Consider the following 72,089-nt stretch of genomic DNA (forward strand, 5'->3'; position numbering starts at 1 on the left):
CTTTGTAGAGACATATTTGAGGAGCCATGGAGAAAAACAGGGAGACAAGGGATGAGAGGAGAGTGTGGTCTTAACAAATAATGGTTAAAAAAAAATACACACACACTCTCACACACATACATCTCCTGAAAAAGTGCAGAGAACTGCAATTTTCTGTTTAATAATAGCACTCACTTAAAATTTTAACATAACTCTTGAATGTATTTATCAATCATTTCTTACAACTTTTATTATTTTCCATGTTTTTTTTTTATTTGCGTGAGGACATATTAGGTACATACATGTATTTACCAGGTACATGAGATATATTGATACAGTCACACGATGAGTAATAATCACACCAGAGTCAAAGGGGTATCCATCCCCTCAAGCATTTATCCTTTCTTTGTGTTACAAATATTCCAGTTATACTTTTTGAGCTATTTTAAAATATACAGTAAATTATTGTTGACTGTACTCACCCTATTGTGCTAACAAATACTAGATCTTATTTATTGTATCTAAATATATTTTTATACCCATTAACCAACCCCATTTCCCTCAACCCCCCTTCTACACACACACACACACACACACACACACACACACACACACTAACCTTTCCAGTCTCTGGTAACCATAATTCTACTCTCTATGTCCACAAGTTCGATTGTTTTAATTGTTAGCTCTGACAAGTAAGTGAGAACATGTGAAGTTTCTCTTTCTGTACCTGTCTTATTTCACTTAACATAATGACCTCCTATTCCATCCATGTTGTTGCAGATAACAAGATCTCATTATTTTTATGGCTGAAGAGTACTCCATTGTGTAAACATACCACATTTTCTTTATCCATTCATCTTTTGATGGATATTTAGGTTGTTTCCAGATCTTAGCTATTTTGAGTAGCATTATGGTAAACACAAGAGTGCAGATATCTCTTCATTCTACTGATTTGCTTTCTTTTGGGTGTATATCTAACAGTGAGATTCTAGATCACATGGTAATTCTGTTTTTAGTTGTTTTGAGGAACCTCCATACTGTTCTCCATAGTGGTTATAGTAGTTTACATTTCCTTCAACAGTGTATGAAGGTTCTCTTCTCTCCATATCCTTGCCAACATTCATTATTGCCTGTCTTTTGGATAAAAGCCATGTTAACAGGAGTGAGCAGATATCTCATTGTAGTTTTGATTTGCATTTCTCTGATGATCTGTGATGTGGAGCTCTTTTTCATATGCCTGTTTGCCATTTGTATGTCTTCTTTGGAGAAATGTTTATCCAAACTTTTTGCACATTTTAAAAGCAGATGACTAAATTTTTCCATGTTGAGTTTTTTGAGCTCTTTACATATTCTGGTTATTAATCTCTTAGTAGATGGATGGTTTGTGTATTCCATGTATTTATTTGACAAATAGGTTTCCGGAACAATCTGCTGGATATTGAGCTAGGTGACAAGTTTATAGCAGAGAACTATTATGCTTATAATCTGCTGGGGGAATCCTACATAAAACAAATAACTAACAAATAGTAAATGCATAGTCAAAAAAAAAAAAAAAAAAAAAACACAAGATGTCCCTAGACAGAATAGTAGGCTGTGCCTAGTTTAGACTCAGGACATAGGGAAGATGTCTTAAGAAACGAAATTTGAGATGACATTTGAAGGATAAAGTGGAGTTTTAGTGCTAGGAGAGACTGAAGAATACAAATTTCAAACCAGAGAACATCACATATGCACAGGCCCATGTCTACACAAAGCTTGATGCATTTGGGAAACAAATTATTTATTGATAATCACAGAATATAAAGAATGTTAAACAAGTCACATTCTCAATTTACTTATATGCATGCTGAAGCCTTTAGTGTAATACTATTTGCAACTAAAAATCTATCAAAGATAAAAGATTGGTCAATGGATGTATAGGATAATGGATAAAAGAATGAATGTCATTCAACCTTGTAATATGAATATTTATGCATTAATTTTAAGAGAACTGACACCTTCTCAGTTTAAACAGTATGTATTCCCTAATTTTAAAAGAGTATAATAGAAATTCTACTCAAGAGCTATTTATAACAGTACTCAGTTATTATGATTATTGTTTTAAAAATGTAGGGTGGAAAACTAGTAAATGAATGATACATTTTGCAATAACAAATATTTGGCAGTGATTTAGATTGCTATTTCTACACTCTTAAGTTTTCAATATCACTAGGAGTACTTTTAAAATAAAGTTGTATGGTGTACTTTCTTTTGCATGAGATTGAATGCAGAAATTGATTAAAGGAAACAAACCTTATTTCTCTTTTTGGTCCCCTACCACATAACATTACACGTAGCATTGTATAGCACCCTGCTGAGTTTTCAAATATTCATATGAAGGATAAAGAAAGAAGTAGAAACAGAAGAAGCAGAGGCAGAGGTAGAAGCAGGAGAAGAGGAAGGATAGGAGGAAGAAGAAGAAGAGGAGGAGGAAGAAGAAGAAGAAGAAGAAGAAGAAGAAGAAGAAGAAGAAGAAGAAGAAGAAGAAGAAGAAGAAGAAGAAGAAGAAGAAGAAGAAGGAGGAGGAGGAGGAGGAGGAGGAGGAGGACGAGGAGGAGGAGGAGGAGGAGGAGGAGGAGGAGGGACGAGGAAGAGGAGGAGGAGGGAGGAAAGAGGAGGGAGGGAGGAGGGAGGAAAGAGGAGGGAGGGAGAAGGGGCAGGGGAAGGGGAAGGAGGAGGAGGAGGAGGAAATATTTTAGGCTACTGAGTTACTGAATGTTAGTTTCTACTGAAATTAATTATCCCTTACTGGTTTACAAAAATGTTAAATCTATACTGAATGAGTATAAAGATTTAGTGGTAATTGTGAAAAAATATATATTTATATTATTTGTTCTTTAAATTTGACTTTTGAGATCATTTGTCTCATTAGGTTGTGATCATTTTATGACTTATCTAATAACAAAAATTCCATTTTTTGTTTTTAAAAAAAGAATGGATGTATCAGAAAGAAGGTATAGCAAAAAAGTTAACTGAAAAATGCAGGCAGTGGTGTATGAGTTTTCACTGTATAATCCTTTCTATAAGTCTGAAAATTGTATGAGATGTAAAAAAAAGAATTTGTATAACACATGTGGTTGAGGGAATTTAAGGCAAGAATGCACCGGGTTAGAACTCTGACTGGTGAACTCCAAGGTGCTTTAGTACCTCATTATTCCTTGAATAAAAGCATCAAAAATTTAGTTTAAAAAACGTAGTTATCTACATCAGGGCTGCAGAACTACTGGACAGAGAGCTTTTAAGTTTGAAAATATTGTACAAATTGGCAATGCATATTCCATTTTCTGAAGAACTTATGAATTAGTCATTTCAGCTACCCATTAGTCCCAGATCAGTCCAAAAATTGTTCAGCGATTATGTTCAATAGCTGAGGGAGAAAATCAGTGAAATTGAAGGATGTTGTTCAATCCAGCTTATTTTTAACAGAAATAATTTAGACCACAAAATATTTCTACATTCTACTACTAAGTATAGTTTACAAGGAAATCAGTGTGATTTTAAAGAAATAAAAGGGGTATACCATTTTTATTATTATCACTTTTAGGCCCTGGGTTGGCTGGAAACTTTGCTTTCATTATTTATAAATATTTTGATGAGTTTAATATTATTATCTGTGATGTCACAGGTTAGCATTAATCATGCTTAAGGATGGAAGCAGAGAGTGGTCTGGAAATTGCATAATATTCACCTGTGGGCATCTTTAACAGCATACCTCACCTCATATACAAGCACCTCACAGATGGCATATACTTTCCCACATCCTTTTTTTTTTTTTTCCAATTAATGGTAAATATTTGTGCCTTTAAGAAGGATTATTGGTCAGGCACAGTGGCTCAAGCCTGTAATCCCAGCACTTTGGGAGGCTGAGGTGGGTGGATAACCTGAGTTCAGGAGTTCGAGACCAGCCGGGTCAACCTGGTGAAACCCCATCGCTATTAAAAATATAAGAGTTTGCCTTTAGTCCCAGCTACGTGGAGGCTGAGGCAGGAGAGTCACTTGAACCAGAGAGGCAGACAGAGATTGCAGTGAGTTGAGACAATGCCACTGTGCTCCAGTCTGGGGGACATGGCAAGACACACTCTCTCTCTCTCTCTGTCTTTCTCTCTCTCTCTCTCTCTCTCTATATATATATATATATATACACACACACATATATATAAATGTAATATTCCTACAACAGATTTATCAGATCATAATCCAATTGCATTCAATTTTGAGTTGAAGAATAAACCTTCACAAAGTGATGGGTCAATAAATAATTTTTTTTTTTTTTTTTTTTTTTTTTTTTTTTTGAGACGGAGTCTCGCTCTGTCGCCCAGGCTGGAGTGCAGTGGCGCAATCTCGGCTCACTGCAAGCTCCGCCCCCCGGGTTCCCGCCATTCTCCTGCCTCAGCCTCCCGAGTAGCTGGGACTACAGGCGCCCGCCACTGCGCCCGGCTAATTTTTTCTATTTTTTTTTTTTAGTAGAGACGGGGTTTCACCATGGTCTCGATCTAATAATATTTTAATTGTCCAGAAGAATTTGAAGCAATTAAAACTAATATTGAATGATGTTTCTTTAAAAATGCTATAAAAGCTATCTATCTTTTATATATCTAGCAATACTTTATATGAAAGCAAAGAATATGAGGTTGTACAATAAAGATACATAATGATATGTTTTTTATAGAAAAGTTCAGAAACGGAAAATGAAGCTCAATATATCTCATATATATATAGAGAGAGAAACATTTATATAGAAGAATCATATATATATATGATTCTTCAGGTGATGTTTACTTTAAGTATTGACTCAGTTTATACCTTTTCACATCTAAAATAATAACAAATGATTTGCAAGTTTGTGAAGATAGAATACAATGTATGCAAATCTTATGACATATTAATTCAGTTATTAATTCAACAAATATCTGATTGTCTAAAATGCGTCTGGCACTGTGTTAATTTTTGTAGGAACAGAGAGAATAAAATATTGCCCCTATCTGCCAGGAATTGATACTTTTTTGTGAATACAGATAAGCAGTAGATAAGATGTGATAAATATAAATGTGTCTAAGGTGTGATACATAGAAGCATGCCCAGGCTGACATATACACACACAGGGAAGACAGAGAAATAGATTGTAGAGGCTAATGCTTTCCACAGCCCAGATTACTTTCAAACTTTCATTCTCTGGAATGACTACTTCTCGATTTTTTTTTTTTTTTTTTTTTTTTTTTTTTGGAAAACAACTATTCCTCTATTCCATGTGGTTTGGATTCATCTGTTAGGCATGGTATATCATCATCACTGTTTCCTTTGTTGGAGCAACATGACACAGATGCTGGCAATCAGAGACTTTTATTACTGTGTACAGAGATTGTTAAAGATTACACAAGCAATTCAAACCACACTATCTTTCTGAAAATTGTATGGGGTAAATATTAGACTTGAATGGTCATCAGTGTTGAACTCTGAAGATTAATAGGAGGGAGGGGACTTTGATGAGAGTAATCTGGGAAAGAGAAACAATTCTATAGTAGTCAGATTTTGCTTTATAACAAACTACTCCAAAATTTGGTAGCTTAAAAGAATAAACATTTTGCTTAGAATTTTGCAGGTGAACAATTTGTGCGGGTTTCAGCTGAATGCTTTTTCTGATTTCAGCTTACCTCCACTGATCTTGGCATTGTTGGTCACCTGTGGACTGGCTTGGGCTAATTCCTTTATGACAGTTGCCTCTGAGAAAGCTGAAGCATCTGTGGCCTCTCTCCATCTGATCACTCATACTTCAACAAGCTAGCCCAGACTTGCTCACATAATGCTTGCAGAGTTCCAAGATCAAGAATATTAGAATACAAAGCTTCTTATAGCCCAGGTTCAGTACTCACAAATGTTTCGTGGCATTCTACTTGCGAAAGCAAATCACAAGACCAATGCAGATTCAAGGGAAGGGGAAACAGACTGTTCTTCTTGATGAGAAGGGCTGCAAATAACTACACTCACTTTTACAGTTTTCCACACTCAGAACTTAAATAGTGTGATTATGACATAATTTATAAAAAGGGAAAAATGTCAGAGATGACTGTGTAGTTATCCAAAGTCATTATGGGTTTTGTTTGCCTGTAAGAATTTTTCACTTTAACGCCAGGATGGTACCAAGAGATTAGTAATATTGTATGCTTTCATTAAATAATAATTGTGTTATTTTTGTTTTATTTATCCTATATCAGAAGACCATCACTTAAATATTAACATTTGGTATGGTTAGTTCAAGAGCTGATGATAGCATTGTTAATGTCTTGATTAAGGGGTCTATAGTGTCAGAGTTGGTAATAAGTTATAGAGATGTATAGCAGTAATAAAATCTGAATTAGAAGTCTGCCATTCTGGTAGTAGGCCTAAGATGCAAGTCTAATAAAAGGTGCTAAACACCACTGGAAGGGTACTAAGATTGAGAAAACCAAATACAGGGAAAATACAGTATATTGTTGGAAGACATACAGTAAGGAATCCCTTGGGGTTATATGACATTCTCAAGTAATGCTCTAGATCTACCTTTCCAAAGAAGGTAAATGTAGTCCATTGTATTAATACATTTGCAGAAACCTAATTGTTCAAGGCCTTTGTTAATCAGCTTGGGCTTTCATAACAAAGTATCATAGACTGGGTTGCTTAAACCACAGAAATTTGTTTTCTCAGTTCTGTAGAAACTGAATGTCCAAGATCAGGATGCTAGTACCATTGGGTTCTGTTGAGATCTCTCTTCCTGACTTGCATTTGGGAACTTCTTGCTGTGTCGTCACATGGAAAAGGAAGAAAGAGACAGACAGAGACCCAAGAGAGGCAAGAGAGAGTTCTCTAATATCTCTTCTGATAAGGACGCTAATCCTACAGGACCAGGGCTCTGCCCTACCCTTATGACTTCATTTCACCTTAGTTACTTCCTTAAGGACCCTATTGCTGAATACAGTTACACTGGGGATTAGGGAATCCACATATGAAATTGAGGAAGACACAGATCAGTTTATAGCGAGCTCAATAAAGAAAAGAAAATGTTCTACTACCACTAGCCCTTCTTCTTTTTTCTTTCATCATGCAATGCTCATGAGGAAATATAGGATGGTCAAATACATAAGAAATAACATCAAATTATTAGCTGGCCCAAAGTCCATCTTTCCTTGTTGGGTCTTATACAAACAGCTCATTCTTTAAGATTTATAATTAGGGTTGTTAATATGTGTTTTTCTCCAATCCTGTAAACAAACACTTTTACTACTTTTAGTCACTCTGAGAAGCCCAGGAGTTCATCAGAAGTAAAAATATATTCAACTATGAATAATGACTCCAGTATTTATTATATATTTGAAATCATTAAAGCATTTATTTTGACTTAGGCCATTTATCAAGTGAAAAAGGAAAATAATCTCATGTTCAGATTCTCTCAAAGAAAATAAAAACATGATAGTAACTTTGCAAATTTAAATTTGTTTTCATGCGTTAGTCATTTATGAAGATTGATATATCATAATGAAACACAAATCAACTTATAATCAACTAAAATATAATTTTATATTGCAGCTTGAACCATGAAGATTGAACATATCTTAATGAAAAAGGCTTTACATATTCCCTGTAATAAATAAATGACACACTGGAATTGATTATTGTTTACTGCCCGGGGAAAATCTTCAAGACAGAAAAATGTAATATTCTTACAACAGATTTATCAGATCATAATCCAATTGTACTTTTGAGTTGAAGAATAAACCTTCACAAAGTGATGGGTCAATAAATAATATTTTAATTGTCCAGAAGAATTTGAAGTAATTAAAACTAATATTGAATGATGTTTCTTTAAAAATGCTATAAAAGCTATCTATCTTTTATATATCTAGCAATACTTTATATGAAAGCAAAGAATATGAGGTTATACAATAAAGATACATAATGATGTGTTTTTTATAGAAAAGTTCAGAAAAGGGAAAATGAAGCTCAAATACTACAAGTAGAGAAAGAGCATAGTAAATGTAATTCATATATATGGAATAATTACTGAATTACTGAAGACAAATATAAAACAAACATTTTCTTTCAAAAACAAATAATATTTTACTAAAGAGTCACTGTGCCTTAACAGTAAATAAAACAATGAATTCAAGACTACTAAAAAGATGAAACTCCTCAAATCCCAAATCCCAGGAAATATATGAAGAAATATCAGATGCATTAATTCAATATCTCTAATTGTACATAAGTCTATGTAAAGAAAGGCTAAAACTCCAGCAGGTGAGGAAATTTAACCATAATTTTCAAGCTTTACTATGGTAAAGTTAAATCATTTAAAAATTAAGAATTTTATTTTTGACATCAATAAAAATAAAAGAGCATAGGTCCTGACTCACTCCGTATTCATTTTCACTGAGATTTATGAATAGCAACTCTACTGAAGTCAGTTTTGTCAAAAAAACTTATGCCCTCTTCAGTTACACATATGTATATTAGAAAAACAGCCTATTGTCTCTCTCTCTCTTTCTCCATGTGCACACACACGTACACAATGAAACAAAATGGAATAAAGATAAAATACGTATTTCTCAAGTCTATGAGTTTTACACATTCTAATTACATGGATATTTTCATGCTCTTTCTTCACTTGACTCTCCGAAAACAAAACAAACACAATAAAGTCCTTTAACTGCCACCTCTCCTCAAATGAAAAACTGTAGCACCCTGCGAAGGCTTTTAATTAAATAAGCAGAAATGAAGCTAAGTTAAATTGATAGAACACTCTTTCTTCGATCAGGAGTACCATGTATTCTAACTTCAATATTTTGCTATTTTAGCTGTGTGATTCATATGGAAACAAATTGAGGGATGTAAATTAAACAAATAACAAAACACAATGTAAACATGCACACTATCAAGAGTGTACACTTTTATAATTATTACTATCTTATGGAAGATCAGAATAGAATTAATGTTTGTTACACATTCTTCATGAATTTTTTGGCAATCAGATGGTTTGCATAACATCAGGCTAAAATACTATGTTCCAAAACAGGGCTTGTTAACATATCTCCTTCTTTGTATACCTGAAATATACCATTCAATCTTTATATTATGTCAAAGGTATTCTCTGTGTTTGTGCAATACAGTGGCCCTATTTGTAATCTGATTCCACAAACTCCATTAGGTTTGGTGATACACTTTTTTAGCATAGTGAAGGTTCTTGAGGTTCTATCTTTATCTTATTCTGTGACAGAGGCTAGATGATGCTATAATTTAAATAAATTTACCTGAAAGTGTGTCAGAAGTTATTAACAGATACTTGGCAAGCATGTAGTAGCCGAGATGGTTGGCGTGTATGTAGTAGCCCTGCAAGTTTTATAAACGCATCAAGCCAGCCTGACCACTATATTAAATTGCCAAGGTATACTGTGAGATATTTGGTGATTTCTTTAGTTATTTTGTATGAATGTGACAACAAATCATCCTCATAAATGATATAATATTTCTACAGGACTGAAACATAGGATGACATTTTTTCAGGACATTTAAATAACATTTAGGAATCCAGATTTTAGTGAATACTCATATTTCAGGGTTTTGCCGAGGTAAATAATTCAGCAGACATGAAAATCATGAACAACTACCTTGAATATGTTGCACACTTGCTAGAAATAATAAATGCATCAAAATGTATTCCTTCAGCTTGGAACTGCTGACTTACTTGATATTATCAGTAACAATCATCTACATTTAAAGAAAGGTAGATATGATTAAATGCAATTTTAGAATCAAGATAATACATTAACTGTGTGATACAACCTCTCTATAGTGAAATTTTATTACTGGAATAACTCACCACTTTGAAGTCAGCTGACATATATTTGGGTAGCCAAGGCATGTAATGTATTTATTCATCTAGGAGGCACAAGATCTACAGCATGCAAGACATCCCTTTGGGTTCTGTAGTGTTTTAAAATAAATGAATATTCCACACCTCCAAAAGCCTATATTCTATTTGGAGATATGCACAAATAAGTGTAATTATGTAACTCCAATTGTAACATATAATATCACTGTAGCACATGTCGAACTTGACAGTTCAAAGGAGAGACAGCAAATTCTCTTGGAAGTATTGAGGAAAGTTTTAACAAAGAACATGACTTTTGAACTGAGAATATAGAGAAGGAATTTGATTAGTAAAATTGGTTGTTATCAGGAAACCCAATAAGAAATAAACATTGGGATTGAGAATTTCTTTCAGAGATTGTGATAATAACAAGATACTTTTTGATAAAATATAGGGTGTATAGGAATTGTTAGTTGGAAGGAATGCTGGGGAAGTAAGTTAAGGTCAGTGAGGTTGGGCACTATTCAGCCGATAGTTGTGAGATGCTACAGACTTACCATCTTCAAAATATATTCAGTAGCAATTGGATTGCAGTTCTTCTATTAAGCTACCTACATTAGGGTAAATTTAGTAATTTCTCAAACATGCTTTCTTGCTTATCAATGACCTAAATCATTATATTATTATATTTAGTTGATATTATTCTTTTGTGCCCTATTTTCTACTTGTCCATTGAGCAACTACCGACAGACATCTGTCAACTGACAACTTTTCTGCCTTTGACCATTCTTCATCCACCTTTTCTAAAATATACTTCTTCATGGTTCCAACATTCTTAGTTGCAAAAAAAATTGAAAATTGGGCATTATTACACTTTTTTTTTTTTTTTTTTTTTTGAGCCCAGGCTGGAGTGTAGCAGCGCAGTCTCAGCTCACTGCAACCTCTGCCTCTAGGGTTCAAACAATTTTCCTGCCTCGGCCTCCCAAGTAGCTGGGACTACAGACGTGTGCCACCACGCCTGGTTAATTTTTTTGTATTTTTAGTAGAGATGGGGTCCACCATATTGGTCAGGTTGGTCTCGAACTCTTGACCTCATGATCCACCCACATCGGCCTCCCAAAGTGCTGCAATTACAGGCGTGAGCCACAGTGCCTGGCATGGATGTCATTTTTTATTCCCCTTTATATTAATTATTCTACTGAATTAAAAAATACTTCAAAGCTTGGAAGATTAAAATATAGTAAATAATATTCTAGAGCTGTGTGGTGCTGCCTCAGGGTCTGCCATGAAGTTGCAGTGGGACTATTAGCTGGGACCTCAGCCATCTGACTGCTTGAATGAGGTTGGAGAAGCTGTGTCCAACATGGCTTTTGCATAATATTGTTGCCATGGGCCTCTCCATAGGACTTCTCAGCACATATAGCTAGTCAGAGAAAATGATCCAAAAGAGAGAGATTGTATGCCCCAAAAGGAAGATGCAATATATTTTATCCTTCATCTCAAAAGTGACGTACCATCAATTCCTCTGTATTCTACTTGTCACAGAGAACAAGTCCTGTCCAACATTAGAGGAAATTGCACAAGGCTATAAAATCCAGGAGACCAGGAATCACTAGAGGCCATCTTGGAAGCTGACCATCACACTCCTTCTCCTTTATTTCATCTGTCCAAGTCCTAGCAATGGTGAAGTTACTCTCTAATTTCCACTACTGCTTTTTTTCAGTTTAGACCTTCTCTTCTGAATTTTCAAATTAAAATATGTTTGGCCTAAATCTGATTTGGAATATAGTAAACTATAACCTAACTTAACATGTAAACAAATTGTAACCACACTTGAGAATATATTCTTGTAATAAGTAACCAAATCTCAGCCAATCATGGTAACTGAGCTTTCAGTCAATTACAGACTGCAAACTGCTCAAACATGCCCAAATAAGGCAAGCACTGAACTGTAATCAATTAAGTTATTTCTGTACGTCACTTTGTTTTTCTGTCTATAAATACTGTCTGCCCACATTGCTGGATAGAACTCTGAAACTTTATCCATTTAGGATGCTGCCCAATTTATGAATTTTTTCTTGGTCAAGTAAACTCTGCTAAACTTAATTTGTCTAAAGTGTTCCTTTTTCCTTTTCTTTTTTTTTTTTTTTTTTTTCTTTGAGACAGAGTCTCACTCTGTCGCCCAAACTAGAGTGCAGTGGTGTGATCTCAGCTCACTGCAACCTCTGCCTACAGGGTTCAAGCGATTCTCCTGTCTCAGCCTCTGGAATAGCTGGGATTATACCACGTCCGGCTAATTTTTGTATTTTTAGTAGAGACGGGGTTTTCATCATGTTGGCCAGGCTGGTCCAGAACTCCCGACCTCAGGTGATCCACCCACCTCGGCCTCCCAAAGTGCTGGGATTACAGACGTGAGCCACAGCACCAGGCCTTAAGTGTTTCTTTTAATTAGCTTATTTTTTTGGCACTTAAGTCTTGTACCTCTCACCTCTTCCTTTTCCAATCAGTTCCCCTTTTTATCTGCTATAATGAACTTTACAATTACCTTTCTGGTCATTCAAATCTCCTGCTTAAACCATTTAAAAGCTTGCCATTAAATAGAGAAGAACATTCACATTGCTTAGTAAGACACAAAGGTCTTCAAAGATTTAGATTCTGTTTGAATTCTTGCCTCATTTCCTGCCACAGGTAACTTCAATTCCAACTTCCTTTCAATATATCTGCAATATGAAATTACTTGCATTTCTCTGATCATAAAAAATGCTTTAATCATGGTTCTGAGTGTTTACGAGTGTTGTCCTTCTTTTTACAATGTCCTTTCCAATTTTTTTTTTTTTTTTTTCCTGCCTGGAACCCTCTTAGTCATTCTTCACTTACTTGAAGCCTCTGCTGAGTTCCAGCAATAATTTAATCAACTTCTCCTGTATCCCATGACTTTTACTGAAATCATCATATTGTATTGACGATTTCCCCAAGCTGTGTGTCACATCTTTAGAGTGCCAAGCATGTGTTTATAGCTCAGGTATTGATCTGCTCAGGTCCCAGGCCACTTGCCCCTGTGTGGCCAGCAGCCTTGTCTCTTCTAAGTGCTATTACAAAAATGGATCATTGGTTCCAACTGAAGGGATATTAAATGATCTAGGAATTTGCTTAACTTAATATTTAAAAATGAATCTACTCTCTGATCTGTGTTGTAATAATTTGTAAAATTAATTCTAATTGAGGCTTAAACAAAATTGTGATATTCTTTATAAACTATTTCACATTATTTTCTTCATTTTCTCATAAACTCACTTTTGTTAAAATGATATAATTTTTGAACAAAGTCTTAAAATATAACTAATCTATTTGTTGCACTTAAAATAAATTAATTATTTAAAATAAACTTAAAATGAGAAAGAAAACAAGGTAACATCAGGATTATAATCTGTTTCTGAGTAAATTTTACCCTTTGTTTAGTTTATTTTAAAAATATAAGCATATTTTTATACTATCTTAATGACAACTCACCTTTCTTTGCTTAGCAATCAAATAAGTCTAGATTTTACTATGTGGAAATTACATTTATATGTGAGTAAATTGTTCTTGATGTTTTCATTATAGTAAAAAATACTGTTCCATCATTTTCATATTATGGTAATCAAGGATGTGTATTACCATGATACTTTATGTTTTGAGTAACGAATTTGTGAAAGAAAACATACTGTACACTGCTTATGGTCCCTCTTTTTTCAGTAATTATTCAAAGGGTATTTTCTTTGTTGAACATCAAGCTTAATTACTTAATTATATGATAGACCAGAATGGCTTTGAAGAAGCCATCCCATTCTAAGAAGTGCATAATATGTTATAAAAAATGTCCTAATTACATAATTAACTGATAATGGATTGGTTCCAAAGAACATACATAATACAGATGTTTTAAAAAAATGTAATCACAGAACCGCACTACTATCCATATTGGCCAAGTGTATAATCAGTATCTTGTTTTACTTGTAAATTTACTTGGAAAGGACTGGAAACTAGGACGTATAAAACTAACAAAAATTTTAAAAGAACACATATATAGAGTCTTGGCATAATTCACACAATGAGACAAAGGTCAACATGAATGTTGTTGTTAAGTGAAATGACACTCAGAATGGAACATGTACCACTCACACATTGTTCTATTTAAAATTAGTAAATATTTACTACAAGCCCCACAGCAAATATGGCACTATAATACCTTTCACAAAGGTTATAAGGTTTTGGTTGCCTGGATTTCTTACTCTCACAAATGGCTGGTTGATTTAACATAGGCCAGGTCCTCTCACGCTGATCCTTATGAAGTCATGTCATCTCTCAAGATTTTAGTTTTTTTCATCTGGAAAATGAGATGATCAGTCTGGATAGTCTCTGGAATTTTTTCTGTTCTACCTTTTTTTCCTCTCTCTTTTTTTTTTTTTTTTCTGGAAAAGGGAAAGCAGGTTGTGACAAAACAACAAGCAGCTTGACAAGTACTTGAAAGACAACTAGGAGACCATTATTCTTTGGGAGGTATATGTGTATAACCTTTCTATTTATTAATCAATCATTCAAACCTATAATGAAACATTTCTGCAGATGGGACAAAAAAAAGCAACAAGTGAAATGGCATTCAAATAGAATGTAAACAGTGGCAGCAAGTTTGCTGGAAAAAAGAAATAAAAGTGCTAACATTTATATTTTAAGAAAACATAACACTTATTTTTAGGACAGTTTCTCTTCTTGTGCATCCTTCTCAATAATACTCTACTTTTTTATTATTAAAACTTCTGGTATTGAAAATTCCACAGAATAACAAATATATTTTAATAACTTAAGTATGCTTCTATGTAGAGGGCCTTTCAAAAATAGACATTTAAGGAATCACAGGGGAGAGTATATCATTGAAGTATGGTTGATTAGGTAATTCATTCAGTGTCCTTCTAATTATACACTGATGGATAGCAACGCTCCCTGAGATCTTCCTATTTTTAGAAATTCCTAATACCAATGAGGCTGGTAGAAGATAGAAGAGTGATGTTTCCAATCATCTTCCCTGACTGAACATGGTCTACGTAGATAAAATGATGTGAAAAGTAGACTCTACTTTTGAATTATTCAAAATAAGTGAGACAGAAAAATAGCCACTGATAAGAAAATAAAATATCTGTTTTGAGAGGGACCTGAAGAGATCCGATTTATCTTTGCATTGTGTTCTTATGTTTGTAACAGATTTTATTCAGACTACACTAAGTTATAAAGGTATGATTTAAAAGCAAACATCACATTAGGGAATACAAATTCATAACTCGAGAGATGAAACAGGAGCCATTATCTTGTTGGACTTCATGGAAACTAGACCTAGAAAGTCATTTACGGCCCAGGAAACTCTAGAGATAAGCCTTATCTTTCTGTTTCAGTAGGTGCAGTTCATTGTTCCTTAAGATGGTCTCCAAAACAAAACTGTTTCCTTTTTGTGCCAGTTTCCTAACAATTAGACTTTCTCAATATTTCTCAGATTGAATTTCTAAAAAGAACTTTATTGATCTGATTAATTATTAATGTCCTACTCACTTAATCTTCAATTTCTCACCCTGCCTCTATATTCATTTCTTCAGTCATCGAATATCAAACTCTTATATAACTGGGTTGTCTAAGCACCGGAGATAAAGTGTTAGGTTAGAAAAGCAGAATCTCTGCTGTCATTGAGATTACTCCTTAGATATGAGGGAACAACAACCAGAATAAACAATATAAAATAATAATTATTTTTTAATTAACAGGTAGTGTCAAGGACTAGGATGTGTTGGAGAGATTGCTTGGTTACTTTTAATTGGTTGGTCAATGGACTCTAAAGGAGCTGAAACAGTGAAGAGGCAGGAGCATGGTGGGAGGTAAGATTATAGATGTAACCAGAGTCCAGATGTAAATTTGGCCATAAGTTCTGCTGGGAAAATATTACCCTACTTTAATGCTTCCTCATCTCTTCAATAACATTTTCACTTTTATTCATTCATTGAAAACTGCTTGTTGAATGACTGTCAGGCATTGCTTTAGGTTTTGTGGATCCAGCCTTAAAGAAAAAAGAAAACAGATAAAGATCCCTGCCCTTACTGAATTTATATTCTAGTGGTTGAATAGAGACAATAACTAGTAACTAATCAAGTAAGTAAAATAAATAATTATTTATCCCATTTTATCTAAATTCTAACTCTTGGACTACTTATTTTTTAACCTCTATAGAGTGTAAGCTCCTCAAGGTCATGGATCATATTTCAGCTACATATTTATCTATAGGCTGCTGCATATGTCTTGTATAGGGTGGCAGAGAATAGAATACTGGGAGAAGCACCAGAGTTGGATACATAATGCCTTTCATATGGTCATGACTCTACCCCAATTAGCTATTTGGCCTAGAACCAGCTATTTGTCCTAGAACCGATTCAGAGATTAGTATCTCTGAATTTTACTTTTCTCATTTCTAAAGCAGAAATAATAATGTATTTGCATTTGTATATAATGTTTCTGTGAAAATCAAATATGCTTCAAGGTTCCTTGTAAACTGAAGAATACATATTTTCGTATAATAAATGCTTATTGAAATGCATTGTATTCGTAAAATTGTATTCACTATGGTGAAATCTCTCATGTTTTTAGAATCATTTTGAATGTGATATTAGTTTCAGTTTGGTGTTTATTAAATGAGAGAGCAGTCTAATTGTTCTCTCCACTTTTTATTCCATAGAACCCTAGTGAAATCTACTTGTATCATGTTTCATAAGATCAGACAAAATAAAATGTTAAGAATAGAAGTTTCAAGAGTAGAAAATTACTTTTTATGCCTTTTGGGAGAATGTCTAAATGAGAAAATGTACTTCCATTTAAAAATGGATGGATTTTCTTTTTCTGTGAGATGATGATAACTCCAAACTGAGTGAAGTAAGGGTCACATTTTTCTGGAAATTGAATACTGCTGACTGATAGTGAATCATCGGAAGGAAGGCATAGACATTCCCTTTTGGTGGCGTTCTATTGTGGAAGGGCTATTGGAAATTATATCTAAGTTCCTCAGAAGCAATATTATAGTAATTTTTAAGAAAGGTAGGCAGGAGTGTCCAGCAATATCATATGTATGAATGCCAGCTAATATTTAAATAAAAATTACTCAGAAGTAAAAACTTGAAAAATATGACAGTGTCTTTAAGTAGGAATTAAAACACACAACTTAACAATTAGATAAATTACTACTTTTAAAATAAAAACTACCAAGGGAAAGCACAATTATTTTGAGTAAAAAGCTCCTCTTCTAAAACAAAGATTTAAAATAAATTAAGAAAAACTTACGATTAAATGATCAGGATAATCAGATGGAATCATTAAAGGGTGTATTTTTTTTCTTTCATAATGTTTTATTTTAGACATTGGTCTTTCTTACATGGAAAAGGAAGTTCTTACTGATGATTGACAAGAATTTCAATGCCAGCAAGCAAATGCCAATAGGAAAAACTCAGGAATAAATTACATATTAGACAGCTTATTGTAAGAGTAATGATATTTCCAATCTTTCCTTAAGTTTCACTAATAATGTTTTTGGAATACTTCAATGTATATGTTTTTTCAAATCACTGAAATTTGAATGTAGTGCCTTAGAAATTATTACTCATAAAAGTCATCATATTGGATCATTTTACCTCTTTCCCTGACATTGAAGCCACATAATAAATTAGAAGCATAAGAAAATGTAAGAATAAGAATAAAGTAATTCAATCAGGGTTAGCATGCACAGTACTTGAGGACTCACTCATTTATTTATGTCTTGTAGGAAATGGAACCCTGAAATTCGACATATTTTTTTCATTTAAAAAATAGGCGCCTAGTTGTACAGATATTCTACTTTTTTAATAAGTATAACTTTATCTTCATTATCTAGTATGTGTCAAATCACAAATACGTCTCAGTTGCATACCACATCCATGTTTTAAAGCTTATTCTGTAATTTTATAATTGCTTTTCCTCTGCTATTTTTTCCTCACTCTGATTTCCTCATGCATAATATTTAATAATCGTGTCTCTCTCTCTCTCCATGTATGTGTGTGTGAGTATAGATTTTATAGATGTATCCACACATATATATTTATTGTGTGGTGTAAGTATAATAATGATTCTGCCTTGAGGACATGTTGTGAATAGCTGTCCAAAAATATTATTTCTTTATAAACATGATAATTTTTGGAGTTCTGGAAGACTTTAAATCCTTGCAGCCTGAATGAAAAAAAATATTCCATTCCTTCTTTATGTAAATATTCCATTTATTCTAATAACTATAGATTTTCTGTACATAATTTATTTTCCTTACTTCTATTCAGATCGTTAGAAAATTTTACAATAAGTACTATGTATCGAAATGGAATGCCTTGCTTATTTTTCTGAGAAAATAGAAAGAAACAGCCAGCATCAAATAATTAAGAAGGAATAAGCAGCAGTAAAATCATGGTTATAAATACATAACTTTGGCATTAGTTATTTTTAAGTAATATTTCACTGTACACATATTTTATGTTATTCACTCTGGCACATCCTGAGCAGAAAGATAATGTGACCCACAAGACTTTATATTATTAGAAGCTTTGAATGTATACTACAATTTGAATTTAAATTCAAAATATGTAGTATCTAGATAACCCTGGACAAACTGCTTAAACTGGGATAATTATATCTAACTTACAATACTATGATGATGATTAAAAGAAATGATATTTAGAAAGAACTCAGTACAGTGTCCATCACAAAAGCAGTCAATAGCAGCACTACTTTACCATTCTTATTTAGAGATGCATTTTGCCTTCTAGAAGCTTACAGCTTGGCCAATCAACCATACCTGCACTGTATGATACAGACTAGAAGGGAAGTGAACAAAGGTTCAATAAAAGCCTGTAGGAGACAAATCACTGCACCATCTCAGAGCTGTAAGACTCTAGTAAGAGAGTGAGCATGCCCACAGCTTTTCAACACTGTGTTCCCAATCACTGCAGAATGGTTTACTCTCAGCTTCTTTGATGTTATTTGGCTACACAGACTTCAGAGTGGTCATTTTAGCAAATGCATGTAAGTTTTTTTGAAACTATACCATGGAATATTTAAAATAAAAACTAGATTAGTATGAAGTATATCATTATTTTTTAAATATTCATATTTCTCAGTGGATATTTTGCCACGTAATTATAAAGAAGGGAAATGCATTTGAAACCCTCGTTATTTGCCAGAATCCCTTAGTACAGTATGGAATACAACAAGAATCTCCTATTTTGCAACTAGCCCAATTGTATTAGTTAAGGCTCTTTAGAGGGCCAGAACAAATAGGATATATGTATATAGGAAAGGGAGTTTATTAAAGAGAATTCACTCACACGATCGCAAGGTGAAGTCCCACAATAGGCCATCTGCAAGTTGAGGAGCAAAGAAACCAGTCCCAGAACCTCAAGAGTAGGGAAGCAGACAGTGCAGCCTTCAATCTGTGGCCAAAGACCCAAGAGCCCCTGGAGAACCACTGGTATAAGCCCAAGAGTCCAAAAACTGAAGAACTCAGAGTCTGACATTCACGGGCAGGAAGCATTCAGCATGGGAGAAAGATGAAGGCTGGAAGAGTCACCAAGTCAGCTTCTTCCACCTTCTTCTACCTGCTTTTTCCAGTCACACGGGCAACCGATGGGATGGTGCCCACCCACATTATGGGTGATTCTTCCTGAGAGTGCGTCTTCCTCTCCCAGTCCACTGACTCAAATGCCAATCTCTTCTGGCAACACACAAATACATCCAGAAATAATACTGTGCATCCTTCAATTCAACCAAGTTGACACTTAACCACCACAAATCCACCTGTTGTCAACTTGAACACAGACACATATCCTGAAGTCATAGATAATCTCCAAAAAAAGACAGACAATAATAAGATCATAATTCCACCTTAATAAAATACATCTATCCTTTGTACAACCGTAAGCGCACCAATCCTTAACCTAAAGGCTATTACTATTACATAAAGCAAACAACATTTAAATGCTAATGTGAAGTCAATAAATCTTATGCCTCAGGCTAACACAAAAAGAAAGGAAATAAAAAGAAGATATTTTCCTAGTATATCCATGCAAAAATATGTTCTTAACAAAATAAACAGGAAATATTCACTTCTTCCTTACTGTCCTCATTTCTGTATCTGGTCATGTGATAACAGCTGGAATTGATGAGTACCTTCTTCTAGTACCCATTTCATATTCCCTTTACCCTCAGCAAGCATCTCAGTAGGTCATGCTACAGCGCAGGCCTCTCACAGTGGCCCAGGGGACAGTCTCCAGTCCACTCAGTCATCTTCAGCATGTACCTCTGCCAGGGCAGCTCGATTCACCAATATCTCTAAAATGATATTTTCTTTTCCTCCATTCCTTTTTTTTTTTCAGAGGCAGGGTCCTGCTCTGTCTTCCAGAGTGGAGTGCAGTGGCATGATCATAGCTCACTGCAGCCTCGAATTCCTGGACTCGAGATCCTTCCAACTCAACCTCCAGAGTAGATGAGACTACAGGCACAAGCTACCAAACCAGGCTTTTTTTTTTTTTTTTTATAGAAACGGGGTGGCCCTATCTTGCTCAGGCTGGTTTCGAACTCCTGGGCTCAAGGGAGTTGAGCCCTCGGCCTCCCAAAGTGCTGAGATTCCAGGTGTGAGCCACCACGCCCAGCCTACATTTTGCATTTGATCATTGTGTATGTACAACACGAATGAGTGATGGTCACGTGGAGAGACAGAGAGAGTGAGAAAAGTACAGCTCACTCGTCCAAAAACATTACCTCCCACATTTTTTTTAATCTGTTAAATTTTTACCTAGTGCAGTGACCCAAACATCATTCCTGAAAGGCCTGGGCCATTTGTAATCCTGCCCTTCTTAGCTTGTTGATTTAGAGGTAGGAGGAGCCCAAAGTGGCCAGGTGGCAATCTTAAATTCCAGTTTAACGGAATAATTACCGCATCTCCTAGTGGCAGCATTCCTCCCTCTGGAACTAAGACCTCTAGGCCAACAGACCATAATATCATGGGAACAGGAAGCAAAATTTTTGCTAGTGGATCACTAGGGGTGATGATGAGTGGTGGCACTTCCACTCCCATGATCCTGCATAATACACTATACTAATAGTTTGGTTTGTTGTTGTTTAGCCCAACTTTTGATGCAGATCTTAGATCCATTGTTCTTGCAATGTATAAACACGTGAAATTTTTTCTCTTGATCAGTTCCAGGCAAGATTTTATTATGTGTTGCTTATAAAACTTAGCTTGCTATTTTCAAATTGGTTTTGACATAAAAGTTGAGAAATAAGAGAAAGCACCATGTCAAGAACAGTGCTGATGCCTTTCTCAGGTTGGCAGTCACCCTTGACACCCTACTGCTGACAGAAGAGCTTTTTCAGACAGATGAGTCCTCAGGGACACTCAGCAATGTAGCAATAAGAAACACATTATGGATATCTTCTACTTTCTGAAGAAGACAAAAATTCTGAAAAGCTTAAGGAGAAAAAAGAGTATGCAGAAATGAAATGAAAATAACTGACATTATCTAGCCAACTTAGGAAAATTATAGGTTAGTCAAATAGATAATCATTTACTGACCAAGTTTCTGAATCTTTGTGATCAAGAGTCAGAAAATGCATTCTGAGGCTACCTATAGTCAGGCTCAGCCATGTATCTTTATGGGAAAGGGAATTATCTAGCCTGTGGGTTCAACTTTCATGAACATTTTTATCCAAGTAAAAAATCAGTTTAAGATGAATGTCTAGTATTTTCCTTAAGAACAATTGCCAAAAAACAAAACAAAGCAGGATATTCAGAAATATCTGAATTTTAGATAAGCAATGAATACTTTTTTACTACATGTATTTCCCAAATACTGCGTGGGATATATCTATGTAAAATACGCATGAGGTCTATTAATCGTAAAATACTAAAAATGTATCTTTTGTTAATCTGAAATTCAAATTTTATTAAGTGACTTAGGTTTTTATTTGTGAACTTGGCAACCTTATTTAGCAGTCAATGTTTTAGAGGAACTTAAGAGGTATGAGAAAGTAAGATATATTTTTCCCTCTGCTTGGTAATTATTTAGTTTGTTCGTGCTGCTGTAACAAAACTATTTGTAATTAATAGAAATTATTTATACATTTGATATAATTTGTAATTTATAAACAATAGAAATTTATTTTCTCATAGTTCTGGAGCCTGGGAAGTTCAAAATCACTGGGGCATTAGATTTGAAGTCTCGTGAGGGCTTGCCCTTGTTGACAGCTGTTGTGAAAACTTGATTCTTGTCTTCTCAGTTTAAAATACTTTAAACAAGAGACATGCAGTAAGGAAGACGAAGCTTAGATAAATTTAATGCAAAGGAAAATGAATATTCTGAAAGTTATATTCTGAAAGTCACCTTCTGAAAGGTGAAGACTAGACAGTATAGACAGTACACCCTGAGAGAGGATTCAGGACGTGTTGCTCTAAAGATGAGACAACAAAGACTGACACTAGGGAGACTCCCTTTATGGGAGTCTTACATGATTATTCATAAAGGAGTGGGAGCAGGTGTTACTAGGAAGCATGTTTTGGTTGGTCCTCTGGGTGCACATGCATAGCAGCTGCACGTGCTTGTTCATACCTTGGGTATCTCATTACCACCTTAAATGTCCACAAATAGTGTGTTTTTTACTATTATAATGAGCAAAGGGTCAGTCTAAGGACAGGTAAAATCAAAATGCACATGTTCTCTACAGGGAAATTTTCCTACTGGAGATACTTTGCTTGAATGAACTTGACTGCAATACATGTTATGGGGCTTATTGTGTTAGTGCAGTCGCCACAGTTGTTGTATCCTGAGGACATGGTTACTTCCTTGGCTACCTATCCTGCCTCACTCTCTGTCTCAAAGATGGCACCTGAACACTGCGTCCTCACATGGCAGGAGGGATGGAAGGGGAAAAGAGAAAAAGGAGCAAGCAGCTCCCTTGCACCTTATCTATAAAGTCATTAATCCCATTCAAGTGACTAGAGCCCTCATGACCTAATCACCTTCCAAAAAGCCCCACCTTCTAATACCAATTCCTTGGTGATTAGTTTTTGCTATATGAATTTTGGACAGATATGTGCATTCGGTAATGGTAGAGGATGAGAAAAGAACTGTAACACCCATGTGTGCCCATGTTATTATGAAATAATGCCTAGAAGAACTACACTCCTCTCTCTTAGTAACTGATTTTAATGAATTACCAGTCTCTCAGGCTTTAGTAGAATAATAATTTTCATTCGGTGAAATTAAAAATAACGCTTATTACAATTTTGAACATCAACTTTATAAGGGTGATATGTTAGGTGCTTTAAGTCATTTACTATTGTATGTATTTGACCCATGGCTATGTGAAGTAGATTCTTTGTGATCATTTATACGTTAAAAAAAACTGAGACAAACAAAGAATGAACCAGTAATTGTTGATGATGAACCAGTTATTGTTGAACCAGTTATTGTTGATGATGAGGGGGATTATACTATTAACATTGATTTACTATTATGTTTTCGGAAACATATGTACAAGCCCTGAGATTAACTATTTTACATGCATTATCTCAATATCCAAAGTAGCCCTATGCACTGAGTATAATTATTGTTATACCAATTTTATAGATGAGGAAATGGAGACTTTAAATGGTTAAGTATGTTATTTTCCCCATGGTCAGACAACTAGTAAGTTTTGGAATCTGTATTAGTTACCAGTCCTACTTTAATCTAAATGTCAACCATAATTGCATAGGCTCGGTAATTTCTAAAACACTGGAGCATTGTTTAAAAGTACAAATTCCTACTGAAGCAGGATCTCTGAGATGGTGGCCTGGATGTCTCCATATTAGATGTGTCTATCATTTTCCCAGTTGATTCTTATACTGACAAATCATGGGTGTGCAAAAGCCCCATTGTTTCAGATTGACTGAGAGCTCTACCTCTGATTGTTAGATAAACTGGATAAAATTTACTGGAATGGATAGCACAATGGGTAATGCTGTGTTTTATTCTTTTTTTTTTTTTTTTTTCCTTAACTACCATCTCAAGTCTTTTGGATTACCTCACTCTTCTGACATCACAGAATGACAGATGAACTTCTCTAATTTGTGTTCAATAATTTTCGCATTAAAGCATATATTTTGAAGAAAATGCATGTTTTATTCCTACATTATTAGTTTTTGTTTTTTTCTGGGATATTACCCCTATGTCAGAATAAAATAATATTTCAAAGCCTATATATTGTTATTATCAATATCATTGGTTATGGGCTACACATTTGAAATAAGCACAAGTCACATAGAACTAGAGAGAAATAATTAAACACCAAAAAAACACAGGGAAGTAGGATTGAGATGCTGAAGGGTTTTTTGATGGTAGGACACAGAAAAAAATTAGAATTTAAGACTTCTAAATAAGAACAGAAAAATATAATGGGCCCACTTAACCCAAAGGAGCCTGAAAACCATTAAGTCATATCCAGTGAAGGTACATATATAATGATTCGTAGAAAGCGTTTGTAGAATCATTGATAATTCTAGGAGATTAACATCTCCAGCATTTCATGAATTTCTAAAAGAGAAAGGAGGAGCAATGATTGTTGGAGGATTAAGAAAACTGTTGATGAATTTTAAAGACTGAGCTCTAGATAATTTAAAACACAGACACAAAAGTCTTTGCACTTTTTTCTTTCTAATTCAAGGAAGTGAATTTTATGGCTTGTGATAAGAAATATAATCAAGAATAGATTAACTGTCCTAATACAAAGTCTACAAAAACATATTTGAGAAGGAATTGGTATGTCAATTATTCCCATTTTAACTTACTATGTTCTACCCTCCTTACAACCCTTAGACGTGGCCACCTGTATTATTTGATCTTGTATGTTCAGCTAGACATCACTGGATTTACAATATATTATCTGGTTAGAAAACAAAAAAAAATCGTGTTCTTTCTCTGGCTTTTGAATGAGAAAGTATGTGAAGAGGTGGTCAGTCAGAAGTGAGATATAAAAAAAGACATATTGCGTATAAATGATTGATGTTAATAGCCCAATATTAGTGCACAGGCTCATAAACTGCTTCCCAGATGTACCCAGTGATGAAATTGGTTCCCTTTGTAATATAAGAATTCAGAATTTTTTTTTAATTTCTATGCGATCTGTCTTCACCCTAAAAACAATCTCATCCTCTTTGATTTCAATTAGTTTGGATTTCTCCCTCTGAAATTTAATAAATTATCATACAAAGAATAATCTACTGGTATTTTCCTCTCCTCTCTTCCTCACACCATCTGTGATTGGGAAAGCAAAGAGAGAAGAAGTTTTCATTTAGTGACAAGTTGAAATGAATGCTAATGCATGTATAATCTCTGAAGAAAAAAAGAGTCAGAAATTATCACTACCTTCCCCATAGGTCTCTCTCTTGTTAATTATATTAAGCAAAATTTTAATGCTGCAATTTAAGTTACATACAGCAAGGGAGTTGAAATCTTTTTGAGTGTTTTGTGATTTCTTTATGCAGCCTTTTGTCGTGACTCTTATATGAACTTTAACCATTTTGTTTGTAAGATTATATTTATTGTAACTCTTAAAAACCTGCTTTATTTTTTTCTTACTCCAGAACTTACCTGTTGTCAGAATGAATTTTGGAATATCAAGTTAAATAGAATTTAAAGCATATTAAGTAATTGCTAGCATGCACAAGAACCATCATAGCTCACATTGCACCTTGACATCAAGATGAAAATAAAACCGCTTTGCTTGTTGCCAATTTAGGAAATGACATTTATAGACATTTTGAAGAAATAGCTGCAATTTACCAAAAATGACTTGTTTATTAATACTGTAATAATTTACATTCACTGACTTCACTGAATCCAACTTATTGAATATAAAATGAGAGGGTATTTTGGGGTGTCAGAAGTATAAACTCAAGCCTGAAGTAAGCTGGAAATTATGGTTGCCCTGTACGTGTACAAGGCGTCCAATTAAACATATAATATTAGAAGTCGAAGCTTATGTTTATATTAGTAGAGAATTATAGGTGAATATGCAATTATTCATATATGTAGGGAATTTTGGAAGTTGAAAAATAAGGACTGCCTGGGTATCGCCCCTCACTTATTAGTCCTATGTTTCCCTAGAGCTCCCTTATTTGTAAAATGAAGATAACCAGTAGTCACTCTATAGGATTGTTGTGAATATTAAATGAGATAAAACAAATATATGCCATATTGCCTGATATGAAAATGACCATTTACATTATAAAATGTATTTATAAATAAAGCAAACGTAATCTAATTTAATACTCAAATATAGTTAGAGAATAGAATACTGTGTACAAAATTAGTTAATATCCTTGATCAAGGAAAAGCTATTTATAGTAAAGATAGAGTGAAATGTTTCAATCCCACAAAATTATAAGATTTTTAACCCATTCAAATACTTACTGTAAGTACTTATTTAAACATAATTATGAAGAAAATCTCATCTGTTATGCTCCTCACAATTTGCAGTAAATATTTAACTTTATGTAAGTTTCATAAAAGATAGAAATAAACTTGTTCCTGAGGCCTTATAGACACAGACATATGTTAGTTTCAGAATAGGCAGAGAGAAGATGGAGCAATTAAATGGTATCCCAAGCCTTAACCACAAGAATCAAGTAAGGAATGAGACCTTTGGGCTTGACCAGGAGCAGTGGCAAAAACAGAGCCAGAGTCAAGCAGTGAGGGTAGAAGTGGAGGACAGGAAAGGAGAAAAGAGCCCAATTAAAAAGTGTTGCAACCACTATCAGAATAACTCTAAAACACAATCCAATGGGAAATTAAGATTTGTTTTGCATTATCCTATTGATTCTGATTTATGTTCATCATCTGTTTAAATTCTTTGGTCCATGAATAGCACATTCAAGTTATGTGTACATTCTGAATATAGTTACCAAGATACAACTTCTGGGGAGGCAGGTACTCCCGTTGGGCTCAAGGTTATTTAATCACTTTTCTACCTCACAGCCTGTGAACTTATAGTTTTCAATCACCGGGAAAATGCAGCTTTAATATAGTCACAAATCTGTGGCTCAAGGAGGTAAAAATAATGGTGTATAACATAAGGCTTTTGTTTGTTTGTTTGTGCATTTATGTGTGTGTGTTTGAATAAGAATACTTACTTTCCTTTTTAAGATCATCAGATGAAAGACAATGAGTAGCAAAATCTGAATTCAGTTTTTAGAAATACAGTTTAATATTTTAAAAATTAAATTTGTCACATTTTTATTTTCTTACAAAATAAAATTGAATTTCTGGAGTAATTATCTTCAATATATTCATAGGCTTACAAACATATATAAAATATATTGATTATGTATAATCAATATTATAATAGTAAGTTTAAAGACTACAAAAAATCAAAGACAGGCAGAAAGACAAAATGTAGTACTCATCAGTAATTATTGGAAAGATTTCAAAAAATGTGGTATGATCATAATATGGTATGGATTATGCAAACGTTATTGTGTGTGATAATAGGTGTTAAGAGTAGATGATCCATGTTATACATATAGGGTCCAAAGATATATAAGAACTCTCCAAATTTGTCATTTTTAGGTTTGACATAGGCCCCAGTCTGCCTGAGAGATCCTGTCTTTGAGCAAGTTGCTTCATTGTAATTATTAATGGCATTATCTTTTGCTTTTAAATTGTTCTGATTCAGATGATTAATTATATGTTCACCATCTGTCACATGGGATCTGGTAACTGGGTTTCAGCGAAGCCAAATTAGCTTCACAATTAAAAGCATCTCCCATTCCATTCCAATCCCAACTACTAGAACTTCTGAAGATAAACTGGTCTAAAAGACAGGAGCCATTGCTTCCAGGTGTTGTTTTCCAACTACGTTGTGCTAAATGACTTACAGTGAGCTGGCTTGGGGTTCAGTGCTGGCCCGGAAGGGATCCATATAACTGTCACTATGCAACAGGTCCACACGGGTTTTTCTTCCTAATCCTCCTTCTCACTAGTAAGTTACAAAGAGAACTTTGGGGACCTGCCTTGTTTGTATTTATTGACCATTTAAAAAATGAGTTATTGTTTAGAAGACATTACTCTTTTTAGATTTTATTGTTTGGAGAGTTCCAGAACACTTTTAAACCACTTTTAGAAGAATAAAGCAAAATGCAGTTCAGTGGTCATAAATTCAAGCAGACAGACAATGTAGTGAGAAGGTAAAGAAAGAAAGATTCAGTTGTGAAATGAAAATGTACATTTAAGCCGCAGGTAACTTCTGGATAGAATTGCTAGGATAAAACATTTTTCCTTCTCTCCTTCCCTCCCTCCCTCCTTTCCTTCCTTCCTTCCTTCCTTCCTTCCTTCCTTCCTTCCTTCCTTCCTTCCTTCCTTCCTTCCTTCCTTCCTTCCTTCTTTCCTTCCTTTCTTCCCTCCTCCTCCTCTCTCTCTCTCTCTCTCTCTGCCTCTCTCTCTCCTTTCAGTGGGTATGTTGGGGACAAGAATATTTAGATCATTTTTACATGGTCACTGGAAATTAACATATGATTTTTATTCTCCAGGACAATGACATTTTATTACAGGCACAAATGTATCCCCCTAGCATAATATCTTCAACCAACTGGACATGTTGCATTTAATTCATCCTTCTGAGATCAACAAGATAAATGCAATCCCCAAGGTCCCAGAAACTCAAAGAAGCGTTACTCTCATTTTTACTCTTCCTGATGTAGAAGGGAAAGAGAATGTAATACATTGCATTCTCAAAGTTTCCTTTGATTCTCAAAGTTCGATTCCTTAGAATTGTAGCTATAAGGCTGAACTTTGGAACTGCCAAACAGACTAGGGCTAGAGAACTAATTACATCATTTTATCATTATGAAACTATAAGCGAGTAATTTGGTCAGTGACAGCTCAGAATCTTTACATTAAAAATAAGTATTTGTTTATGCATTTATTAAAAAATATTGGCATCTGCTATGGGCTGAGTACCATAACATTGGATATAAATTGAACACAATGAACATGATTTCTACTCTCATGACGCTTACATATAGTCTAGTGGAATTTAATGATGCTATCCTCAAGAAACTAGTAGCTATCTATAGGCTTATTTTAAGGATTAAGTGAGATAATTTATGTAAAGCTCTTATCCTAGTGCCTGAAATAACGTAAAAAGTTATTACTTGTTGTATCGCTAAAAATTAAGTGAAAGATTGAGTTAAAAACAGCTGTAACAGGTAAAGCTGTGTAATTCATACACTTACTATCCATTCTCTATCAGTAGCTTTATTCGAATGCAGGACTGATTTCCTTGGAATTTGGGCAATAATTACCTACAGTGTTACTATCTCTTATGAATTAAGGCAGTATAGTAAATTCCATGAAAGACCACCATCTACTGTCTAGAGTGGACACCTTGTTTTTGGATATCTCATTTTGTATTTTCTCTCTTATCTGTTATGAAATTGTCTTTTCGAGTTTTTTAAACGTAGAAAATCAACACATGTGACCTACAAGTAATCATATTAGATGAAAACAAAGTTGTAGCAAAGAAAAAGGACATGCATTTCACCAGGTCCTTCTATTTTCCCATTTATTGGTGCCTCATACAGTGTAACTCCCAAATAAGAGTGTGTCTTTTTTGCTAGCATCATGTTCTATTTGTACACACATAGCATACATAGATATTTCTAAAGACTATTTTAAATAAATATATTTAAATGATTTTATTTTTAAAAATAAATTGTATTAAAAATCAAAAATTATTTCAAAATTCAACATGGTAGTATTCCTATAGAATGATCTACTCTTCCGAAGATGTATTGATGAAAAATTATAAGGAGGCTTTCATTCCACACTTTTGTGTTTTGATATTAAATTGTATAACTTACTATCTTAAAGGAGACTATGTGAAAGTACTATTCTTCATTGATAACATCTTCAGTCTGTGACAGCAAAAGACAGATGGTTAATATAGAAAACTTTGGAGAAAGATAAAAATCAAGTCTTTTGATGCCACACTGAATTAAAAAAAAAAAAAGCTGCTTCCAGGAAACACTTTTAAAACAGTATTTTGTAATATTGTAATGTACACATACAATATATATAGCAGCTAGGATATACATGTGTTTATATGTAGTGCAATGTTGTAATGCATAATATATGCATATATGGATACAAATCAGGTAACAGAAGTAATGATCGAGAATGAAATATTATGCAATCAAGTTTTGAATGTGTTACTTTGGATTCAAGCAGGAAACCTGTGCCTCAACCTTAGCTTTTGTCTAAATTATTTTGACTCTTGAATCTTACTTTTATCATATACAAAACCATCAGGTTGGAATATCTATATGATTCTCAGAGTGAATAGTGTGTATAGCCCCCTCTTTGGGGATTAATTCTCCGAGGGTCAGCTGTTCATGCACATCTTCTGAGCAGAAGGCGTTGACAAATTTGTTCAAAGATGTTTGCCTTAATGACCTTGGAAACATAAAGATAGCGACTTCTGGAGATATTTTGAGCTGTTTCTCTGGATGCTTTTTAAAGTGAAAAAGCTAGACATCTCTGACTTCTTTCAGAGACATTCCAGAATAGGACAGTATTTCTTACTCAAGAGGAGAGGAGGTTTTTTCAGAACCCTTATATAAGTGTGGGGTAACAAAATCTCAGAGTCCCTTAGAAGTGGCAGATCCCCTCTACGTGCCCGTCTACCTGGGCCAGCCTACGTATGTGTCAGGCCCGTGGTAGTTGGAGGACACAGCAAACTGATGGGACTGTGAAGTTCATGCTGCCTATTATGCTATGAGTAATAAATTGTCAAAAATCATCAATGTTAATTGTCTCCTTATTGGCCAAATCTGTGGAAGTGAAACAAATCAGTCTAGCAGCTGCCCTAGCTGTTGCTGCTTAGGAACTGCTTGATTACTTGATACTCTAAAGGTTTCAAGGGAGCAAATGCGTTTTGGAAAACAGCCTCCTGTAATTTGGGCATGCCTTTATATATCACCCATGTTTTTGAGATACTGCCCTTAAGTAGCCACGATTTCTGATGAGAAAACAAACTGTACATACCTCAGTGCTGACTGGAGCACAAAGAAAAAAAAGAAAATTAAAATTAAGAAATATGATTAATTCAAAGATATAGACTAACAATACAACTGTTTGAATAAATTGCAATAAATTTGGTCATTAACATATGAGGAACTGGATCTATAAGGTTTTAATAAGGAGAAAACTATTATCTGATTGGATCTAAGTATCATGGGTGGAAATCTAGTATCTTTTCCAAATTTAATTTAAACATTTACCATAAGTATTGCATTTACGTCTTAACTCTGTGAGATAAATACCATAGTATTCACTCTTTTAGATATAGGGAAACCGAGGCAGGGAGCGGTTAAATAAGGCAGAGTGAGTATTTTGTGCCTAAGGTATGCTTCTTGGTGCCATAGCCCTACTTTTCCACTTTGCTATAGAATGTTCTCTGTCTGCCAGTACCATGGAAAGAATGGACCAGAAGCAGGCAGAACACAGCTTCAATAGTCCAGAGGAGATATGATAGGAACTTACAGTTGTTTACTAATGGAATTAAGAAAAAGTGTTTAGCATAACTTTTAGATTTGGGGGCTGAGTAGTTTCTAGTTCTGTCATTCTAAGATTTCAAAATTAGTATCAATTTTGAAGGTAAAAAAGTCAAGACTCAAAAGCAAATAGGATACCCTCTACGGCAAAATGATGGCAAGTAAGTGACTGTTGCTATAGTTATGAGCTCATAAAATGGCATGGTAAGTCATCCTAGCACTCTTTCTAAATCTTAAACTAGCATCTTAAACTGGTTTTCACACCCAAAATTTTTTTAAAATGCTACTACTATTTGAGTGTTTTGTCTATTTTTCATAGTCAGCAATGTTATTCAACTAGATGAGCTTTAAAAAGTCCAATTTTATAAATTTAGTTTTTAAAGTCCAGAAATTACATTTATGAATGCTTATTACACTCTAGTGACTTCAACAGCATTATCTAACTTACTTCTCAAAGTGTTCTAGACAGACAGATACCATTATTCCTATTTTACAGTTAAAGATAATTTGCCAAGGTAATCTAAATACAAAGCACGAAAGTTAACATTCACATCTATTTAGTCTTCTTTCAGAATAGGCACATTTTGGCATGAAATGATATTGCCCAAGAAGAAGATCAAATAAACTTATAAAGCAAGTAAACTGGTAGACCATCAACATTTTGGGTTATATATAAATGTACCACTTCTCAACTATTTTACTAAATCAGAGATCTCAGTTTTGCCTGGTCTCAAGGAAGGAAATTTTGCAAGTTTGCAATGGTAATGAAGGGCATTTCTTTCAGGAACAAACACATAGCAGCTAATGAAATTCAGATAATCTTATATGGCCATAATAAAAATACTTCTGTGCCATACTTTTGTGTTCCAGTTGGTATGCTTCTTCAATAATACATATGGCCTGCAGTCAAAACCAGAACAAAATAGCATGTTGTGATAGTTTTTTTAAAAAATTTTATTTTGCAGGACTTTTTAAAAAGACAAGAAGATAACAATAAACATAAACCATGTAGAGAATCTCTATGTCAAAGGAAATCCATAAATCTTATTAAACTGGAAAATAATTTCAAAGTAAAACTAACAGAATAACATATGAATATTATAACTGACTCAGATGCAACAGCTTGTTGGCCAGCTATAGAAAATCATCAGGTTCATTTCAGTGTGTAGCTTGTGTTCCTACCACAGAAATAAGCATGAACCAGATGGAATGTAACTATCAGTTAGGCCTGCAGGGTTTATATCCCACTAAACTACTATTGAATTTTTTTTCTCCTTCTCCTTAGTGGATATCCAATATTTGAAATTTCAAGTATTCCAATTTCTTAAAATAGCCCTAGTAATTTAAAGTTAAAACTAAAGTAAGACTCTAAAAATCTCAACCATGTCAATGATTTTTTCAATTTTATTATATGAAGCTATTATGTATTTACTAACAGAAATAAAATAAGTTTGTTTATAAACATGTAGTCAATTTGCACTTAGAATAAACAAATGAACAAACAAAAAAAGTATCTAGATTGAACATGACTTCAGAGCTAACAAATACAATTAGATCTCATGAAGATATGAGATGAATATAGGGGCTTCTTGATATCAGAACAAACAAAATAAAATCAAGCAATAGCATTACAATTAATGTCTTAAATCAACATAAAAGAAAATAATTCAACTAAGAAAATAGAAGAGCAAAGCAGTGATCCCAATGGAATTCTTGTACCTGTAGGATGCTAAGCCAGTGACATTTTCTATCTAGAGGCACCTTGAATATTATTGCAAACTAAACCAGAGGAAGAGCCACCCCACTGAGACGACAGAAAAGCGGGATCAATATTTTCTCCATTGAATAGTTTCAAATAACAGAAAGATTCTCAGAACACAGTTTATCCTCAACTCTAAAAATGAAGTTAGAAACCCATTACAAAACCCAATTTGTCCACAATATCTCATTTATAGAACACAGCTGTGCTTTACCTTTCATGAGCAATGAATAGTCCAACTCTTTAAGACAATACTGATGAGTGCTGAAAGGCAAACCACCTCTGCTTATAACATGGACTTTACCAAAGGAAAGATAACATGCCCGCAGCTCTGCAGAATTATGCTATTGTCACATATGTAAAAGTCGCAGTCTCTTAAAGAAAGTGTGTGCTGATTTACACTTAAAATACCGGGGCTTATCCTGTAAAATTGTGTGGTACTTAGCACATCTTCCTGTGTCAAGGGTTCCTATAAGGATGGTTAAGCTTAATGATTCACTGGTCACAGGACTTAGAAGCTCTTATACTCACAGATATGGTTTATTGCAGTAAAAGGATACAGATCAAAATCAGCAGAGGAGATAGGCTCAAGGTCCAGGGGGAATCAGATGCAAGTTGCCAAGTGTTGCCTCCCAGTGGAGTTGCATAGGATGTGCTTAATTGCCCCAGCAGTGCTGTGGGAAAACACTTGTGAAGTAATGCCAATAGGGAAAGCTCACTCAAGCCTTGTTGTGCAGTTATTTTTATCGAAGATCCGTCACACAGACATGCAGCACCTAAATCACTTAATTATTCAGATTCTAGCCTTCCAGTCCCAACACTCACCCCTTATAGAAGCAAAAACAGGCCTTCACCATAAATCACATTATTAGGATAACTGCCACAGCAGAGTGACCCAAGGCATCCAACATTTTTAAAAAGTTGCTATAATGGCAGAATATTCCAAAGGCTCAGAGGTTATATCTCAGGAACCTTCCAGAGGCCAATCCTGAAGACAGGTCTTTCTTCAGAATGAGTAGGATTTAAGCAACCCGGTTCTGCTGAGTAGATTTTCCTGTTCACTTATACTCTATTACCATTGATTTCTTTGCAGTATATAAGTATAATAATAATAAAATTTAAGTTATTTGTTCCTCAACTTATGTTGAAATTTAATGTTCTGATGACACGTAAAAATTCCAAACACACGTCCAACTATTATTGTTAACAGAATGACTATTACTGATTAGTCAATAAAAGCCAAATGAGTATGATTTCCTTACAGCATATAAAAATACTTTACTGATATTAAACAATCATATATGAAAATAAATGGAGAAAATTCTGCTTGAGAATGAGCATTATTTGTACTATGTATTGTCCAATTATGGAAGTATCAACCTGGTATTGTTTTTCTAAAATTCCCAATAAACCCAATTGACATTGAACATATTTTACAATAGGGTATAATTTATGTGCATATATAGTGAGAGGCACACTGCATATAAAAATGATATGCAAAAATGATACTCACCATATTTTAGGTAATCTCTTTCTCAAAAGAGATAATGATTATAACTAGTATGTAAGCTTTGTTTACCTCAGTGAAATACTGTGGTATTAGGGATAAATCTTATTTTGTTTTCCTATTCTCAGTCTCCAGCACAGCCCTTGCCAAAAATGGCAAATACTGATCATGTATTTTATTCAGTCTGTAGGTGTGAATCTTTACACTGGGTATTTTATATATATTAGGTATTGAATAAGTTCTTGGAAATTGTAGTGGACAGCTCTCAATAGAGGCTGTCTGCATTATTAGGAAGATTTCCCTGAATTTTGCTGGTTCACTCATGGTGAAATTAGTGGTAGACAATCCCACTATTGCATTGCCCAGCTGCCATTGCACCAAAGGAGAACACTTATTATATAGTTTCTGCTAATCAGACATACCTACATGAAGCTTACATTTGGAATTAAGTTACATGGAGAAAGAGGCCACATTGTGAGACATTTATTCTGATAGTGTGAAATATGGTAGAGGGAGTGGGATTCTAGAATTATCAGCCACATAAATAGCTTCCATATTCAGCAGCTTGTTGATTGTGGCAAAGGTGGAAGAGTTGCGAGGCTAGCAGCTCTCAAGAGGCTTTCCTGATATTGGTGCTGCCCAGTGGTAGAAGCAACTTTGTCAGGCCAGTTTGCAGTTATGGTAGTCATTCCTGGAAATGCTCCTGGAGTCTTTTTCTTTAGTCCTTCTGAAAATTTGACAAACAAGATAGTTCAACAATCTTTTATTTCTTTTTCTTTCTTTCTTTCTTTCTTTCTTTCTTTCTTTCTTTCTTTCTTTCTTTCTTTCTTTCTTTCTTTCTTTCTTTTTTTTTTTTTTTTTTTTTTCCCAGACAGTCTCACTCTGTTGCCCAGGCTGGAATGCAGTGGCAAGATCCTTGCTCACTGCTGCAACCTCCACCTCCCAAGTTCAAGCGATCCTACTGCCTCAGTCTTCCAAGTAGCTGGGATTATAAGCATGTGCCACCATGCCTAGCTAATTTTTGTATTTTTAGTAGAGATGGCGTTTCACCCTGTCGGCCAGGCTGGTCTTGAACTCCTGGTCTCAAGTGATCTCCCTGCCTTGGCATCTCAAAGTGCTGGGATTACAGGTGTGAGCCACCACATCCAGTCAACAATCTCTTTCTAAATAAACTAATTAAATTGATCATTCTGCTTCAAAAATAAAATGACAGGAGAGAAGAGTAGTGTAGCTAAGACCTCTCCAATAGTGGCATCACTGGGATACTGTAACAAGTTCCAATTCTGCAAGGAACTCTTATTTTTTAGGCCAGCTTTGCCTTCTGTGACTCACCTTTCTCATCTCTAATAAATAGTAACTTCCATAACGCATTTTTCCTGAGATAACTCATGTTAAGTCTTTACTACATAGAATGACAAGAACCATTGCTACTGTTGCTGCTACTAATGTCACATCACCCAATCATCCAATTTCTGTACTATGTATCATAAACATGAGGTGAGCATTTAGGCTTGGAAAGGTAAAAGTTGTTCTTCAAGCATTAGCTATAAATTAACCAATGTCTAATTAGAAAATATACTTGAAGTTGTCTGAATTTTGAAGGCAATGTAAACAGATTTATTTTTCTTCCTAAGACTCTATCCTGTATGTCTCATGAGTTTGAGGCAATCATGCTACTTACCATTTTTAAAAAAGTGATTGTTCTTGATTACATGACTGGCATTTTGCAGCATTCACCTCAGTAAATCCAGTGTGGGGTGTACTCAATATCACCTACATATTCTTCTCCCCCAAAATTGCAAAATTGATCATCACTCTTTGAATTCGTTTGTCAGTAAGATTTTCTCATTTCTAAAGTCTGTTCCAATGCTGCTAGTCTAAAAGTCCATGAATCTGTGGAACAGGAAAATGGATAAAGTTAATGAGGAACAGTTTCCTGGTGAGCTTTGGGTTGGATATAAAGTAAAGAAGAGAGGCAGTAAGGCCAGCCAGCTGGAAAGGAAAGGGGCTACGTATGGTGGCACATCAAAATAAGCATTTACATGTTAAGCCCAGCCTGTGCTTCTTGAAGTCGTAGTATGCAAAGGCAGAGTTGTTCCTCTCCTAATAAAATATAAATATTAAAGAAGTTATTTTTGCTGCTCTAGTAAGTACTTTTATCATGCTCAGGAAAAGTTGCTTACTACTCATCACTCCCTTGCTTTGCTGACATGTCAGGGTGAATGCAATCATTTCATGGTTCACTCCTGGTTGCTTCACCCTGGCAGTGAACATTTGCACATTAACCAATGACAACACATGCTGTGTCTCTCCAACTTTGTACATTTCACACTGGGAAATGCTATTGTATTATCATTTTCATTCATGCTACACTAATAAGCATATTAAGTATCAGCTGTGGAGTACACATTATTTTAATTGTTGTTCCAGAATTCTATTTCAGACTACTAAGCTATCCTGTATAGACTAGAAAGTTTTCTTAAGATAAGGAAAGTTGAATCAGACCCTTTCAGGAGCCCTTCATAGATGTGCTTAATATATGTGACTTCTTAATTGTGCAGCATTGGTTTATAAGACTTGCTATAAATGTTTAAATAACTTACCTGTAAGTGACAATGGTACTTCACTGAGAAAGAGATAAAAAGGCAGGATATTTGCTTTAAGTGAGTTCAGTTAAGCAGACTAATACAAATAAAAGCATATTTTCCTGTCTCTTTAGATGTATCATCACAAATTTATTCAAGTAATATAATTTGCAAGTTTTATTTTTTTAACTAATGGAAATAAACAGTCCTAAAAGGCCTTTAACAAATTACAGACCAAACTAAGAGAGGAGAAAAAAATCTCTTGAGAATTATTAAATTAGTAAAAATCAATAAATATAATGATAATCTTATTTGGCCTATACTTTTGCCAAAGTAACTATAAATTCTCATATTTCCACACATTATACAAGTGGTATATCCACCTGGAAAAATATAAAATTTAAACACAAGTCAAAATGTTTACAAATGATTGATGCAACACTGAGTTTGGGGGAGTGAATTTTATATTACTCCAGTGATGTCTGTTTCTCCAAGCTTTCTCTGTCCATTTCAGAAAATCACAAGAACTTGGATCTAGAATCAGTCTTAGCATTTAGATAGTCATATTTCAGAAGTTACAAAATTGATAATTTAAGGGACTTACTCAACACTACAACTAGACGTTATAAACTAAATAGAAGCAAAGTCTCAAAGCCATTCGAGACATTTTCTATGGTGTAATTTTGGCTCCCAGGGTGAAACTACTCACATTGCTATATTGTCGAGGAAAAAAAAATTAGTCATAATTTTTCTAAAATAGGTTTTCTTTCTCTTCTACAGCAAAAAAAAAAAAAATTGTGCTGCTTATTTGCAAACTACACTATAGTTCTTAGTTACTGAAGTGTTGATTTTTGTGTCTTATCATTATAAACTGTAGTAAATCAAGATATAATTTGATCATAGAAGAGTTTGCTCAATGCAGTTTGCCAAGGACTATTAATCCTTGGCAAATTATTACAACCATATTATTCCTTCCAGCCAAAAACACTGGGTCCTGCTTGAAAGCAAATGTAGGTTGACACCTTAAGAACCTAAAGCCAAAGTAAACAATTTAATCTAAATTTCTGTTGAGTTGGTAGCTTTATTAGCCATTAAAGTATAACAATATTACCATAAAATTAGAGACATAAAACAATATACATGAATTATCTACAGTTTCTATGAATGAGGAGTCTGAGTATCCTCTGCTTTCAGGACCTCACAAAACTATTATTAGTTATCAGTCAGTGTTATGGTCCCTTCCGAGGCTCAAGTGAAGAATAGTTCATTTACACGCTTGCATAGTTGTTGGCAGCATTCAGTTCTTTGTAGGCTGTTGGACTTGGACTGAGGGGCTCAGTTTCTTGCTGTTTGTCAGCAACAGCTGAAGGCTGCCCTGAGTTCCTTGCTACATGGGCCTTCCCAAGATGGTTGCTTGCATCCTAAAGCCAGTAAAGGAATGTGTCTCCTTGCAATACTGGTGTTACAATGTAAGGTAACATAATTACATATACATATTATATAACACTGACTGATAACTAGTAATAGTTTTGTGAGGTCCTGAAAGCAGAGGATACTCAGACTCCTCGTTCACATAAGCTGTGAGGTAATTCATGTATATTGTTTTATGTCTCTAATTTTGTGGTACATATTATGTATACGTAATTACATATGTAAGTTTTACCTTTACCATATGCTACTATTAGAAGTAAGTCACTGGTCCTGCCACCCTCAATGGATGGGAATTTCATAATGTAGCATATGAATAATGCAACCAGAGAGATGAAAATTCTGATAAAGAACAAAAAGGAACTGCTAGAGATAAAAAATGTAGTAACACAAATGACGAATGCCTATAATAGGCCTATCAGGAGACTGTACACCACTAAGAAAAGAATCTCTAACCTTGAAATTATGCCAATGAAAATGTCCAAAACTGAAAAAAAAAAAGTGAAATAAGACTGAAAATAAAACACCTAAAAATATCCAAGTATCACTGGACAACTGGAGATGGTATAATATACATATAATAGAATACCAGAGAAGAAGAAATAAATGAACATTATTTCATGTAATAATATGTGAAAAATTTTCTACTTAATAGCAAACAAAACCACAGATCCAGAAAGTTTAGAGAACAACAAATAGGATAGATGATCAAACAACCAACAAACAAAACAGCATAGGTATATAATATTCAAACTGCAGAAAACAAAAGACATAGAAAAAAATCTTGAAAGTAGCCTGAGGAAAAAAACATCTTACCAATGGAGGAGTAAAGATAAGAATTATATTCCGTTCTCCCCACGTATCATGCAAGCAAGAAGAAAATGAGTGGAATATGTAAAATATTAAAAGAATAACAACACCACCATCCTAGAATATTGTACCCTGTAAAATGAAGGAAAAATTCAGACTTTCTTTAAACCAAAATTGAGGGAATTTATTGCCAGTATAACTGCCTTGAAGAAATGTTAAACGGAATTCTTCAGGGAGAAGGAAAATGATATGAGTGAGAAACCATATCAACATGAAGGGAGCAAGGCCAACAGAAAGTAAGTAAGTGAAGGTAAAATAAAACAGAAGATTGGACAGTGGTCTCAAACTCACAAGGAATATTCACCAAGAAAGCCCACATTCTGGGCCATAAAACACATGGTAATAAATTGAAAAGAATAGAAATCACACAATGACTGCTCTCAGACCAGAATAAAATATGACTGGAAATTAACAACAAAATGATAGCTAGAAACTCCCAAAATACTTGGAGATTAAACAAAGCACTTTAAAATAATACATGGTCAAAGAAGAAATATCAAGATAAATTTTTTTAAATTATGTTGAATTAAATGTAAATGAAAATACAATGTATCAAAATATTAAAGGGTAGTATGCAGTAAAAGCAGTGCTTAGAAGAAAGTTTATATCATTGAATGCGTGTATTAAAAAAGAAAAACTCTAAATCCAGTCGTCTGAATTTCTACCTTAGGTAACTAGAAAAAGAAGATCAAATTATCTCCAAAATAAACAGATGAAAAGAAATAATAAAAATTTGAGTAGAAATTAATAAAATTGAAAGAGGAAATCAATAGAGAAAAATCAACAAAACCAAAAGCTGGTTCTTTAAAAAGATCAACAAAATTGACAAGCCTCAAGCCACGCTAAGAAAAGAAGAAAAAAAGGTGTAAATTGCAGTCATGTATCACATAACAATGTTTTGGTCAAAGAGGAACCACATATACAATGATGATTCCATAAGATTATATCATATTTTTGTATATTTTTTGTGTTTAGATATACAAGTACTTGACATTGTATTACAATTGCCTACAATATTCAGTACAGTAACATGATGTACAGGTTTGCATCCTGGGAGCAATAGCCCATACAGTTAGGTGTATAGTAGGGTATACTAAGTCTGTGTAGGCAGTGTGTGATATCCATATAATGACAAAATTGCCTGATGATTAATTTCTAAGAATACATTTCAGTGATTAAGCAATGCATGACTATACAAGGCACCACACAGTCTGGCCTCTGTTACCTGTGACTTTATCTCATATCACCCTCAACTAAGTCACCTAGTATTAGAAATTCTTGAAATTAATGTGATTATGGCAAGATTGCAAGATACAAGGTTAATATAAAAAGTCAATCACTTTCCTACATACTAGCAATGAACAAGGAGCATTTGAAGTTAAAAATACATTGCCATCTATATTAGCACTACCAAAAATCAGACACTTACATATTAATATAACAAAATATGCACAAGAACTGTATGAACTGTAACAACATATTGTACTACATAAAATTTATATAGAATTATTACTTGTTAGCTTAAAATAAGATGAAACTTTAAAAAGAAAAATACAAATTTTATACATTATATATATGCTAAAAAGAGAATAATAAGCCTTGTGCTTAAGGCCTTTTGCTCAGCTGGGGAATAGAATGTTTAGTTTGGTTAAATGCCTACCCAACATTTACTATGATTAAAACATTAAATCACACACACACAAAAAAATCTATATAAGGAAAACTACAAAACTATAATAAATATATCAAATAAGTAAATAAAGGCACATATATTTTATGTTCTTGGATATAAAGACTCAATGTTGCCAAGACGTCAGTTCTTACAAACTTGACATATAGATTCAATGCAATCACAATCAAAATCCCAGTGTCATTTTGTGGACATCAACAAACTGATTTTAAAATTTATATAGAAAAGCAAAAAAATCCAGAATAACCAACTTAATATTGAAGGGGAAGGCAGAGGACTGACATTATTCAAATTCAAGACTTACTATAAGCTCCAGGAATAAAGACAATAATATATACGTTCAAAGATAATCTTTTCAACAAATGGTGTTAGAACAACACATTTTAAAAAGTTGAATCCAGACAAAGAACTTACAACCTTCATGAAAACTAACTCAACATAGATCACAGATCTAAGTGTCTCTCACCCACTGCTGGTGGGAATGAAAAATAGTATAGCCACTTTGGAAGACATTTTGGCAGTTTCTTACCAAACTAAACACACTCTGATGATATGATCCAGCAATCATGCTCTTTAATAACCAAATACATTGAAAACATGTCTACACCAAAACCTGCACATAGATGTTAGTAGTAGTTATTCAAAATTTCCAAAACTTGGAAGCAACCAAGATGTCCTTCAGTAGGTGAATGAATAAATAAACTGCAGCACATCAGACAATGAATGGGATGGTTAATTTTATGTATTAACTTGACTGGGTCATATGGTACTCCCCAGATATTTGGTTAAACATTATTTCTGGGTATGTCTGTGAGGGTGTTTCTGAATAAAATTAGCTTTAAATTTATGGACTATATAAAGCATGTTAACATCGTCAATGTGAATGGGCATCATTTAATCCACTGAGTGTGTGAATAAAGTTTAAAAAGCACAGAAAGAGAGAATTTGCATTCTCTATGCCTGCCTAATGGTGCTGGAACATTTGTCTTCTCCTGCCCTTGGACTGGAACTTAACACCATCACTGATCCCAGTTCTCAGGCCTTCAGACCCAGACTGTAACAGATACCAGCAGTTCTGCTGGTTCTTAAGCCTTTGAACTCAGACTGACACTATGCTACAGGATCTCTTGTGTCTCCAACTACCGATAATGGGACTTCTCAGTATGTATTTAAAATCTCAGTATATATATATATACACACAGACATAGATGTATAGAAATAGTGGTATTGGAACCAAAGGTGGCTTTAGAAACAAAATATTAAAAATGAGCTTTTTGAATTGATATTTGGGGTTTATGGAATTGGTTCCCTTATTCGATTAAAGTTGAGATGCTATCATTATATTTCCAGTTGCAAAGAGGGCACTAACAGTTCATGGATATGAACTATTTTATATAATATGGCAATATAAATATGCAAAATCTCTATTTGATACTCCTAAGCAACTATGTACAAGAAGCCAGAAGCTAGAAAATGGTATATGAAATATTGACCATTTCTTTAAAAATCATGAATTTAATGAGGTAGATCATTTTGTGGCTACTTATATTGCTGGACAAAGTGTCAAAGAAAAGAGCCAGCTCAAGGATACAAATTTCCAGCTCAAGCACCACAAAAATAACCTGAAAACTCCTATGTTTGCTTTTACACAGAGCCTTATCTCCTATAGCCTTAGAGCTGAGTTGCTGAAAATCAAACACAAAATCTCATCTTCTAAGTGGCTAAATTACAATGCAAGTTGAACTCACAGACTCACAAGATGTGTATTTTAACATGAGCGTACTCGTTGAGAAAAAAAAAAAAAAATTGCTATCCCGTAATTGTCATAGAGATGTGTTGGAAGACCTTGATGAAGCTGGAAACATTGAGCCCTAAATTCTGATGAATCTTCTTTGCCAGTGTTAGAGAAGTCTTCTTTGTTACTATAGGATTCTTTATATCAGTAGCTCTCCTCATTCTCAGGCCTTTGGATTCAGGTTGAAATTATACCATCAGTTCTCCTGGGATTCTGGCTCATACACGTGGCAGATCATGGGACTTCTCAGCCTCCAGCTTCCGTAATAACATTAATCATTTCTGTATAATTGAGAGAGAAATAGAGAGAGACAGAGAGAGAGGGGAAGGATTGGTAAATTGCAGAATATAATCGGTTCTGTTTATCTGAAAGACAACAATTAATACAATGGAATATCATTAGGCATTAAAAATGAGCTATTAAGCTATGAAAAAACAGAAGAAATGCAAATGCATATTATTAAGTAAATATTATGTTTTAAAAAAGCCAATCTGAAAAGACTACATACTGCATGATTCTAACTATATGAAATCTGGAAAAGTCTAAGCTATGAATATAGTAAAAAAATAAGTGTTTGCCAAGGATTGGAGGGAGAGATAGATGAATAAGCAGAGCAAAGAGTATTTTTAGGGTAGTGAAACTATTCTGTGTAGTACTACAGTGGTGTACACGTATCATTATACATTTGTCAAACCCATAGGGTGTACAACATCAAGAGTGAACTCTAAAGTATGCTATGGGCTTTGAGTGATAATGATTTATAGATGTCGACTCATGGTTTGTAACAAATGTATCACTCTGATGCAGGATGTCAACAGAGTACTTCTTTCCAACCCATACACACAACAGTGAGGTTGAGACATGAGAAGTCTCTGTACTTTCTGGTCAGTTTTGCTGTGAACCTAATATTACTCTAAAAAATTTAAGCTTTTTTTTTCAAAGTGGTTTGAAGGCACATCCATAATGAGATATATTCCAAGGACATAAAGCACTCCAATAAATATTTGTAAATAGATTCAGTAATCACGTTCTTGGTGGTAGGGTTGGGATAGTGATTCTAAAGCTAAGTGTGTATTTGTGGATGAAGGAAATGAAAATTTCTTCATGCTAATACAGTGATTAATTGTGATGACCATTGTAAGAGAAAGAAGATAAAATATACAGTAAAATTTGTAAGGTTAAATAGAAGCGTACAGTTCTGAATTTGAATATGAAGGATCAGTTTAAACCTAAAGTAATCTATGTTTTAAAAAATATGTATTTTCTAACTCTGTCTGCTAAAAGGACCTATAAACAGTAACCAACCAGTAGCAATAAGTAACTCTAGAACCCAAATTTCAGTTTATCAATACTACTGGCCCATAAACGGTTTGTTAGTATGAGGGCAAGTTTTATGTGTCAACTTGACTAGGCTGTAGTATCCAGTTTTTTAATTCAGTGTTAATCTAGGTGTACTGCAAATGTATTTTATAAATGTCATTAACATATACAAAAATTTGACTTAGTAAAGAAGACTATTCTGTCCTAAATAATCTGAGTACGCCTCATCCAATCAGTTGTAAGGCCTTAATAGTAAAACTGAACTGAGAAGAAGAGGAAATGCTACCACTAGACTTCAGTATGAACTCCTAACCAAGAGTTTCTGGCCTGCTGAGCCGCCCATTGGATTTTAGGCTTGTCTAGCGAGTTCCCATAATCCCGTAAGTCAATTTCTTGCAAAAAGAAAAAATCTCATATTTCACCACTTTAAAATTTAATGTGGCTGAGAGGAAATTTAAAATTAGCATGTGATTTGCATTTGTGACTTACATTTGAACTCTCCCAGGTAATATTGATCTTTAGGCTCCTGTACCTCTAAGTATTTTTCTGCAAGTTATTTGTTTGAAAAATTAGGTTACTTGTCCTATATTTTACTGACTTGTTAAGACTCACACAGCTTACATTTTACATATCATATTCCCAAGATTCAGTATATATTTTCCTATATATTTTATCTTCATTGGTGGTTAGGGCTATAGACTTGATCATATCCAGGCTTGATTTTGTTTTGGCCATGAATACTTCCTAGCTGTACTTCAATCAGAATTTGCATGATGTTGTGCTGCCTATATCTTCATGATATTAGTAGCCATTGATGATAATTGCTTAGATACATTATTTTACTAGTGCTGCAAAGTGGTGATATGATGATATAACTTTACAAGCCCTTTTTCATTTATTAGCTTGAATACTTTTAAAATGAGCAGTAACTACCCATCAATTACATGAAGGTGCACTTTCCCCAGTTTGTGGAAATTATATTCCAATGATATCTTTTGGCTAAACTTGAATGATTCTCATAATGGCTAAAGAAAATGACCTATCAATGAAATTGCTTCCCTACATGTTACAAAAATATTAAGGGCATATTTCAAATGTCGCTGACAAAGAATTCCTGGCAATAGATTACAGTACATAAGAAATACACCCTGACGAATCTCTATGGTTTGATTTAGTCCTACCAAAACCACTTGCAGATTCAATTATGCAGCATGCGGATACAGTACCAGGAAGAGCAGTCCTGAGAGATAATCTCATTCACATCCCATTAAAGCAATGAAGAAAGCTCTTGAGGAGCAACTAGCATTTCAAGAGCTAGGGTCTGGGGTCCAAGGCGTGCATATGATTAAACCAACCCAGCTAGAAGCAATTATCTACAGATTACCTCAGGCATCCTCTGAGGATGAGTTGTTTCTGAGAGGACACAGTGTCATTCAATCTGAGTTCAGTAATTACAACAATTCATTTGGAAGATAGAAATTTACCCTCTGCTCTACAGATTAAAGAAAATGTGCTTGCAAACACCACCACTTCCAAAAATATTCCAAGTCTCATCTATCGTTTCAGCATTATCCTCTTTCTTTTTTAGAGGCTGTGAAAACTTCAAAAGTACTCTAAGTCTGAAATATGCATACTCCTTAGATATATGAAGACTTATAACTTTTGATCTAGAGACAACTTGTATGAACTGAACACAGTTTAGGTATTTGACACAGAAGAATGAGACAGTACAGAAGAGGGAGGGAGTATGTATTTGTTTTTTATTTTATTTCATTTTATTTTATTTATCTTATTTATATTTTTTGAGACAGAGTTTCACTCTTGTCATCCAGGCTGGAGTGCAATGGCACGATCTCGGCCCACTGCAAAGTCTGCTTCCCAGGTTCAAGCGATTCTCCTGCCTCAGCTTCCCAAGTACTGGGTTTAAAGGCACCCACCGCCACACCTGGCTAATTTTTGTATTTTCAGTAGGGATGGGTTTCACTGTGTTGGCCAGGCTGCTCTTGAACTCCTGACCTCAGGTGATCCGCCTGCCTCTGCCCCACAAACTGTTGGGATTACAGGCATGAGCCACCATGCCCGGACCCCATGAATTTATTAGATAGGCACTTATAGATCCCTTTATATATGTCAGACAGTATGTTGTAAAATAATAATAGAGAATAGAAAAACTCAAAGATTTATAGTTACCCTTAAATAATAATGGTTCAGTGCCATAAGTACAATAAAAGCAGTCAACTTCTCTTAATTTACTTGGCTACTATAGCAAAATACCATAAACTGGGTGGCTTATGAACAACAGAAATGTATTTCTTATAGTTCTGGAGACTGGGACATCGAAGGTCAATGTGCTGACAGATTCAATGTCTGATAAGTTCCCATTTTTTCTGGATCATAGATGGCTGCTTTTTCTCTGTGTCCTCACAAGGTGGAAAAGATGAAAAGACTCTTTTGAGCATCTTTCCCTTATAAGGGCACTGACTGCATTGCTGAGGGCTCTGCCCTCATGACATAATTACCTCTCAAAATTCCCACCTCATAATAACATCATCTTGAAGGTTACATTTCAAAATATGAGTTTAGGGGTAACAGAAACATTCAAATCATAGCAGAACCTAACTCAGCCTGGGGCATCCTTAGGAAAACCATTCCAGAAGTGGCAACAATTGAGTTGATTATTGGAGGATGATTAATAAGTAGTTCCAAATTATAGAGAGTTATTGAAAAGAAGGAGCATGTGTGAAACATTCTTACCTATGAAGTAGGATTTGTTTTGTTTTTGGCAGGGAGTTTCATGTTATGTCTGATCTCCTTGGGTATATGGTAGAATTCTATGAGAAGTTAAGTTGGCAAAGGCCAGATTACTAAATAATTTAGGCATCAAGCATTGAAAATCAAGTTAGAAGGTATCAAAATAAAACACAATCTTACTTACCACTACATTTAGTGGTGAATTTAGTCCACCTCTCTTTATCCTCCTCACATAATTGGTCGTTAAATACCCTCTTAGTCATTTCTCTATGGCCACAGAGACCTAGTCTTGCATAGTTAAGTAGCAGAAAGCTTGTTGCAATGTTGGTGGCCTGATTGTACTCCAGGACTCTATTGTATGTGATCTTGTCTTGCCACTTGATGTTAATTATAGCCTGTAGCCCATGCAAATAAAACTGAGATAAAACTTGTGATTTGAATTACTGGGCCAAATCTTACAATTTGAGGCTGTCACTGCTACCACTTCTCTATAAAGTGTGAGCTTTGCCTCAATCTGAATTTTTAAAGCTACCTTTAAAAATGCTGATCACAACAAAGAGCATTGCAGTTTGGCATATTTATCAGGAACGCTGGAGTTCTTTGCTCATCTTCATTGAGCAAGCCATAGTAAGCAGAAGGAAATGAATTAAGGAAACAAGGAAGGAAGGAAGGAAGCGAGGAAGCAAGGAAGGAAGGGAGGGAGGAAGGAAGGAAGGAAGGAAGGAAGGAAGGAAGGAAGGAAGGAAGGAAGGAAGGAAGGAAGGAAGGAAGGAAGGGAGGATGGGAGACAGGGAGACAGGGAGACAGGGAGAGAGGAGAGAAGGGAGGAGGGAAGGGAGGGAGGGAGGAGGGTACCCAATTAACAGAATACATATCAACATATCGATTAATATTTCTTCCCTGAGCAATGGCTGTACATTGACCCAGATTCTTTAGATAAGATTCTGCACATCAAACCATTGGACAAACTATAAACAATTGTACAAATATTAATTATTGAAAATTTTTTAAAAATTTTGTAATATTCTACAATCTCCCACTTTACATAAATTTACCTCCAACTTAAATACCTCGGAAAAATATATATTATTGTCAACTGGCAATGCTCTCTGTAAACTACCCTTGGAGGCAAAGAACGTTCAAGACTAAAACAGAGAATGAGTTATGATTAATAACAAGTTACTGTAATAGAGGGGTAATCTGCTAAAAAAAAAAATTATTCACTTCTGTTACATATGTGTCAGCATGTGTATGTACATTTTTATGTATATGTTTGTATGTGTACATGTGTTTCTTTTTGGTGAGCCATGTGCCATAAAATCACTAATCTTGGTTTTGGAAATTTGACTTCTCTACCCGCATCGTTTCTTAAAATGTTCATAATTGGACAGATATTATGGAAATTGTATAGGTAGCACTTCAGGGATGTTCTACTAAATCTTTAGCCTAGGGATACCATTATATTATAATTCTTTCTCCCTGCATCTCATAGTATCTTCATTCTCCCACATTCATGGAGATAAAAACCTCAGGCTTTGCTCTTTCATGGATCAGTCATGTGCTTCTCTGGAAGCCTATACCATCCATTCCTTTGTAATTACTAGTTTAATCTCTAAACAACATGGATTCTAAGTAGAAATTCACTCTTATTTCTTAATACAATATTCAGAATTTCCTCAATTTCCCTAAGTCTTGCATACAAAGTGAGGGGAAAAAATTATGTCCCATAGACAGTAGCATTTTTTCTGTTACCTTTCAGACAGAAAAGGACAGAAAGCTTGTTTGAGAATCAAGTTTCTAACTCTGGTTTTGTTATCACCCAGGAAATCACTTAATTATATTGGGCTATACATTTCTGATTTTTTCAATTATAAATTTATAATACATAATTTTTGAAAACCCTTTTGGATCAAAACTTATTTTAACTCTATGACTGTGATATAATTGGACTGTCTACATCATTCAACTTTAATTTTTAACTTTTCTTTTATTAAGTGAACATAAGTCCCTAGAAAAGGTTCCCTTATACAAGTTAACTTTAATAAATCCAAAATCAAACATTTACAGCTGGATAAAAATTGATATGTATAACACTGGAATACACAGAAATTTCAGCCTCATCTTCCAGCCTGGGCAGCCAGGATTGCACCACTGCACTCCAGCCTGGGTGACAGAGGGAGACTCTGTCAAAAAAAAAAAAAAAAGAGAGAGAGAGAAAGAAAAGAAAGAGAGAAAGAAAGAGAGAAAGGAAGAGAGAAAGAAAGAAAGAAAAAGAAAGAAAGAAGAAAGAAAGAAAGAAAGAAAGAAAGAAAGAAAGAAAGAAAGAAAGAAAGAAAGAAAGAAAGAAAGAAAGAAAGAAAGAAAGAAAGAAAGAAAGAAAAAGAGAAAGAGAAAGAGAGAGAGAGAGAGGGAGGGAGGGAGGGAGGGAGGAAGGAAGGAAGGAGGGAAGGAAGGAAGGAAGGAAGGAAGGAAGGAAGGAAGGAAGGAAGGAAGGAAGGAAGTTAAAGCTCAGATTTTACAATGACTACAAAATGAGAGAGCTGAAAGAATGAGTCTGTAGTTTTCTAAAAGGAAGACTCTACTCCTTAGTGAATAATTTTTCACTTAAGTAAAACCAAGAATTCTGTCCTTTTCCATCTCCTCTCTGAGTAACACTTCTCTTCCTGTTCTACTGTCAAGATAAAAGCCTTTCCCCCTAACTATGATATGTTAAGGCTTTTAAGAAAGTGTAGACAAGAGAAGTCAATTATGGGTTTAAGCTTTGATAATGCACTCCAAGTTTTCACAGACAACTGAGTGATTTCTTTCCTTTTCCACCTCACTTACTCTGTTTGGATGCAGCCTGCAGGAGAAAATTCACTTTTCAAGTAGTTGCACTTATAAAAAGACCTTGGGAAAAACCCCACATGCTCTGAGCCAGGTACAGAGAGGCCACAGTGATTTCTTAATGACTGCAGCCTAGGGGTACAGGAACGGGGCCACCAATTCGACTTCAGATGAGCACAGCACTTTTGTGAGACTATGGAAATAGGAAGTCAGACACTATACCTGGGCCATTGAGCAACCTTGTATCTTCAGGAAAAGCTGCGAGACCTGCTGATCCTGGAAACAGCTTCAGGTGCTTCTATCATGAAGACTGGCCCAGCATGCCTACAGCAGTTGTCCAACCCGAAACATTTGCTGTGAGAGAAAAATAATATTTTTTCCAACACATTGGAAAGTACAATTGTCAACATATTCATTTACCTGCTTTTTTAAAAAGGATCGTCTAACCATAAAACAACCTATAAATAAATATTGTTCTTTCTTTGTAGTAAGGTGATTAGAAATGATTATTTCACACATATGCTAGATTTTATAGCCTATTAAATAAAACTTTTATATGTCATATTCAACTTGATTTTCTCTCTTATTTTAATTTATAATTTGCTAAATATATTAGTGTAATTGTATTGTCTGAAGGTAAAACAATCATCTGAAGAATGCCTTCGTGTTGTAGACCTGTGTGCATGGTGTTTCTGTTCTTCATATCAACTAACTGGATTGCTGCCACCTTGTTAGCCAGCTCTCAATCAAGCAAAGAAAGCTCATGAATTGAGAGATTGCTGCATATGGCAGACAGTACTGAGTAATCTTTAGGGAATACTTTCTGCCAATTTGGGGTTCTAAATCTGTTTTATGTTCACATTAGTGTCCTCAACTAAGAATAGAATTCCAGCTTCATTCAAGTCACAGTAAGGCTTGTTTTCCTGTTGGAATTAGGATGTATTCCTGAAACTGCATGCATAGAACAGTAAACCAATCACTGTAGCATGAACTATCAGTCTGAAATGCCTAACACAACAGTCATTTAGTCTGTAATAGGAAATAATTTTACTTTACATTTGAAAGTCTGGAATTTAACTTACGATTTTGTCAATATACACTAAAGGCCACAGAAAAAGAGCTATGATGAATCTGCTATCAACCTAACTCTGGGCAGTTGTGTGTTTTGTTCTGTTGAGTTCCTGCATATGCATAACAATAATATTGCCTAGATTCAAAAGAAAGCATAGGGAAGTCCATTTCCTGGATCAAGTACACTAGCCCAGCAGGAAAATCATGTGAGAAAGGTTTGAATGCAAATGTTATCAGTTTATTACAGCAACCCGAGAGCAGTGCTTGTAGTAAAGAAGCTTTTTAGTTCTTTATAACTTGTCCTTTCAACTAATACTAATGTGCATTTTTCTGGGCAATGCAATATGCCACTTGCTAAAGAAGTCACAGGTAAGTAATACATAGATTATTTTTCCAAGGAAATTAAGATCTATTGAGATGGGTAAACAACTAAATACAAGAGAAGAAGCAATGAATTTCTCTTACCCCTCTAGTAAATTATATAGACACCTTAAGGTCAGGAACCAGGTGATACCATCCCTCATCTCTCTTCATCACAGGTTGGGTTCCTCAGAATTAGACTATAATATAAGGTTTGAATGCAGGTGGTTAATTTATTTAAGAAGCTCTATGAGACAACACTGGTAGGGGAATGAGGAAATGAAGCATGTAAAGGAAGGAAGTCAATATTGGCAGTTTTAATCGGCAGGTTATTGTCGGGGCAACCTGCATACAATCCCACTGGAAATGCTGGAAGATAGCCTAGAACGCCTTCAGGGTTACCCATTCACTGAATGCAGAGGACTGGCTCTTTATTCACCAATTTCCCTCTCATATTGGATGAGGGCTATTGCAATTGCAGCTGCACTAATTCCTAGATGTTTTCAACTTGTCCCAAGCATGGACCAAGCACTTTCTGTGCCCAGAAAAAGATCTGGGGTTTCCAGTGGGAAGCTGCAAACACATTGGTGGATTGTGAGTGGTAAAGGAATATCTGTGAGATGGCAACTTTATCTGTTCACTACCTTTGCTATAGCTCATAACATATTTTTAAACACATTGTGAGCATTTATGAGGGCAAAGTAAGGACAGGGTTTGGCTTTAGCTCACCCCAACTAGAGCCTTCCATCGGATCACAAAACCCACACCACTACCTCACTGGTGTCATACCCATTAATAGTCATATAAAGAAAATGACCAATCTATATCATTCTTTTGTGCTCCCGTAATGCTTAATCATGACGTTTACTTAAAGAATTTCAAAAACTGGCCTTAGAAGATCCAAAATTGATTCAAGGTTCCAGAGTGTCTCACCTTGGGAAAGAATGCTGAACAATTTATTCACAGCCTTGTTGCTGCTAACCAGACCACCGGGTGGCTCATTCTTCAAGAGAACCATCACAACCAGATACTGACCTGCATACCCTACTCTTCCTGTGCTTTGCCCAACCCAGCCTGCATATCTTACCCCTGATGTCAGTTCCCACATTTTTCCAGATATAAAAATCCCTACTAACTCTTTTTGGGGAGCCAGCCAGAGAATCCTTGCACCTCTGCTATCTCCCTTGCACTTGAGTACAAGCCAAAAATAAAAGCCTTATCTGAGAAATCAGCTTGGCCCCATGTTAATTGCCATTACACGGGGAGTCTAAGAGCCTGTGGTCTGTAATATTTAGATGATACCAAATTATCCAAGAGATACTGTAAGGTCTACCCTCTATTACATTTTCTGTTTCTGCACAAATGAATAGAACATTTTCTCTCTAATTTCTACTTCTATTTATATATTACTTGTTATTTATGAATAAAATATCATAATGGCTTCCCAACTGGTTTCCCTGCCTCCAGACTGCACTTACTCTAATCCATCACATGTATTTTTATTGGATTATCATATTTTGTCTTTCTTTATTGAATATCTTCAGCAGTTCTTCCCTGTGCAGAAGAGCATGCATTTCTAATGTCTATAAAGGCTGCATTTTGCATTCTATAGAATACTTTTATTTATATTATTGTGTTTACTTCTCCTAACTAGCTTGTGTATGTGAATTGTTACCTTATTTCTGAGATAATCCTTAAAAAGTTCATGATTTTTCTCCACAGAATTTAAGTGAATTCCTTTTGCATTTCCTTAAGACAAGAACTTGGAATTTGAGCCCAATAGTATTGTTATCTTCCACTTGCACCCCATTTTTTCATTCTTCGTTTTTCTGCCCTGCTACGTTCCTAACAAAGCTTCCTCACAGTTCTTGCTTGCAATTGGTCTAGAAGACACTAGCAAGAGATCAGCATGTTTCATAGGTTTGTAAACACAGAAAATCACTGGAAGCCATGCATCATATCAGTAGTGAATCTTCTCATGCATCAGTTTGGTACCTCATTATGTGGAGGGTAAATAAAATAAATTTTCTACATTAAACAGACACACATACACACATATACACAGTGCCCACTAATATATAAAATTAGCCTCTATCTCAATAGGTCTTTATCTCAAAATGAAAACAATATTTTATCATGAGGTGAAAGACCATGTTAACTTGCCAAGGAAGGGAGCAAGCATTTGTCTGTTTTACTGCTCTTATCTGACAACCATCTCCAGCCTGTCACAGAATTTGGAAAACCCCACAGTTAAGTTGGGAATTAAAGTATTTCTTTGACAAGAGCACTGCTATGAGTGCCATCTCCCTAGGGGCTTGGGGTGGGATGACTGTCTTTTGACCTTAATTTTGGTGAGAGTCATTTCAAAGAGGTAACTCAACTAGGTTGATTGTATTCCCAGCAGTCTAGTGACATACTGGATAAGGGTCAGACTTGCAAGTGAGAATTTTAAAGGGCAAAAGGCTGTAGCTAAACTACCTGCTGTGCAGCTAAATGAAAAGCAGGGTATAATTGAAAATAACTGCACTCCTACTGATGGTAGATCAAATGGGGCACATGTACTTTGTGCATAGGAGAAATTTGGTCAGAGTTGGTTTAGATCCTGCAAAGAGGTTCAAAAGAAGGGACAAATGGACTTCAGCTGAAAGAGGTGAGAAGAGTATTGCCAAACGCCCAGGAGATGTGAAAGCAATCTTGATTGATGGGCTAGTGGAAACACATTTGTATATGGCAGGGGATGTAGAGACCAGAAATCCTCGTGATGAAGGAATTTTCTAAGGACCCCACAAAAATATATCTAAAAAAGAGTCAGCTTTAAACCTCTGCCACATCCAGAGGAAACCAATGCCATATTGGTTCAGGTAAGTTACACATAGAGAACACATTCGTTTGTCTACTGCAGGCAGTCATTCCAAAAAAAAAAAGAGATTCTTTCTTTCTTTCTCCTTTCTTTCTTTCTCTCTTTCTTTCTTTCTCTTTCTTTCTTTCTTTCTTCCTTCCTTCCTTCCTTTCTTTCTTTCTTTCTTTCTTTCTTTCTTTCTTTCTTTCTTTCTTTCTTTCTTTCTTTCTTTCTTTCTTTCTTTCTTTCCTGCCTTCCTGCCTTCCTGCCTTCTGTTAGTTATCTTTATATTTAAGAGTTTTTATACATTAAATATGTTAAGCATTGGCATATTTTATATGTTCCAAATATGAAATCCTGGGCTTTACAGACAAGAACCTGGGTGACAAATAGGACTCAAACTATTAGTGGTGAAATAACCAATATTGGGAGAGAACTCTTCAAAAACCAGGTTTTACCGTATAATGGGCCCTTTTAAGGACTCTATACCGTAAAAGCAACCAATTACATTGTTCATAGTTGGAAATTTTTTTAATTCATCCAACCAATATTCATTGAGTAGCCACTATGTTCTAGCTACTGTTTCATTTACTATTTTTATTTTTTATTTCCATAGGGTTTTGGGGAGCAGGTGGTGTTTGGTTACATGAATAAGTTATCTACTGGTGATTTCTAAGATGTTGGTGCACCTGTCACTTGAGCAGCATACACTGTACCCAATTTGTAGTCTTTTATCTCTCACTCACTACCCAGCCTTTCCCCAGAGTCCCTAAAGTCCATTGTATGATTCTTATGCCTTTGCATCCTCACAGTTTAACTCCCACTTATGAGTGAGAACATACAATACTTGGTTTTTCATTTCTGAGTTACTTCACTTAGAATAATGATCTCCAACTCCACCCAGATTGCTGTGAATGCCATTATTTTGTTCCTTTTTATGGCTAAGTAGTATTTCATGGTGTATATCTATCTATCTATATCTATATCTATATCTATATCTATATATCACCATTTAGTTTTCCACTTATTGATTGATGGGTATTTACGCTGGTTCCATACTTTCACAATTGCAAAATGTACCACTACAAACATGTGTGTACAAGTATCTTTTGTGTATAATGACTTCTTTTCCTCTGGGTAGATATCCAGTAGTGAGATTGCTAGATCAAATGGTAGTTCTACTTTTAGTTCTTCAAGGAATCTCCACATTGTTAACCTTTAACCACAGTGGTTGTACTAGTTTACATTCTCACCAACAGTATAAAAGTATTACCTTTACACCACATCCCCAACAACATCTATTATTTTCTTATTATGGCCATTCCTGGAGGAGTGAGACAGTATCACATTGTGGTTTTGATTTGCATTTCCCTAATCATTAGTGATGTTGAGAATTTTTTCATACGTTTGTTGGCTATTTGTATATCTTCTTTTGAGAATTGTCTATTCAAGCCCCTAGCCCACTTTTTGATGAGATTGTTTGTTTTTTTCTTCTTAGTTTATTTGAGCTCCTTGTAGATTCCAGATATTCGTCCTTCATCAGATGTATAGAACGTGAAGATTTTCTCCCACTCTGTGGGCTGTCTGTTTACTCTATTGATTGTTTCTTTTGCTGTGCAGAAACATTTTAGTTTGATTAAGTCCCATCTATTTATCTTTGTTTTTGTTTCATTTGTTTTGGGGTTCTTGGTCATGAAGTCTTTGCCTAAGCCAATGATAGAAAAGTTTTTCTGATGTTATCTTCCAGAATTTTTATAGTTTCAGGTCTTAGATTTAAGTCTTTGATCTATCTTGAGTTGGTTTTTGTAAGGTGAGTGATGAGGATACAGTTTCATTCTTCTACATATGGCCTGCCAATTATCCTAGCACTGTTTGTTGAATAGAGTGTCCTTTCCTCATTTTATGTTTTTGTTTGTTTTGCTGAAGAACAGTTTTCTGTAAGTATTTGGCCTTATTTCTGCATTCTCTATTCTGTTCCATTAGTCTATTTGCCTGTTTATATACTAGTGTCATGCTGTTTTGGTGACTAGAGCTTATAGTATAGTTTGAAGTCAGGTAATGCCTCCAGATTGATTATTTTTGCTTAGTCTTGCTTTGGCTATGCAGGCCCTTTTTTGGTTCCATATAAATTTTACAGTTTTTTCTACTTCTGTAAAGAATGATAATGGTATTTTGATGGGAATTGCATTGACTTTATTGATTTCTTTTGGCCGTATGGTGATTTTCAAAATATTGATTCTATCCATCCATGATTATAAGATCTGTTTCCATTTGTTTGTGTTGTCTGTAATTTATTTCAGTAGTGTTTTTTAGTTTTCCTCGTAAAAAATCTTTCACTTCTTTGGTTAGGTATAGTCTTAAGTATTATGTATTTTTTTTGCAGCTATTGTAACAAAAGTTTGAATTCTTGATTTGATTCTCAGCTTGGTCACTGTTGGTGTATAGCAGAGCTACTGACTTATATACATTAATTATTCTATCCTGAAACATTGCTGAATTCATTGATCAGTTTTAGGAGCTTTTTAGAGGATTCTTTAGGGTTTTCTAAGTATGTGATCTTATCACCAGCAAACAGTGACAGTTTGGCTTCCTCTTTACAGAGGAGTTCCAGCAGTCTGATGAATAGAAATAGTGAGAGTGGGCATCCTCATCTTGTTTCAGTTCTCAGGGGAGATGCTTTCAACTTTTTCCCATTCAATACTATGTTGGTTGTGGGTTTGTCAGAGATGGCTTTTATTACATTAAGTTATGTTCCTTCTATACTGATTTTGCAGAGGGTTTTATCATAAAGGGATGCTGGATTTTGTCAAATGATTTCTCTGTGTCTATTGTAATAATCATGTCATTTTTGCAAGGTTTAGAGGCTTTATTATTGTTGTTGTTATAATACACTATACAGAATAATTACAAACCCAATGTTCTTTTTTGATGAGAATAGCTTGGAAGAAATTTTATTTTCTAAGAGTGACCCCAAAGTATCAGAGATCAAGTTCGAGTGGCCAGTTTGAAGACATTTATGCCCTTATGTCCATGAAACACACACACATTTGACATCAATAGATTCTTGAGAGTAATGACACATTGTGTATTAAAATAAATTTCCTAAATATATTTGATCTCTAAGCAAGAAAAATAAACTAGACTGAAATATTGTGCTTCCTGACACTTAATTGGATTTCACATAAAAATGAAATGAAATACCTTTTAAAGTTTCTTTCTTTTTAAAACTATTTCAAGAGTAAGAAAATCTCATTTTGTAGACAGTATCCCTTCCCCCCCTGCCACCACCCCCACCATTTATATGGTAAAATCTTAATTCCCAAGTTGATAGTATTAGTAGGTGGGTCCTTTGGGAAGTAATTTAGGTCATGAGGGTAGAAATCTCATGAATGGAATTAGTGCCCTTATAAAGAGAGATGCGAGAGAGCTCTCTGGTCTTATTTTTCCATCATGTGAAACTGTAAAGATAAACCTATAGTTTAAATCCTGGAAGTGGGTCCTCACCAGAATCCAACCACGCTGGCACCCTAATCTCTGACATCCAGCCTCCAAAACTATGAGAAATAAATTTATGCTGTTTTTAAGCCATGTAGTCTATAGTATTTTGTTATAACAGCCCATATTGACTAAGATACTCACTAAATTAATGGAATTAATTTAAATCTATATACCAGATGATGGCGTATTTTTATTTGACCATTAACATTTAAACTATAGAGAAAAATGATACAACACTATTGATAAATTTGGTTTCGGAATGTTAAAGCAAACTCTCTTCTAATTGATTCAGGTTTAACAAAATAATTCATAATATATGCAAACCAATGAATCAAAACTTTAATCATATGATGCCTTCAAACAAGGGCTGAAAACCTCTGACATTAAGCACCAAATTTTAAGGGTCAAGACAAAACCAAAATGAATGAATGAATGAATACCCTGGGCAAATATGGTGGGCAGTGAGAGGGGAAACCTAGAGAACATACTTTCCTAAGAACAATGTATAACTTATCATTTATATGTAGAGAAAGCTTCTCTAAATAAAACTGTATAAAGAAAGTTAAAACAAAGCAAAAATGAAGAAAGAATGATCATTGATTAAAATTGCACATAAAGGAACAGAATAAAAAAATAAGAAATACTGCTATAATGAATCATGGTTTAAATATTCACTTACAGGCAGGTGCGGCATTTTATGCAATTCTAATAAATTTTCCCAAGCCAGAATTTTGTACATTATAGAAAAAATCCAAATACATTGTACCCTGCCCACATAATTTAAGAAACTTTCTTGACACCAGCAAAAGTATGATAAAACCACCATTTTCATTTTCCTGCCCTCATAATCATTTCTATCTATTACATTTTCCTGGATAGGTTTTGCAGTCAGTCTTAAATATGTTACTGTCCTTGACTTTATCAGTGCCTGCTTACTATTGTAATTTTTGTCTCTTTTGGATATGTAATCTGTAGATATTCCTTCCAAATATTCTTTTTAAATATAGCCATGATAGAAGAAACAATACACAGGAGAACTCTATGAGAGCTCATTATGAAACAAACTGAGGCATATTCAAATACACAAGAAAGAACAGATGAGATATGAGAATTCACCTGATCATAACTTGTTTTTGTCACTAACAAGATATTTGTCACATGACTGCACTATCTGTTATGAATTAGAATAATAAAAGAGATACGCCATATGGTGAGAAGCAATTCTCCTTATGGTAAACTATTCCCATCATCTTCTAATGACAAGGAGAATATCATTAAGGATGAATTGCCTGGGTCACTTTCTAAAAGATTTCAATATTGAGTAGACTGAGTTAAGAAAAATCAAGGTTCTTCTACAAACCTCTTGTTTGAATTAGTGTACTAGTATCCTAAAGTTTCTCATGCTCCTCTCTTGAAATTATTTTTCAAATTACGAGAGTGATTTTATAAAAACACAGATTTTTAAAATTTACTATAATTGATAAGTTATACACACACACATGTATGTATATATGTATTTATGGCATGCAATATGATGTTTTGATATGTAGGTGTTGTGGAATAACAAAGTCAAGTGTACTAGGCCATTCTGGCATTTCTATAAAGAAACATCTGAGACCGGGTAATTTATAAAGAAAAGAGGTTTAATTGGGACACAGTTCTTCAGGCTGTACAGAGAACATGGTTACAGCATATGCTTGGCTTCTGGGGAGACCTCAGGAAGCTTATAATTATGGCAGAAGGCAAGGAAGAGCAGGCACATCACATGGTCAGATGTGGAACAAGAGACAGAGGGGGTGATGTCACACATTTTTAAACGACCAGATCTCAGGAGAACTTAGTCACTATCACAAGAACAGCACCAAGTAGATTGTGCTAAGCCATTCATGAGAAAGCTGCCCCCATGATTCCATCACCTCTCACCAGGCCCCACCTCCAACATTGGGGATTACAATTTAAGATGAGATTTGTATGGGGACACAGATCCAAGCCATATCGTCAAACTATTTAACATATGCATTATCTCATACATTTACTATTTTCCTCTATGTGCTGAGAATACTTAAAATATATTCTGTTAGCAATTTTCAATTATGAAATATGTTGTTATTTTTTATTGTTACTATAATGTATAAAGCACAGATTTTCATATGGCCCTCCTTTGCTAAAATAGCTTCAGTGGTTCTCATTATTTCTAGGAAACAAAACTCTTACATTTAAAAAAATGTAAAGGACAAATTTCTTAGTATGAACAGAAGACCTGCCCAGTCTGTTTCTTGTTCAAATCTTTAACCTCATGAGACACCATGCCCTGGGGTTCATTCCATCCCAGCCACAGTGTCAACTTTCAGGGCCCCCTACTGAGCTCGATTGCTCCTATGCCACAGAGCTTTGCAAATTGAATTTCCCCTCTCTTGAAATCTTTTGCCTTCTTGTATTATTTAGCCTATGCCTATTCCTCCTTGTATTTATGTTGGTCTTTGCCAAAAGAATGTTTTCTTGGATAAAATCCTCAGTTGAAATCAGCCTATCATACAATCCCTTAGTAATATTCATGTCTTTTTCATAGCCCTATAATACTTTCAATTTTAAAATATGGGTGTTTTTACTTAATGTTTATCTCCTGACCTGCCCAAGAGCTCCACAAATACAGAGAGGGAAGAAATCTGTATTTGTTCAACATTGTATCACAACTACTCAACTGTCTAAAAATAAAAATTCAAAGGAAAATGATATTAACTAAAAGTTCAAAAGTGTTTGAGGACTATTTGGAGTAGGGACAAGTTGACATATGTAACTATGATATGTGTTTTATGCCTTTAGCTGAGTCTACTAAATTGTTTTGAAACCAAGACTTATGCACATGAAAGATCAATTAACCATTAATGAGTAAATAGCACAGTAATAACACAGAGAAGGTTTTTCTTTAAGTTAAAACTGTTAATATGTATGAGCTCACTTTAGAATGGTCAATAGACAAACATCTAAAGTTTAGAGACACTTGTTTTTTCCAAGATCATACAGCATTATGAAAGTAATTTAAGAGCAGCAAAACAAAACAAATATGCTGTATGACACCAAAACTAGATTTATAGTGTTCCTGAAAGTTAAAGATATTGGAAACTAAAAACATAATGTATTAGTTTGTTTTCACACTGCTTTAGACATGCTACCTGAGACTGGGTAATTTATAAACAAAAGAAGTTTAATTGATTCACAGTTCCACATGGCTGAGGAGGTCTCAAGAAACTTACAGTCACGGAAAAAGGGGAAGCAAGGTATGTCTTACATGGCGGGAGGAGAGACAGCACACAGGGGAAACTGCTACTTTTAAACCATCAGACCTGGTGAGAACTCCCTCCCTATCATGAGAACAGCATGGGGGAAACCTTCCCCATGAACCAATCTCTTCCAACTAAGTCCCTCCCTCAACACATGGAAATTGCAATTCAAGATAAAATTTGGGTGGGGACAGAGAACCAAACCATATCCCATAGGTTGGCTTGTTTATCAAAGTGTTCCCTCCATCTGACACACAGTCAACTTAATTTTTTTTAATTTAATTGTGTTTATTTTGAGAGTTACGAGGACTTTAAGTGAGTGTGACAAAATAAGCATATTAAAACACTCTAGAAAAAGTGTGGAAGGCAGTTTAAAAGAAAACAAGATTTAAGAATTAGAAGGCTACATGTTTTTTAATAAATAAAGTTTAATTTTAGAGCAGTTTTAGGTTTACAGAAACTTGAACAGAAATCAGAGTTCCCGGAATTTCCTCTGTCTTCTTGCCCTCAGTTTCCTATATTATTACCATCTTGCAATTGTGTAATACATTTGTTACAACTGCCTAGCCAATATTGATATATTATTAACCAGTCAGTAGTGTTTATTTTATTTTATTTTATTTTATTTTATTTTATTTTACTTTAAGTTCTCGGATACATGTGCAGAACATGCAGTTTGTTACATAGGTATACATGTGCCATGGTGATTTGCTGCACACATTAACCCATCATCTACATTAGGTATTTCTCCTAATGCTATCCCTCCCCTTGCCCCTCAACCCCTGACAGGCCCCAGTGTGTGATGTTCCTCTCCCTGTGCCCACACGTTTTCACTGTTCAGTTCCCACTTATGAGTGAAAACATGTGATATTTGGTTTCTGTGTTAGTTTGCAGAGGATGATGGCTTCCAGCTTCATCCACGTCCCTGTGAAGGACATGATCTTTTTCTTTTTTATGGCTTCATAGTATTCCATGTTGTATATGTATCACATTTTCTTTATCTAGTCTATCATTGATGGGCATTTGGGTGGGTTCCATGTCTTTGCTATTGTAAATAGTTCCACAATTAACATACGTGTGCATGTGTCTTTGTAGTAGAATGATTTATATTCCTTTGGGTATATACCCAGTAATAGGATTGCTGGGTCAAATGGTATTTCTGGTTCTAGATCCTTAAGGGATAGCCACTCTGTCTTCCACAATGGTTGAATTAATTTACATTTCACCATCAGTGAAAAAACATTCCTATTTCTCCACCGCTTCACCAGCATCTGTTGTTTCCTGACTTTTTAATAATCACCATTCTGATTGGCGTGAGATGGTCTCTCACTATGGTTTTGATTTGCATTTCTCTAATGATCAGTTATGTTGAGCTTTTTCTCATATGTTCATTGGCTGCATAACTGTCTTCTTTTGAGAAGTGCCTGTTCATATCCTTTGCCAATTTTTGATGTATTTGTTTTCTTTTCTTGTAATTTGTTTAAGTTCCTTGTCAATTCTGGATATTAGACCATTGCCAGTTGCTTAGATTGCTAAACTTTTCTCCCATTCTGTAGGTTTCTTGTTTGCTGTGTGCTAGTTTCTTTTGCTGTGCAGAAGCAGAAGTTCTTTAGTTTAATTAGATCCCATGTGTCAATTTCGGCTTTTGTTACAATTGCTTTTGGTGTTTTCATAATGAAATCTTTGCCATGCCTATGTCCTGAATGTTATTGCCTAGGTTTTCCTCTAGGATTTTTATGGTTTGGGGTTTTACTTTTAAGTCTTTAATATATCTTGAGTTAATTTCTGTATAGGGTGTATGGGGTTGCATGTCAGTTTTTTGCATATGGCTAGCCAGTATTCCCAGCACCATTTATTAAACAGGGAATTATTTTCTCATTACCTGTTTTTGTCAGGCTTATCGAAGATCAGATGGTTGTATATATGTAGTGTTATTTCTGATGTCGCTTTTTTCATCTTATTAGTCTATGTAACCATTTTAGTACCAGTACCATGCTGTTGTGATTACTGTAGCCTTGTAATATAGTTTGAAGTCAGGTAGCATGATGCCTCCAACTTTGTTCTTTTTGCTTAGGATTGTCTTGGCTGTACAGGCTCACTTTTGGTTCCATATGAAATTTAAAGTAGATTTTTCTAATTCTGTGAAGAATGTCAATGGTAGTTTGATGGGAATAGGATTGAATCTATAAATTACTTGGGCAGTACGGCCATTTTCACAATACTGATTCTTCCTAACCATGAGAATGGAATGTTTTCCCATTTATGTGTGTCTTCTCTTATTTCCTTGAGCAGTGGTTTGTAGTTCTCCTTGAAGAGGTCCTTCACATCCCTTGTTAGTTGTATTCCTAGGTAGTTTATTCCCTTTGTAGCAATTGTGAATGAGTGTTCATTCATGATTTGGCTCTCTGCTTGTCTATTGTTGGTGTATTGGAATGCTTGCGACTTTTACACACTAATTATACATCCTGAGACTTTGATGAAGTTGCTAATCAGCTTAAGGAGTGTTTGAGCTGAGACAATAGGGTTTTCTAAAATACAGTCATGTCATCTGCAAACACAGACAATTTGACTTTCTCTCTTCCTGTTTAAATACCCTTTGTTTCTTTCTCTTGCCTTATAGCCCTGGCCAGAACTTCAAATACTATGTTGAATAGAAGTGGTGAGAGAGGGCATCCTTGTCTTATTCTGGTTTTCAATGGGAATGCATCCAGCTTTTACCCATTCACTGTGATATTATCTATGGGTTTGTCATAAATCCAATATCCCTTAACTGGATATTGGTGGATAAGCTTTTTGATGTGCTACTGGATTTGGTTTGCCAGTATTTTATTGAAGATGTTTGCATTGATGTTCATCAGGCATATTGGCCCAAAGTTTTTGTGTGTGTGTGGTATCTATGCCAGGTTTTGATATTGAAATGAGTTAGGGAGGAGTTCCTACTTTTCAATTGTTTGGAATAGTTTCAGAAGAAATGGTACCAGCTCCTTTTTGTATCTCTGGTAGAATTCAGCTATGAATCCATCTGGCCCTGGGCTTTATTTTGGTTGGTAGGCTATTAATTACTGCTTCAAATTCAGAACTTGTTATTGGTCTATTCAGGGATTCAACTTCTTCCTGGTTTAGTCTTGGGAGGGTGTATGTGTTCAGGAATTTATCCATTTCTTCTAGATTTTCTGGTTAATTTGCATACAGGTATTTACAGTATTCTCTGATAGTAGTTTATATTTTCGTTTGGTCAGTGGTGCTATCCCCTTTATCATTTTCTATTGCATCTATTTGATTCTTCTGTCTTTTCTTCTTTATTAGACTAGCTAGCAATCTATCTAGTTTGTTAATGTTTTCAAAATACAGCTCCTGGATTTACTGATTTTTTGAAGGTATTTTTGTTCTCTATCTTCTTCAGTTCTGCTCTGATCTTAATTATTTCTTTGTCTTTGCTAGCTTTTGGATATGCTTGCTCTTGCTTCTCTAATTCTTTTAATTGTGATGTTAGCGTGTAGATCTGAAGTCTTTCCAGATTTCTGATGTGGGCATTTATTGCTCTAAGTGTCCCTCTTAACACTGCTTTAGCTGTGTTCCAGAGATTCTGGTATGTTGTCTCTTTGTTCTCATCGGCTTCAAAGAGCTTCTTGAGTTGTGCCTTAATTTCGTTATTCACCCAGTAGTCATTCAGGAGCAGGATGTTCAGTTTCCATGTAGTTTTGTGGTTTTGAGTGAGTTTCCTAATCCTGAGTTCTGATTTGATTGCACTGTGGTCTGGGAGACTGTTTGTTACTATTTCAGTTCTTTTGCATATGCTGAGGAGTCTTTTATTTCCAATTATGTGGTCAATTTTAGAATAAGTGCGATGTGGCACTGAAAAGAATGTATATTCTGTTGACTTGGAGTGGAGAGTTCTGTGGATATCTATTAGGTCAACTTGATCCAGAGCTGAGTTTAAGTCCTGAATATCCTTGTTAATTTTCTGCCTCATTGCTCTGTCTAATATTGACAGGGGGGTGTTAGTCTCTCACTATTACAGTGTGGGAGCCTAAGTCTCTTTGTAGGTCTCTAAGAACTTGTTTTATGAATCTCAGTGCTCCTATATTGGGTGCATATATATTTAGCATAGTTAGCTCTTCTTCTTCTTTACCATTATGTAATGCCCTTCATTGTCTTTTTTGATTTTTGTTGGCTTAAATTCTGTTATATCAGAGAGTAGGATTGAAATCCTTGCCTTTTTTTTTTTTTTTTTTTTTTTTTGCTTTCCATTTGCTTGGCAAATTTTCCCACATCCCTTTATTTTGAGCGTATGTGTGTCTTTGCATGTGAAATGGGTCTCCTGAATACAGCACAGCCATGGGTCTTGACTGTTTATCCAATTTGCCAGTCTGTGTCTTTCAATTGGTGCATCTAGCCCATTTACATTTAAAGTTAATATTTTTATGTGTAAATGTTATCCTGTCATCATGATGCTAGCTCGTTATTTTGTACATTAGTTGATGCAGTTTCTTCATAATGTCATTGGTCATTATATTTTGATGCGGCTGGTATCAGTTTTCCTTTCCCATATTTAGTGGTTCCTTCAGGAGCTCTTGCGGGCAGGCCTGTTGGTGATGAAATCTCTTAGCATTTACTTGCCTGGAAAGAATTTCGCTTCTCCTTCACTTATGAAGTTTAGTTTGACTGGATATGAAATTCTGGGTTGAAAACTCTTTTCTTCAAGAATATTGAATATTGGCCTCCAGTCTCTTCTGGCTTGTAAGGTTTCTGCTGTGAAATCTGCTGTTAGTCTGATGGGTTTCCTTTTGTAAGTGACCTTATCTTTCTCTCTGGTTGCTCTTAATGTTTCTTCCTTCGTTTCAACCTTGGGGAATCTGATGATTATGTGTCTTGATGGTGTTCTCTGTATTTCCTGAATTTGAATGTTGGCCTGTCTTGCTAGCTTGGGGATTTTCTCGTGGATAATATCCTGAAGTGTGTTTTCCAACTTGATCCCATTCTCCCCACCTCTTTCAGATACTCCAATCAGTTGTAGGTTTGGTCTTTATACATAGTCACATAGTTCTTGAAGGTTTTGTTCATGCTTTTTATTCTTTTTTTTTCTAATCTTGTCTGCATGCCTTATTTCAGCAAGATGGTCTTCAGACTCTGATATCCTTTCTTCTATTTGATCAATTCAGCTATTGATACTTGTATATGCTTCACAAAGTTCTTGTGCTGTGTTTTTTCAGCTCCATCAGGTCATTTATGTTCCTCTCTAAACTGGTTATTCTAGTTAGCAGCTCCCGTAACCTTTCATCAAGGTTTTTAGCTTGTTTGCATTGGGTTAGAACATGATCCTTTAGCTCAGCGTACTTTGTTACTACCCACCTTCTCAAGCCTACTTCTGTCAATCCATTCATCTCATTCTCTGTCCAGTTTTGCACCCTTGCTGGAGAGTGTTGCAATCATTTGGAGGAGAAGATGCATTCTGGCTTTTGGTATTTTCAGGATTTTTGTGCTGATTTTTCTTCATTTTCATGGATTTATCTACCTTTGATCTTTGAGGCTAATGACCTTTGGGTGCGGTTTTTGTTTTGGGGGGAGGGTGATCTTTTTTGTTGATGTTGCTGTTGTTGCTTTCTGTTGTTACTTTTTCTTCTAACAGTCAGGCCTGTCTTCTGTAGGTCTGCTGCAGTTTGCCAAAGGTCCACTCCAGACCCTGTTTGCCTGGGTATCACCAGTGGAGGCTGCAGAACAGCAAAACTTGCTGCCAGTTCCTTCCTCTGGAAGCTTCTTCTCAGGGGCACTGGCCTGATGCCAGCCAGAGCTTTCCTGTATGAGGTGTCTGTTGACCTCCGCTGGGAGGTCTCTCCCAGTCAGGAGGCCTAGGGTTCAGGGACCTGCTTGAGGAGGCAATCTGTCCCTTGGCAGAGCTGGTGCACTGTGTTGGGAGAATCCCTCTTGTCAGGATCAGCCGCACTCTTCATAACTACCAGGCAGGAAAGATTAAGTCTGCAGAAACTGAGACCACAGCCACCCCTCCCCCCAGGGGCTCTGTCCCAGGGAGAGGAGAGTTTTGTCTGAAAGCCCCTGACTGGAGCTGCTGGATTTGCTGCTGAGATGTCCTGCCCAATGAGAAGGAATCTAGGGAAGCAGTTTGGCCATAGCTGTTTTGCTGCACTATGGTGAATTCCTCCCAGTCCAAACCTCCTAGTCTCCTTAGCACCATCAGGGGAAAACTACCTACTGAAGCCACAGTAATGGCAGTTGCCCCTCTCTCCCCCCCACCATCAAACTCGATTGTCCCAGACTGACTCCAGACTGCTGTACTGGCAGTGACAAATTCAAGCCAGTGGTTCTTAGCTTGCTGGGCTCCATGGGAGTGGGACCCACTGAGCAAGACCACTAGGCTCCCTGGCTTCAGCTTCCTTTCCAGGGGAGGGGAAGGTTATCCTGTCTCACTGGAGTTCCAGGCACCACTGGAGTATGAAAAATCTCTTGCAGCTCAGTGCCTGCCCAAACAGCCATCCAGTTTTGTGCTTGAAACCCAGGGCTCTGGTGGTGTAGGCTCAGGAGGGAATCTGCTGATCCGCAACTTTGCATTAGGTTCACTCTTTGTGTTGTACGTTCTATGGGTTTTTCTAGATGTATAATGTCATGTATCCTTTTTTACAGTATCATACAGAATAGTTTTACTGCCTTAAAATACCCTGTGCTTCACCTATTTATCCTTCTTCTTCTTCCCACTCTCAAATGCCTTGCAACCACTAGTGTTCTTCTTATCTAAGTTATCCATTTAATAAAATTTATAGAATACCATTATGTTCTGGTAATATCATAAGTGATGGGAATGTAACATTAAACCAGGTAAGAGGGAAACAAGAGGTAAAAAGTGTGCAGCAAATATAATATTACACATATTTTAAAAAACAAAAGTGGGAAATGGGATAAAAAAATACGCAGGAGAGGATGTACTTTTGATTGGGTAGTTAGGAGAGCCTCTCTGAGGATGTGTGATTTTTGAGGTAAGCCTGAGTGATAACAAGGAGCTTCTTCTACAAAGTACTTAGGATAGTGCATTCCAGACAAAGAAAACACAAATACAACAGCTCCCATGTAGAAAAAGCTTGGTTTGTTTGACTGTCAGAAAGATGCCTTCATGAAAAGGCAAAGAAATATTTATTACCACACTACCAATAAGCACTCTTAGCAAACAAATGTAGTTTCTACCATTTTTTTCTGCTAAAGAGGAAACAAATGTCTCTAAAAAAATGTAGGTTCCACTGGCTGGGGCTGCACACACCTGAACATCTTGTCAAATCGGAAGCAAAGAAGTTATTGAAGATTACCATGAATGTGTCAATGTGTCAAAAAGACTCAGAAATGTGAAGAGGCAAACACTAACTAAAGAAGAGGCAATGTGAATATCAATAAAATAATTACCAGATGAATGGAAAATATGCAAAATTTTTAAATGAATGAGTCTGTAAATGATATTGGAAGAAATGGACACTTTTGGAAGATTCTAGGAAATCAATTTATTATTTTGGAAATAATCAAGTGAAAGAAGTTAGCATTAAAAATAAAAGCAACTAGAGTGTAGTGAATCTTGGAGAGATTGGAAGAAATAGGTCAGAAGGTAGACAGGAGCCAGATCATATAAACTCCCACAAGGCATAGTAAGAAGTTTGTATGTTATCCTAATTGCACTGGAAAGTCACTGAGTGTTTGGGCTGGTTAATGACATGATTAGGAGAAAAGCAAAAAAGAAAAAGAGAGAAACAGTAATAATTCTTATTATTAATGATTAAAAGGAGAAACTATGAAGGAAAATGAGAGTCCATTTTCTGAAGAGGGAGCTGGGTGATCATATTTTGTCAAGAAAAGAAAGAGTGTGTGTGAATGTCTGTCACTGGAAAATTAAATTTGACGAGAAAAATGTACCATGATGTTGTCCAATATTGAATGTCCATTTATGACTTTGTATTATACATTTTAAGTGACACAAGTCAATATGATTGTACTATTCATTTGACATCTCAGATACAGGTGCAGACTAAACTAATATTTAGAATTAATTTAGACTTGATGTTTCCATGTGAATACGACGAGGAGAAGGGAGCTGCAAAGTTAGGAGATTTGCAAGTGGGTGATTATGGAGCTGAATTATTAATTCTAAATGGGTAAGGCAGAGGAGAAGACATGAGTGAAAATCATAAGGGACTGTAGGTTTTAAAAAACGTTGGAGTGAGACTATTTGAGTAAATGAGTGACAACAAAATAATTTGGTGATTAAAAGTAGAGTAGAATGTTGAAAATGTGGATTTAACCGACATTAACATTTTTATGATAAAAAGTAAGAAGTGTGCATGGGAGTGCATACTGGAGTGGAGTAAATAAAAAGTCACTGATGTTAAGTATTTCAAGAATCTGAGGAGACAGGGAAGGGATGACTCATATGCATTGTCGCCATAGAAATTAAAATAGCCAAGGATGATAACAATAAATAGCAGGTGAGGCGGAACAGTTGGATTTATAATGGCTGGGGTTTGACCAGGTAGGTATAAGAGATGTTGACAGAAGCAAGGAGAATAAAGTTCTAGATAGGAATAAAGTTCTAGGTGAGTTGACTGGAGGTGGTTCCTTGGCAAATGGGGAAAGATTATTATCAAGAAACATATGAGGTTGAACCACTTAATCTCATTCAGCCTGAAGTCTCTCACATACAGACCAAGAGCATTGGGAGAAACTGTCAACTAAGACTTCAGATGGCAATGGTCTTTATTTCTAGTAAGTGTCAAGGATATATTATGTATTCACAACTCTATGCCTAGGACATTTATGCATTTGGCCAACTACTCTTCTGCACTTTTTAGTCAGATATGACTCTTGAACAGTGATGAATAATAAAGAAAAATGTAGTAATTAAATAAAACTGTTCATTCTGGTATATTTAGGACAATTTAGTCCTACCAGTTTCTTAAATTTTGAGACAGTTTACTATATGTTTGAGATTCATTGAGAATGAAGGACATCAGTCACAGAAACGGATTGACTTTTATCATAAATTAAATTAATTGATTTTGGAATCTTAAGTAAACTTTGTATTCCACTGGATCATGATATATTATTCATAAACTAGCAAATTAAATTAGATACCATTTTGTTTAGAATATTTGCACCTATGTTCATAAAGGATATTGGGGTGGGGTTTTCTTGCAATGGTTGTCTGGTTTTGTAATTATGGTAATATCTCCATGGAATATATTGAAAGTGTTTCTTCTTCTTTTAGTTTCTGGAAGAGATTGAATAGAATTGATATTATTTATTTTATACATTTTTGGTACAAATTAGCAGTGAACACATCTGAATCTAGAGATTTTTTCTGAGTAGGTTTTTAACTATAAATTCAAATTATTTTGAAGAGTGAGCCATTAAGTTTATATATTTTTTCTTGAATAAGTTTGTTAGTTTGTGTCATTCAAAGAATTAATCCACTTTATCTAAGTTGTTGAAATAAAGTTGTTTATAACATTCCCTTATACTCCATTTAATATTTGCAGAATTTTTTTAATGATACTACTCTTCTCCCTGATATTAAGAATTGATGATTAGTCTGACTAAAAATGTATCAATTTTATTGCACTTCTCAAATAACTAGCTCTTAATTTAATTAATTTTTCTTAATTTTCCTTCTGTTTCCTACTTCTCAGATGCTTGTGTTGATGTTCTTCTGCTTATTTTGAGTTTCTGCTACTCTCATTGTCGTAGCTTCTTACAATGAAATGTAAGGTCACTGACTTAAATCTCTTTCTAATATTGATATTTAGTGCTATAACTCTACCCCTATGAACTGCGCTACCTGCCACTCACAATGTCTTTTATGTTATTTTTTTTCTTTCATTTAGTTAAAAATACTTTCTAACATCCCTTTTGAGTTTTTCTTTAACCCATATGTTATTTAGAAGTGTGTTTGGTTTTCAAGTATTATGGACATTTGAAAAATTATCCTCTTTTTTTATTTTTAATTCAAATTCACCATGGATTTAAATCAATTTTATATCACTGTAATCTTTTTTATTGACATTTTATGACCCAGAATATGGTCTATTTTGGAAAATAATTTGTGTACACTTGTAATGAATGTGTTTTCTTATGTTGAGAATAGTAGTCTGTGATGCTAATTAGGTCAAGATAGTGGAAATTATTGTTTAAATTTTCTATTTTTTTTTTTTTTCTGATTTGGGGTCTAATTATTCTATCAGTTTTTGAGAGAGAAATGTTGAAACCGCCAAGCGTATGATAGGATATGTCAGTTTCTTGCACTTCTATCAGTTTTGGTTTCACATACTTTGAAACTCTGTTAGGGACATTCATATGTAGGAATGTTATTCTTCTTGATAAAGTAACCCTTTAGCTTTATAAAATGACCTTCTTTATTCATTATATTAGTTTTGTATGACTGATTTAAAAAATTAGCAAAATACTTATTGGCTTAATGCAACCTCAATTTTTAAAATCTGTTTTAGAAATCTGACCTATATGTCCCTGGGCTAAAATTAAGGTGGTTGGGCTCTCTTTCTAGTGGTTCCAGGGGGGAATCTGTTTCCTTTCCATATCCAACTTCTAAAGGCAACCCACATTCCTTGGCTATGGCCATCTTCCACCATTTTCAAAGTCAGTAACATTTCATTTCTCTTGCCATTCTTCCATAGTGACATTTCCCTCTTGCTACAGCTAGATAAGTTTTCTTGCTACAGCTAGATAAGATCTCTGCCTTTAATGACACATTAGTATATTTGGCATGCCCAGCTTAGCCAGTATAATCACTCCATCTCAATGTCATTAACTTAATCACATCTACAAAGTCTCTTTTACCATGTGAGATAACATTTTCACAATGTTCTACTATTAGATTACGAACACATTGTGGAGGGGAGCATTATTTTGCCTACCACATACCATGCAATATTTACTACTCTGAAATCTAATCTTCTTAATATTAGTATAGAC

The sequence above is a fragment of the Chlorocebus sabaeus genome, chromosome 20, assembly GCF_047675955.1.
Source record: "Chlorocebus sabaeus isolate Y175 chromosome 20, mChlSab1.0.hap1, whole genome shotgun sequence".
Taxonomy (NCBI): Eukaryota; Metazoa; Chordata; class Mammalia; order Primates; family Cercopithecidae; genus Chlorocebus; species Chlorocebus sabaeus.